This window comes from Perca flavescens, chromosome 7 (assembly GCF_004354835.1).
Source record: "Perca flavescens isolate YP-PL-M2 chromosome 7, PFLA_1.0, whole genome shotgun sequence".
NCBI classification, from domain to species: Eukaryota; Metazoa; Chordata; class Actinopteri; order Perciformes; family Percidae; genus Perca; species Perca flavescens.
Window position 1 is genome coordinate 14900818 of NC_041337.1, and position 71523 is coordinate 14972340.

The window sequence follows — 71523 nt, forward strand, 5'->3', positions numbered from 1 at the left end:
GGGTCGCGGGGGGAGCAGCTCCAGCAGGGGACCCCAAACTTCCCTTTCCCGAGCAACATTAACCAGCTCCGACTGGGGATCCGAGCGTTCCCAGGCCAGGTTGGAGATATAATCCCTCCACCTAGTCCTGGGTCTTCCCCGAGGCCTCCTCCCAGCTGGACGTGCCTGGAACACCTCCCTAGGGAGGCGCCCAGGGGGCATCCTTACCAGATGCCCGAACCACCTCAACTGGCTCCTTTCGACGCAAAGGAGCAGCGGCTCTACTCCGAGCTCCTCACGGATGAGTGAGCTTCTCACCCTATCTCTAAGGGAGACGCCAGCCACCCTCCTGAGGAAACCCATTTCAGCCGCTTGTACCCTGGATCTCGTTCTTTCGGTCATGACCCAGCCTTCATGACCATAGGTGAGGGTAGGAACGAAAACTGACGGTAGATCGAGAGCTTTGCCTTCTGGCTAAGCTCTCTTTCGTCCACAACGGTGCGATAGATTGAATGCAATACCGCACCCGCTGCGCCCGATTCTCCGACCAATCTCCCGCTCCATTGTCCCCTCACTCGCGAACACAACCCCAAGGTACTTGAACTCCTTCACTTGGGGTAAGGACTCATTCCCTACCTGGAGAAGGCATTCCATCGGTTTCCTGCTGAGAACCATGGCCTCAGATTTAGAGGTGCTGATCCTCATCCCAACCGCTTCACACTCGGTTGCGAACCGATCCAGTGAGTGCTGAAGGTCGCAGGCCGATGATGCCATCAGGACCACATCATCTGCAAAGAGCAGCGATGAGATCCCCAGCCCACCAAACTGCAACCCCTCCCCACCCCGACTACGCCTCGATATCCTGTCCATAAATACTACAAACAGGATTGGTGACAAAGCGCAGCCCTGGCGGAGGCCAACCCTCACCTCATTTAACCCTACTTACTTACTTTAACCCTACTTAAGTTAAAATGCTAAACTATTATCAGCAAAATGTACCAAAAGTGTCAAAAGTAAAAGTAAAGGCTTCTCATTGTGGAGAATGGCTCCTGTTAGGGTTATATTATTATTAATATTATTAATATTATTATTATTATTAAACATTATATATACTGTACTATGTGTATGCATGTATGTATGAACAGAAAGAATGAATAATACTAAACCAAACCCATCCTGCAAAGCTCGCCTGAAATGCATCCAAACCATTTATTTAATTTCTTCTCTCCCTCTAGCTTTTCTTTTCACCTTCTCCTTTTCTTCATCTGTATCTTCAATGTAATAATTACATTTTCAACTTTTTTTTTAATTAAATTTTATTTTTTTACATGCTGTCCCCTGTTACTTATCTGTGTCCTTTTATGTTTTGTAAACCAATAATATCTGTTGTTGTCTTTGTCCTGGAATATGTTCTGACTGCCAGGCCTTGTTTTTGATAACATCCAGACCTTGATGTACAAACAGTTGGCTTCACAAAGCTTTGCACTGTGGCTTTGCACTCTCATTTATTTAACATTTTAGCTCAATTGCTGCCTCTGCTGAGTGTTTTTTTACATCAAATGACTGCAGTTTGTATCTTTATCATGTGATGCTGTGCACAAAGCCAAAACAGACACACACACACATACGCACACACACACACACACACACACACACACACACAAACAAATTAAAAGTTAAAGGTTGCTTGTTTGCAATTATGTATCACTGCTGAAGTATGTTTCATATAACATTATTATATATATTTATAAGTTCTTATCTTGAAATTTCATCTTTCTTTCTCAAGCAAGTCTTTTAGCACACCCTGATGCCACACTGTCTTTCACTACACATACTGTTTGTGTGTGTGACAAGTAAACCTCCTTGAATCCTAGTAGTATTTGTAGAGTGAGAACCATAGCCTAGTGTGTAGTTACAGAAGTATGCATTGCACTAGAAAACGTGTGTAAATGAATAAGAAATTATGTAGATTGTCAACAACATGTGTGAGGCGAACAAGTACCAATCAGAGCTTCTTACCGTAATAGTAATAAGACCATCCACATGTACATTAATGTGTGACTGCAGGCCTGCTGTTATTAAATATGCATGGGTCCAGGTGATGGATTGGCACACTTTGTTGCGTCTGAGCAGCAAAGCAAGCACTGTTGTCATGGTTTCTCGTGTGTTCGTCAGATGTTTTCTGTCTTTGTGGAGCACCTGTTTCCTAATAGAGCTCCATGGGAATCAAAGTGCATCTTCACAGGACACAAACCAGATATGTTCACATTATCTCTCTCCTAGCCATATATTACACACATGCATGCACTCAGCATGTAGTGTAATGCAACTTGATAGGCAAATAGATCACTGATTAACCTTATTTTACTATACATGTGATCTTAGTGATCTTGAATAATTGTGTTATTAATGTGTTTATTTTTTCTGGATATACAGACTAATTTCTATTCACCAGCAGGACTCAATGAGAAGTAGATTTATTTTATTTTATGTAGGCCAGAGACTGAATGAGATAGCTTTTATTTTTGTGCAGCAAACATAACCACCAAATGTATTATTACATTTATTTGTATTCATTATTTTGAATTTGTTTTATTTTTATTTGGGATATTATGGTTTTCCACTTGACATGTGATTCTTTTTACTGTATAATCTCCAAGTTTGTACCTTCACACATTTTTTTTGTGAAATGTCATAGTTGGACAAACACAGGTATAAATAATAAAATGAATGAGGGCTCAATCCCATTTAGCTGTTGCAGTTTCAGAGTCCTGATTGGGCATACTGGCTCTCCGGCATGGCTTACTTACTGGCACTTTGAAAGAACAGAGTCATTGTTAATGTTATTAGTAACACCTGTGCTTTTTACTACTATACTACTAAAATGTCTGCTGTTAAAAAGGCCTATTTATTAATTTATGTGATTTTTGTTAAATTTTTTATCTCGTTTTCTTTTGACCTTTCATTCTGTGTTATAGATCTATCTTCCTGACGTCAGTGTTTTGGACACTATTTACTGTACCTGTTTGAAAAAAGGACTGCAACAATCACTGAGTCTGCACACTAAGGACAACATAAGGCATTTCTGCTTGTTACTCTTGCATTAAAGGATAAGGCTGGTTGTATTCTTTGTTTTTCTTACTGTCACCAAATCCCACAAAGAGACCAAAACCAACAATATCTCAAAATTTCTCAAACTGACCCAAAACTGTCTGTGACACTCAGCACCAAGACCATTAATTTCTACTGAAGACATATATATTTAAAAAAGAAATGGGTCACAAATATATAGTTTCATTGTTGTTTCATTGTAATACTGCATTTGTTTCCAGCTGTGGATTATTGTAATAACAGCAGCAGCAGGACAGTAAACATGTATGTGAGATTGACTCAAAATAAACTACAGTGCTTATAAAGCTGCATCAGGAATATGCATACAGTAAATGGGAACTTCAAAGGACTACTTTGTACTATGCAAACCCAGGAAGTCTAAATTGGATTTAATCTTCTGCCATACATTTCCTGTCTCTTTCTGTAGTAGATGTCAGTTCAGTCTATGACATAGAAATATAATAAGTGAACGACACACACACGCACATACACGCACACGCACACGCACACGCACACGCACACGCACACGCACACACGCACACACACACACACACACACACACACACACACACACACACACACACACACACACTGATGTGTTTTAGGTTCAATGCTGCTCTCTGTTGGTCAGGAGCGATACATCATGTTACAGTTTTTTTCGATTGCTAAACGACAGTGGGCACAACTGGAGTCACATGTGCAAAACTCTAACTACAGTCTGCACAGCAGCAATTCATGTGGACCAAACTCTAGTTCGTTTTTCATTGCTTGAACACAGTTTTCAGAACTCTACACACTTATCCCATCACTTTAACCACAACGTGCACAACACTGTAGATTTACAGCACTTTGTTCAAATGCTAACACACTGCTGTCAAAACTGTAAACCACACATTCAAAACAGAATAGATTTCAGTCTGGTGCCTATCAAACACTGCTGATTGCAATTTTAGCTGAAAGCCTAAGTAGGTGTCTTATTTTAGACTAGTTAGTGAACATATACGGTATTTATACAGAGAAAGCTCAGAAAGCCTTTTTTTGTATACAAACACGAAATACAGTTTTTTTCGATAGCTAAACGACAGTGGGCACAACTGGAATCACATGTGCAAAACTCAAACTACAGTCTGCACTACCTACAGTCACCTGAGCTAAACAGTTCACATCAGCTGCAAAACTCATTCAAAGCAACACAACTCTTAACACATGTCTCAAACAGTATGCACAGGCCTCACTGAGATAACACACACTGTCACTCAGAACACACTGAGGGTAAAAACACTAGCGTCAAACACCAATACAGAAATTACAAACTTTCTCATCTTTACAGTTTGAACAATTTGAGTGACTTGACACTACTCAACAGTTTATTTAAGGAAAAAATATAGATTGTATAGTATACCAATTTTTACATAAGGTAAACAAGAAGGAATGAAAATCAGCAGTTTTCTTCAATAAAGTATTTTGTCTCTAGTAATTTATGGAATTACTGGGGGAAAAAAACTAAGGGTACATACGTAACAGTACCAAAGAATAGTGTGACTAATCCTGCCTCTCTCCAGCATCATGTGGCAAGTTTTCTTCATCACATTGGATGTCTGCATCATCTCTAAATACTAATGAATGTGGTGTTTCTATTGCTTTCACCGCCATTACTTTCTGAAAAACAGTACGAACGCAGTTTTACTATTGTAAAGATATAGTGTTTTTCACTTTTTTTTATAGCTGTGTACATAACCTCAGACATCTTACCTGGACATATTGGTATCTTTGCTCTTTTACCTGTTTCTCTCAAACAGTACAGTGTAAAATTGTTTCATTCTTATTTGGTGTTTGTATACAAAAAAAGACTTTCTGAGCTTACTCTGTATAAATACCATATGTGTTCACAAACTAGGCTAAAATAAGACACCTACTTAGGCTTTCAGCTAAAATTGCAATCAGCAGTGTTTGATAGGCACCAGACTGAAATCTATTCTGTTTTGAATGTGTGGTTTACAGTTTTGACAGCAGTGTGTTAGCATTTGAACAAAGTGCTGTAAATCTACAGTGTTGTGCACGTTGTGGTTAAAGTGATGGGATAAGTGTGTAAAGTTTTGAAAACTGTGTTCAAGCAATGAAAAATGAACTAAAGTTTGGTCCACATGAACTGCTGCTGTGAAGACTGTAGTTAGAGTTTTGCACATGTGACTCCAGTTGTGCCCACTGTCGTTTAGCAATCGAAAAAAACTGTAAGAATGAAACAATTATACACTGTACCGTTTGAGAGAAACAGGTAAAAGAGCAAAGATACCAATATGTCCAGATAAGATGTCTGAGGTTATGTACACAGCTATAAGAAAATTGAAAAACACTATATCTTTACAATAGTAAAACTGCGTTCTTACTGTTTTTCAGAAAGTAATGGAGGTGAAAGCAATAGAAACCACATTAATTTTTATTTAGAGATGATGCAGACATCCAATGTGATGAAGAAAACTTGCCACATGCTGGAGCAAGGCAGGATTAGTCACACTATTCTTTGGTACTGTTACGTATGTACCTTTAGTTTTTTTCCCCCAGTAATTCCATAAATTACTAGAGACAAAATACTATATTGAAGAAAACTGCTGATTTTCATTCCTTCTTTTTTACCTTATGTAAAAATTGGTATGCTATACAATCTATATTTTGTCCTTAAATAAACTATTGAGTAGTGTAAAAGTCACTCAAATTGTTCAAACTGTAAAGATGAAAAAGTTTGTAATTTCTGTATTGGTGTTTGACGCTAGTGTTTTTACCCTCAGTGTGTTCTGAGTGACAGTGTGTGTTATCTCAGTGAGGATTGTGCATAGTGTTTGGCTGCACTGAGCCTGTTTTGCAGGTGATGTGAACTGTTTAGCTCAGGTGACTGTTGGTAGTGCAGACTGTAGTTTGAGTTTTGCACATGTGACTCCAGTTGTGCCCACTGTTGTTTAGCAATCGGAAAAAACTGTAACTCCTCCAAAAAGTCTCAAAGAGAAAGAACCATGTAAAAAATGAAGACTGATTTATTCTGATGAATCTGCTGGAAAAAAAAATTACCCAACTTTATTACTCACAGTGCTCTTGGGGATGGATATCATACGTACACACATAAAATGTGGTTTTACTACATCCTTTGGTCTCAATTTCTACATAGTTGACCTCCTGTTGTGAAGACTGTCCCACATATTTTCATTGTCTCCAGATGGAATCACAGTCTCATCTTCTCTAATTTGGAGTTCATTGGCTTCAAAAACATAACTAAGCATAGAATCAGTGAAATCTTTTTGTACATGTAATTGTATGAAGCAACTCCTTTGAAATAAGCCAAAAACATAACAACACATTTTTGCGGCTCACACCAGCTGGTCATTTTATCTAAAGTTGAGCTTTTGTAGCGTTGTGAGTCAGGCTTCTTTGTTTGAGTGATAACTTCCCTCAAGTCTCATTTCCTGCAAACAACCACTGCTCTGCTTCATATCGTTCTTATCATGATAGACAGCTCACAAATTTAAGATCCTTCCCATGTGAATTTTGCCTCTCATGTGTGTCCATCAGCAGGAACTCATTTGAGGTGTGGTCTGTTGCACCTTAATCAACAGCTGACTCTTTACAGTTTTTTTTGATTGCTAAACGACAGTGGGCACAACTGGAGTCACATGTGCAAAACTCAAACTACAGTCTGCACAGCAGCAGCTGCAACCCGGTCTCACGGCAGTTCATGTGGACCAAACTCTAGATCGTTTTTCATTGCTTGAACACAGTTTTCAAAACTCTACACACTTGTCCCATGACTGTAACTACAACGTGCACAACTATGTAGATTTACAGAACTTTGTTCAAATGCTAACACACTGCTGTCAAAACCACACATTCAAAACAGAATAGATTTCAGTCTGGTGCCTATCAAACACTGCTGATTGCAATTTTAGCTGAAAGCCTAAGTAGGTGTCATGTTTTAGACTAGTTAGTGAACATATGTGGTATTTATATAGAGAAAGCTCAGAAAGCCTTTTTTTGTATACAAACACCAAATAAGAATGAAACAATTATACACTGTACCGTTTGAGAGAAACAGGTAAAAAAGCAAAGATACCAATATGTCCAGGTAAGATGTCTGAGGTTATGTACACAGCTATAAAAAAAAAACGGAAAACACTATATCTTTACAATAGTAAAACTGTGTTCTTACTGTTTTTCAGAAACAAATGGAGGTGAAAGCAATAGAAACACCACATTCATTTTTATTTAGAGATGATGCAGAAAACTTGCCACATGATGCTGGAGAGAGGCAGGATTAGTCACACTATTCTTTGTTACTGTTATGTACCTTTAGTTTTTTACCCCAGCAATTCCATAAATTACTAGAGACAAAATACTATATTGAAGAAAACTGCTGATTTTCATTCCTTCTTGTTTACCGTATGTAAAAATTGGTATGCTATACAATCTATATCTTTTCCTTAAATAAACTATTGAGTAGTGTCAAGTCACTCCAATAGTTCAAACTGTAAAGATTAAAAAGTTGTAATTTCTGTATTGGTGTTTGACGCTAGTGTTTTTACCCTCAGTGTGTTCTGAGTGACAGTGTGTGTTATCTCAGTGAGGCCTGTGCATAGTGTTTGGCTGCACTGAGCCTGTTTTGAGACATGTGTTAAGAGTTGTGTTGCTTTGAATGAGTTTTGCAGGTGATGTGAACTGTTTAGCTCAGGTGACTGTTGGTAATGCAGACTGTAGTTTGAGTTTTGCACATGTGACTCCAGTTGTGCCCACTGTCGTTTAGCAATCGGAAAAAACTGTAATAGCCATACTTCAGATTGTTTAATGCACAGGAAGTTATTACTTATGAAGATTTACGTACAGCCAATCAAAGAGTTATGACTTTATGCATGGACCACAAAGAAAATTTCAAGGACACTAAAAACCATATGAAGCTCAAATAACTCATCTTTCAGAATTTCTACATTTCCCATGCCCACCAGTGGAGTGGACTCATTGGAAAGGTGGGAGGCCAGGCAGGAGTGACGCATAGGTCCCTCCAGGCAGTGTGGGAAAGAAACTTTAGCCAAGCAGGTCAAGAGTCAGATGTCTGTGAGATTGACCAAAATGTGCTGTCAAAACCAGCCTGTAAGGCCTAGCTGTAGGGCAGACCGACAGAGCAGGTATTCTGGCATCTTATTGAGTTAAATGTGTTATCCTAAAGCAGCACCAGGCAGTACATTGACAAAGTAAGCGACAAGCTGGGGAATGGCTTAATTTTGGGTTCAACATTAGTTGGGTTGAGATCTCTAATTATCTAGGAAGGTCCCGGGACATTTCTGCACGTATTTTAAAAAAACGACACGTTTTTTTTTCTCAAAAAAAGAGACAAAAATTTCTAAAAGCGCCAAAAACTTCAGAAAAGGCACCAAAAACTTTTTTTTTAAAACTAAAAAGAAAGGTGACATAAACGTCTAAAAGTTGTCCAAAAAAGTGTTGAAAAACGTGGCAAAAATGTCAGAAAAGCAACAAAAAACTTAAAAAGGAACAAAAACTTTGGTTAAAGCCCAGTTCTGATTATTGAGACCTATGGGAGTAGGTGTGAAGAAACACAACTCCAAATGAAGGCTAATGTCACTAGCTGTCTGTTGGTATGTGTGACATGTAACACATTTGCCACAGGGACAAGGTGATAAATAAATATTGTGTTAACAGCTTGTTCCACTGTTCCACCCTAAGAGGCCACAAAATCAGTTATTACTGCTTTAAACCTGCAATGACTGATTTTTTTTGTTGGACACTTGGTGGCAGCAGAAACAAGTTGTGAACACAACATTGACATATCGTCACCTTTTTAAGTTGCTATCTGGCTCCTGGTTAAGTCCCTTTTTCTCTCTCCTTTTTGGTCTTTACCAACTCCTGAGGGAAATATCTGACTTTCTTCACCAACTAGTTGCTAACTTTGTCTGTCTGCTGTTTGGTGCTGAGCAGACTGCAAACAGCAGCCTGCTAAACCAGAACAGTAAAGTTGCAGGCTGAATAGCTAAACAATGATCTCAAACTCGCTCTAAAGCTCCATAAAGCCAAGGAGAGATGCAGATTTAGGTTATGATTCTCTGTAGACAGTGGTGGAAGAAGTATTCAGATCCTTTATGTAAGTAAAAGTACTAATACTACACTGTAAAAACATCCTGTTACAGTAAAAGTCCAGCATTAAAAATGTTACTTAAGTAAAAGTATGTAAGTATCATCAAGAAAATGTGTTTAAAGTATTAAAAGTAAAAGTACTGGAAACCATTCAAACAGTTCTATGTTTAATCTTGTCTAATCACTTCAGCTCTACTTGTAGGCCGTTATGTTGTTGGGTAGTTTAAGTTATAATAAAACATTGTGTTTTATAAACTACATGTGTTTTGTGTGCAACAATCTTTATTTGTAAAGTAACTGGTGACTAAAACTGTCAGATTAATGTAGTGATGTAAAAAGTACAATATTTCCCTCTGAAATGTAGTGGAGGAGAAAAGAAAGTACTCTCAATTAAGTACAGTACTTGAGTAAATGTACTTAGTTACATTCCACCACTGTCTGTAGGTTCATCACTACGAGTGATAAACATTGTTTTCACATTGTCATTTGATGCATTGTTACTATAAAAATATTGATTATAACTGCTTTGAAAAAAATCTGATTTCTTTTTAAACAGGTTAAATACAGGTCATCTTGTAATGCTTTATGTTCCCAAGTGCATACAAGTAAACACTAGCCACTGCACATAAATCATAGAGTTCAAATTATTATTCAATCTTGCTGCAATACAGTGTTGTTGCATTTCTAAGTAATGACTGCCTCTAAATTATGCGTAACCACTGTATCATTTTTCTCACAGGGAGTATCTTGCCAGATAGACTCTGACCTCTGCTCTGGCTGTCTGAGCTTGTGCCTGACGTGGACCACCACATATCTCCTGGCTCGACTGGGTGGTCGGTACAGTACCAAAACATGACCCCAACCTGACAGGCCAGATACTGGGATTTCTCCCTGTGGTAAAAAAACAAACAGTAAGAAGCAGCACAGAATGACTAGGCATTAAGAATCTTTGAGCCTGAGCATCGCATCAAGAGCTACGGTACGATAACACAGCACACTGCCGATCTCCTGCACTGCACAACACACTCAACATGGGCCCCATCTCCTGCCAATGATACCTATCTAAAACCTTGAGCTGAACTAGCAGATGTGTCTTGTCCTTCCCCCCTTATTGCATGTTTATATGAGAATCAATACTGAAGTGGTGCACAAGCTGCAGTGAACTTTGCATGAGGAGAGAATTCACGAGCAGATGGTCAACAGAGAGGTGTAAAACCTGTCGGCTTTATAGATAAGGAATCAATGGCTGTGGGAAAAAGAGACAACACAAAATGTTATCAACTGCAGGACAAACTGCAATCCATATTGTTTTATTCAAATTTAAACACGTTTATAAAATCAGCCATTTTTTTTAAAACCAGAACATCATGTAGTGAAAGGGATACATCAACAGATTAAAGAAATTATGTTTTAAAGTACATGTTTGTAGAGCACTGTCTGCAGCAGCTGAGATTTTAAATGACTTGAGTTTAGTGAGCAACATCCAACTAATCTGCCCTGACAGCTCAGAGCATCTTTTAATCCCTCTAAAGCTTCTCACAGCCCTGCAGACAAGGTGTCCATCCTACCAACGTCAGGAATCTTAGGAAGCCCTGCTTTCTGTCTTCAATGTTTTTTAAGAGGTCAAAGTTTAAACCTTTCAGTGGGTCTTGCTTATCACAGTGAGGGTTGTGTGACCAAGGCAGAAGGGTAGAGGGGGTTGGGAGGAGGGAAGTAGAACTTGTTTTCAAGTGGTCACCTCCAGCAGAGCTCCCACCCGAGTCAGTGGCCCAAGGGTGAGAGCCCAGTGAAGAGGACATGGTATAAAGGGATTTGAGGGTCCAGAGAGAGAGAGAGAGAGAGAGAGAGAGAGAGAGAGAGAGAGAGAGAGAGAGAGAGAGAGAGAGAGAGAGAGAGAGAGAGAGAGGCAGCTTTTATCTACCCAGATTTAATAAACTTGGAATATTCACAAAACCATCAACTTTACATATACAGCTTTCATCGCTGGTCTTTATTGACCATGGCACCACTGATGAATTACTGCATGTGTTTGGCTGTTCTCTCGTCAGCAGTGACCGCGAGCCATGCCTTAAGAAGGTGAGAACTTTATTCCTTTATATACCTACCTGTTTGGCTTGAAGAAACAAGGACACAGTACAGCAGTGAGGATTTACTGTATAATTGCATTCACATAAGAGAGAAAGTGTGACAGCAAAATAGTGACACTAAACAACGAAACCAATAAGGACAGGAAAATAAATGTGTTTTATTGGTTCATTATAAAAGCTCATGTCTTCAGTATTGGCTTAACATGTGTTTTTGTTCATTTTTCTGGCTAGGTACTGAAAGCAAAGCAGTCTGTGCTCCATTAAAGGCTCATTGTTATACTGGGATGATGACCAGGCATATGCATCAGATATATAGCATTACAAATATACTTCACATAACTTTATAGCATTTCTTCAGTCATCACGCACAGGTTATATAGTTTCTGTCACCTGAAGATGACTTTTGGCATGTATTTGTCTGTTCTGTTCCAGAATCTCTTTGAAGAAAATGCCGTCTATCAGAGAGACAATGAGGGAGATGAGCATTTCTGCAGAGCAGATCTTGACTGAGTTGGCCCAGAAGAGCACAGACGACAACAAAAACGGGACTGTTCCCACACCTCTTACCAACTACTTGGACGTGAGACAATGTTGTTTATTATATATTTAAAGGAACATTTCTGTTTTTTTTGTTCTGCCTTCACATATCTAAAGCATCCCTGGTTCCCTTGAAAGGCTCTTTAAAACGTCAAGCAATTATCTTTATTAGTTATGTGTTTATGAAGCATTTGGTAGGAAATCCAAATGTACTGAGTCAAAAGTAACTTAATTTGAGGTTGAAGTCTTAAACACAAATACAGACTACTTGAAGGTTAAAACAGCCATTCAAAAGTCTCTTGGACGAGACTTAAGAGTTTACTCTTCAAGAGTAAAACAGCAGATCCAATCGCCTTTGGATTAATACTTAATAATAATATTCTTTGTGCATGAGTCATACGCTGGTATTTACGTGGTATTTAATTCCCTCAAATTGAATTTGACATTAAATATTAAAACGGCATAGGAATTAGCTGGTTTAGGAAAGTCAGAAAGAGATTTTTTTTTTTTACTGTTAATCCCTAATAGACTCAGTACTTTGGGGAAATCAGCATCGGCTCTCCGGCCCAGATGTTCAACGTGGTGTTTGACACAGGCTCAGCCAACCTGTGGGTGCCCTCGCAGAGCTGCTCACCTTTCTCCACTGCCTGTTGTAAGTATCCATGTGGATAACACATACAAGCCGGATAATAACATTTACTTAAAGCTGCAATAATCAATATTTTTATGAACACATGAATCTGCAGCTCCCCTCGATGTTTACGAAGCTTCATAGCGAGTTTCAGCTCATTGTTTAGCTGTCCAGCCCTTACTGTAACAGTAACTGTCTACAGCAACTTTACTGTTTTGGATCACTCTCATGGCTCTCATAGTCACATGTTTGGCCATAGCAGGCAGCTGTTTCAGTAAAAAAGCTCTAAAAACTAACTGTACATTACCTGCATTACCTGTTATTATAAGTTTAAATAAATTGAGTAAATGCTATTTTCAACTTAATTATATGTTGGAGGAAACGTATCTTAATTAAGCTTCCCAGATGCAGGGTATTACAACACATTTTTACAGGGTCAAATGATTTGTGAACTTTTAGATACCCACAACAGGTATGATGCCTCCAAATCTTGGACTTATGTTGAGAATGGAACCGGATTTTCCATCCAGTATGCCTCTGGAAATGTCAGGGGTTTTCTGAGCGAGGATGTGGTCGTGGTGAGTTTGTAATCAATACCCTGTAAAAAGATAAACTAAGTTAATTTTTAATGGAAATTGCGGCTTTAATTTCCTCTCACAGACTGCACATCCAACATTTGACCCTCCGCTTTACATGCAGGTGGGTGGTATCCCTGTGGTGCAGGTGTTTGCTGAAGCAACCTCTCTGTCTGCCATGCCCTTTATCTTTGCCAAGTTTGATGGTGTTCTGGGGATGGGTTACCCCAACGTGGCCATCGATGGCATCACTCCTGTGTTTGACCGCATCATGTCTCAGCATGTCCTCAAGGAAGAGGTGTTCTCTGTCTACTACAGCAGGTGGGTTGAGTCCACTGTCCTTCTCTAGCTTCTGCGTCATTTTGTATGAGTCATCTGTAATTTAGATTCATAAGATAATTGGAAGAAAATATATTTAGCTATTAGCAAGAAAGTATAGATTATGCTTTGGTAATTTTGTTTTGACTGAGACAACTATGACAATTAAAAAGAAAACGCAGCTACTATCAAGACTTGAATTTGAAAAATTGAAAAATAGATAACATTGTCTCTACATTTCTCAAGTAATTCATTCTCAAGTTTTTATCTTGACTATTATTAAATAAATTATATCATATGAGCTGATTTTGGATCTAAGTCAGACAAGAGGGTGTTTTGAGAAAATACTCAATTTATTACGATGATGATGTTTCCCTGGGAAGTTCTGGGGAACACTGAAGAATGAGAGGTCATAGGGCTACACTTTAGCTGAGGGAGCATGTAACCATAGATGAAAATCACCAAAATCGCAGTTCAACAGTGACAATGAGAATATGCACAGCAAAAGTGGGTTGATTTATTTATTGTTTTCAGGGACCCAAAACACTCCCCAGGTGGAGAGCTGGTCCTTGGTGGCACAGACCCAAACTACTACACTGGAAACTTTAATTATATGGACACCAGAGAGACGGGCAAATGGGAAGTTACCATGAAAGGGTAAGAATTTTGCCAGTGAGTGTGTGTGTGTGTGTGTGTGTGTGTGTGTGTGTGTGTGTGTGTGTGTGTGCACCATTCAGAAACATGCCTTAATTTCCACCTCTTCTTTTATTCTTTCAGTGTTTCTGTAGGGATGGAGATGATGTTTTGTGCAGAGGGCTGCACAGCTGTGATTGACACCGGCTCCTCCTACATCACTGGCCCAGCCTCCTCTGTGTCCGTGCTGATGCAAACCATCGGAGCACAGCTGGATGAAAGTGGAGTACGTTTTCACACACACAACATGGTTTCCCACAAAAATGTTTGTCTGTAAAAAAATAATAATAATAATAATTCATGACCTGTCATCACCCTTTCATGTGTGTTGTTCATCAGTACAAAGTCAACTGCAACACTGTCAAGTCGTTGCCCAGTGTGACTTTCCACCTGGGTGGCCAAGAATACTCACTCACTCAGGAGGATTACATCTTATGGGTAAGCAGGATGATGAATACTGAATCATTTTTATTAACATGCAGTGGTAGAACGCAATCAAGTACAATTACTCAAGTACTGTACTTACTTTGTTTTTACAAGCAAATCATATGATCCACTTACAAAATATGTTGTAATAACAAACAGGTTTTCGGTAATGTGGCTGATTAGACCTGCTCAAGTTGCTACATATGCTGGGATTTATATAGGATCACTTTTCACCGATAAGAATGATATTATCCTACTTGTAGTTGCATAAATTTTTTTTGAAAGGACCCTGGGGGGTAAAAGAGGACACCATCACTATAGATACTTTGTAGAGATTTTGCTGATAATACTTATGTACTTTTACTCAAGTAGAATGTTGAATGGAAGACTTTTACTTGTAACAAATTATATTTACATTGTGGTGTTGCTACTTTTACTTATATAAAGGATTTGAGAGCTCTAAATATGTTACTGTTATAGCGGTTTACAATGGTGGAATATAAGTTACTCAAGTATTATACTTAAAGGTACAGTAGGTAAGACTTATAAAACTAACTTTCTAGCATATTTGCTGAAACTGACCCTATGTTTGAGTAGAACTACATGAAGCAGGTAATTTAAAAAAAATCTGGCTCCTCTGGCACCACCTACAGCCTGTAGTGCGATTTGCAAAAATCCACCGCTCCCTGTTCAGATGCACCAATCAGGGCCAGGGGGGGTGTCTAACTGCGTGTCAATCACTGCTCATGCACACGCATTCATTCTCCCTTATGGGGGGAGGGGCTTAGGAGACCGTTTTGGGCTTTAGCGGAAAGGGACTGAGAAGTTGTCGATTTTCAAATTTTTTGGCTAAGTCCTGGATCTTCACAATCCTACCTACAGCACCTTTAAGTACATATTTGAGGTACTTGTACTTTACTTCAGTATTTCTATTTTCTGCTACTTTATACTTTATACCTTTATACTACTCCACTACATTTCAGATGGAAATATTGTATTAATCTCTTACAGATGCCGTTACTTTGTTTTTACGAGCAAACCATATGATCAGCCTATAAAACATGTTGTCATATAGTACCACACAAGTGTTTTGAATTATGTGGCAGATTAGACATGTGCAAGTTGCTGTGTACATTTGCTGGAAATGTATATAGGATCACTGTGTACTGATAAGAATGAGTGATAGTTGTAGTTGTATAAGATTTAAAAAAGGAAAAGTCTCAGAACCCAGGGGGGCTGAATGAGGGTGTTATTCATATACTTTTACGTGTGATAGTTTATAGTACATTTTTTTTGAAGATACTTTCTTTACTTTTACTGATAATATGTTACTGTTATGGTTTGGCTTATGATGAAACTGACTTTTCTTTGTGGCTCCAGCAATCACACATTGAAGGGGACGTCTGCACTGTCACCTTCAGGGCCTTAGATGTGCCGCCCCCTACAGGACCCATCTGGATTTTGGGAGCCAACTTCATTGCCCGCTACTACACAGAGTTTGACCGTCGCAATAATCGGATAGGGTTTGCTACAGCAGTCTGATGGAAGGTTAAACGTCAGCCATGTTGCTCTGTTTTCTTTTTCTCTATCTTTGCTGCAATCTCCTCTTTGTCCAGTCCTCCCTTTAGTTGCTTTTAAGACAATTTGTGTTTTGGCTATAAAAATGTTGTGCACATTCAGGAATATCCAAAGCCCATTTTTTGCAAATCCTGCTTTCTGATATTTTTGCACCAGTTGCACTGAACACCTTATAAGCAGTGTGTGTGTGTGTGTGTGTGTGTGTGTGTGTGTGTTTGTGTGTGTGTCTATGTGTGCATGCATGAGAGAGACTCTACTGATAATGATCATACAGCAACAGTAGAAATCTATACCTGTATGTATTTACGTAACAAGAATAAACTTGTTTACTTTTTTAAAGGTCTCCCCTAGCTGTAGATAGGTGGGCCAACGCATTTTTTGTTCATGCATTGTTTTAGTCCGGTGCAACACCGGCAGCGCCGCCACTAGTTAGCTTAGCATAGTGAATGGAATCCTATGTTGCCGGTTAGCATGTTGAGAGTAAAAGTGAGCCAACAAAAGACAAAAAACAACCTAATTGCTTGCACTGAGACAAAAAATGCGCTGGCCCACCTATCTACAGCCAGGGTAGACCGTGATAAGCCCTATTTCAACAAACGGTGGCGTATTCCTTTAACAAATACCACCCCACCCCACCCCCCACATTCATACATTTATTGGATTATTATTATTTTCAATTTGGAGCCTAATCCATGAGTAAAGGGAGCCAAAGTGTTGAGGTTAAATGCACCCACAGCTAAGTAATAGACAGAGTTGCTTCTGTTTGCTTCTTTCCCCCGAAAATAAAGTTTGTTGTTAAATACGTTACCTAAATCTTTTTCTTTCTTCACCATCGTCTTCATGAGAGCACCAGCTGACATGCTGTTGCAACTTTATTTCTACTTAAAATTATTGTTTCTTATTAGACGCTTACGCCCTTAGGCAAAATCTACACAGACAACCGGCCGACCAGTCAACACAAATGCATGACAGTTCACGTTAGTTGGTATGTTACACACGCACACGCACACGCACACGCACACGCACACGCACACACACACACACATCCCACCCCCACTTCTGGCGCCTCTGCATTAGTGACTGCATCATTTTCCTTTATGTCTGTCGAATGCATTTTGTGACCATGCGAAAGTGAAGTTGAAAAAAGATTGCTGTAGCAGATTTAATCAGCCCAACCAGAGCAGGCACAGACATTTTTGGTGTGAAAAAGTGTTTATTTTGCCACCCAGGAAGACATGGTTTAGAGTTCAAATCCTGTTTTTAGTATCAGTAAAGCTCATCATAAAAATCTCTGAATTACAAAACCTTTTAGAAGTAAACATGAGTCAACAGGGTGATTTTAAGACTGAATCCACAAAGACAGTTATTTGTGCTTACTTAACAGGCAGAAGAGACACACAGATAACAAAACAATAAAAGCATAGATTCATCAATTGCCCTTGTCTAATCTTTTTGTCTCATTTTGTCTGAATTGGTCAGGAAAGTCCTCTTATGCTACAATGATATGACAATGAGAGCGCCATATGCTTCCTTGCTCTCACATCCATGAATTGTCTGCTTTGGATTTTATCTGTTGACACTAGGCAGTGAGGTGAGGGTAGATATTTTTTGCACTGGCATTTAATCAACAATATATTCAAACCATTGCAAAAACATCTCAGTATCAACTATTTAGACTGGAAACCAGCCAGAACAATCATCATGTTTCACAAGACATGATATATAGTATGCCTGCCAAATATTTGTTAGACAAACTATATAGCTAAAATCTTGAAATTGAAATGGTTGCAAAAGCCTTCTCTCTTGAACAATTGCCATGTCTTACTTAACAAGGCCCTAATCTATCAATCTATCGGCATGTATATAATGTCATTGTTACATGTTGTTGTTTAACTAATTAGTGGTATTTATATACTTATCATCATTTGAAGCCAGTGAATATTGTTAATCATCCAACTTTGTCCTTAAGGCTATTACAAATTTTACAATTATTGAAAGACAAAGTGTTGGCTTTCTAACTTTCTTGTATATTACATACAGTACAAATTACATAGTTTATACATTTGTTCATCTTGGGCTTATGCACATTCTTAATATCTTGCCAAGAGTTGGATTGGAAGATTGATACCACTCTCATATGTGTCTCTTCAATATGAAGTTGCGGCTAGCACGTTAGTATGAATCCCACTACTTGTCTTGGCAAGACACGCCCTGCATAGCTGAGTGGTTTGGCAGATGGTTGAGGTTAGGCATTGACCTCGAGTGGTTAGGGTCAGGTTAGCCCCACTGGTCAGGGAATAGGACCTAAACGTGCAAGCATGGACGTCTGGCCAATCCTAGCTTCTAAATGCTATGCAGAGCATGTCTTGCCAAGAAAAGTGAAATTTATAATGAAGCGGGACTAGCAGATGGTTAGCTAGCTTGGCTTTGTACAAAATCATCTTACCAAAAGAGGTTAAGCTAACAACTCCAGGGCTTTTGGTCGATCGATATGTTCTTGTAAAACCAAATTTCTCATTGAAAAAATCACTGGTGTTACTTTCATAAGGTCGCCTGTCCACCAAACCATTTTTTTCCCTAGACGCTAGAGCGTTTTGGTGGTGCAGCGCTTTTGTTCAGGTGAAACGCCTTTGTGGCAGCTATCCATGGTCGGCGGTCGCCACCATATGGGTTGGCACAAGGTAGAGTACTCTGGATGAAAGGAAGGCTGAAGCATTTAGGTAGAGAGGAATAGAAGAAAGTGAATATATTTATTTCCAAAAATGTCAAACTATTCACACTGAGGGTTAGCATTACAACACTGTAATTATAACTTAAGAACTATTTGCACGGGACTAGTATTACCTAGTGACCTCTAGTAATTTGTAATAATTGCAGAGGTCGTCTGATCTGCCATGACAGTAATTTGTAAAGTAAAAATTCCACTGCAAATTAATATTTCGCCTGAAAATGTAAATCTTTTAAATTGGCTCACAAATATAGGCTATCGTTTAAATTTTTAATGGTTAATTTCCTATAACCGCTGGGCAATGTGGTTTTTAGTAAGTATTACTCAAACAGGAGTAAATAGTGAATTTGTTGGGGACTATTTCCCCAGCAGATTAATACACACTTGGTGCTCAAATGTGTATTTACTTCAGCAGCACAACGCAACGGCAATGGTGTGGCTAATTAAACAGTATCAAAAAATACTCATTACACAGAATGGCCCCGTCCAGTGTTATATTGTTATATGTTAGGTTATTAATTTATTATTATTGATGTCTTAACAAGTAAACAGCATTTTAATGTGTTGTTACTGGAGGTAGAGCTAATTTGAACTACATTATATTTAATTAGGGGATATCTACTTATACTTGTTATTTTGCTAAAAATTAAATGTTTCATATTTTCTGTAAAAGGTTAACTCGCAAAGTAAATAGTAACTATGTAGTGGGGTCAAAAGTAGCACAAAATGGAAACACCTCAGAATTTAATAATTATGACCATTTACCATGGTAAATGCACTTACTTCCTCCCACTGATTCATTTCTAAACTATGAAAACAGTGCATTTCATGCACAGTAGGACAAAAAAAGGACTCGGTTACATGACTTAACGATGTTACGTGTTGGAATTTAAAGCATCGTAATGCACTTCCTGACTGTTTTTCTCTCTCTGTTGGAGACCATTGATCTTTGAGAAGAATTCAGAAAAGCCCTTCATCAAAATTGTTTTGCTTAGAGTTGACATGTCAACCAGTGTTTCAATGCAAATTGCCTCCCAGGGATAGAGCTTTTAGAACGAGAACAGATGTTGTCAGCATCCACTTCAAGCTCCCACAAGGTTTATTTGCCCAATTTGTAATTTTAATAATTCCCTAAGAAGACTCATGTCATGACTCTACAACCCAAAAGCCAATTTGCCATAACACATCTGTAGAGACCAGTATTTTGTCACATAGAGAAGAGGTGGGCGGTCTTTAAAAAGGGTTGTCTTTCAGCCGCAACAGTTAGTCTCGGTTTGAACTCATTCTGTGCAGGAGGAGCACATCAGACAATGCCTTTAAGAGCAGCGCCACATGACGAAGTGTTAAATTTACTTAACAGCAAATTCCTTTCTGTGGAGTGGAACTGAATATATGAAAAGGATCTCTTTGCTTCAATGTGTGTGACAGAGGAGTCTGGTGTTTTCCATTGTCAAACACGTACCAGATGACCATCCTTGTGTCAACCCTGATTCAGAGCAAAGCTAAGGTAGGTGAGAACCTTTCTATAATCACTGCAGCAAAAAAAAAAAAAAAAAAAAAAACATCAATACACTCAATGCAAAAAAAGAATAGGGCATGCTTGTAGAAGTTTTTTGCTTGATTTGGGAAATCATGTGACAGGTGACATTTTCGTCATGTGCTTCTGCATTTACCACATACCAGTCACATCAATAGTTTTATTAGATTACATTAATTTGATTACCATTAGTCCATCAGTCATCAAGTGGGTTCCCAATAACAGTCAGAGGTTGGCATGATAGTCTTTCAGCTCATAAAGAGCATCTTGCTTTACTTGGAAAATCACTTTCTTTTCTTCTCAGACATTCAAATGCCAGATTCGTATTCTTGTTAGCTTTAATAGTTAAAACCATGATGGCACAATATTATAGATAATAGATTCATAACAAATTATGACACATGCTCACCTTAACACACATCATCTTTGCAGAAAGTGTGTATGTTACATAATTCAAAAACCTTAAGAATGGTTAAAGTGTACAGCTCAGCATTATATTAGAAACAGACAACAAAATATGAAAGGAATACTTGTCATCTCTGGTGGCTTAAAATAATTGCCTTTTGTGTCTTAGTCAATCTCAGAAGAGGACCAAGCAATGAATAAATCAGGTTTTATTGTTTCAATTCAGTGTTTCGCTGGCATCTGTCTTGACTGTTTGCTGCAAACCCACAGGTCAAGTCAGTCAATATGATTTTTTTTCAAGGAATACCGTCCAGTGCAGACATTTTGCCTGTAGTTTGAGGAACATATGCGCATCACCATGTTTTAATCCTCAGTAGAAGGATTAAGTCCATCTGGATCCCATGTTACTGTTACAGTTGCCAAAAGGTGGTTGGTAGCAGGCATCATCAGATACAGGAAGAGTCTGTGCATGTTGCTTTCCCAGGCTAAGCCTCTGTGGTAGAGGGCACTGTTTGACCGTAGAGGAGAGTTATCTAACTAAGGCTAGGTTCCTCTGATGTCACTCACAGTTAAGCATTTGTCACTGGTAGCATTGCAGCGAAGCGCTGTGCGTATTGCCAAAATTTTACACGAAACCTGACACTTTAACCCAAGTCAAGAAGCAGGATTATAACAAACAAATAGTGTGCTGGGGTTGAAAAAAAAAAGTGTTGTTGTTGCTGTAACGGAGACACTTTTCTTATGTACTTGTACTTTATTCAACACATTGTAAAGTATATTTGGATGGAAATGCAGGAATTGCTTGGATGCAAACTGTTTAAATGTTTTGGCATAATTAAGTGGAAATTTCATTAAGGTTTGTTTTGAACTTGGTTTTCCTTGTAAAATCATAAATACGAAAGTTCTTTTATAAAGGAAAGATGATCATGATTTGGGAGGAAAAACTGAATCTGAGAGCGACTACCATGTGGAGTGCATTCATATTGAAATGGTTAAGGTCAGGATGCCTCATTGGCCCTTAATGTTGAGATGGTTGAGTTGGTGGTTGAGAGCATTGCTCATTTCTCTATTTTTGCATGCATAATCTACTTGAGTAATGTTTGTCAAGTACCAGTATATCAAATGAATTAGTGCACCTTTCAGCCGAGTAAATGTCCACGTGTGTGTCAGCCCCCCCCTCAAAGCCCTGAGGGAAGTGAAGACAATGTGTGGTTTACATGAAGATAATGTATCATTGTGTTAGTTGCAGGTAAAGTGTCTGTGTGTACTTGTGTTCCTGAGCTTCCCTCTGACTATGGCTGAAGTCCCTGGTCCATGCAGACATTCCATCACGAGGGAGCACCTGCTGACAGTCAGGCATCTGGTAGGCGTTGAAATAACATTAGAAACACATTTGTTGAATCAACATCTTGAACAATTTGGCGATTGCGCTACACGACCATGCTGAAATCTCCCTGTTGTTGTTGTTGTCGTTGTATCTGTAGATGGATAACCAGTTGAGAAGTGGGTGCTCGATAACCTACACATTCATAGAACCGAGAAATTTGGTAAGGTAGCATTTGTTTTATGGGATTGCTTCCTTCCCAAACCTTTGATTCACTTTCCAACTTTCCAACTTTTCAACTTTTTATTAGTTGTATCGTGTTTCATGTTTATTACCTTGTGTTCTGATTTCCCACAGAGCAAATGTTGCTTTGTAAAAGCTGCTTTACCCTGGATCCTGGAGCTCCTTACCACCCACTTCAAATACAGTCGGGGTTCAGTCAATGATGGCTACGTTCAGTCTCTGAGAGCACTTATCCTCAACATCTATTCTCAGAAATGTGTGCCTCAGATTAATGAAGAGGTTGAGGTGAGTGTTTGTTTCTAAGTGAAGCCTGTTTCTCAAGACTGAAGGATTACATTTCTATAATACAAAACATGAAGAAGAAATATGTGATGTGAGGGATTGCCCGGTGCGAAGAAATAAATCTGAAATACTTGTGAAATCATTTAAAGTATGTTGATCGGAATCTGCCGTAGGACAAGCCAGAGAGTTTTGAGATGCTCTACAGAGGGTCTACTTCAGAGGCCCTGCAGAAGGCTTCAGAAGTGCTGTCCGTTTACTGGGAGCTGGTGACGACGAGCGACGCACCAGTAGACTGGAGATGCCAGCAGGAATACACAGAAGTCTTTGGCTCTACCACAGAGCTATACACAGAGTCAACCACACAACATTTTACAGGTGGGAATCTCTTCTGCAAAATATCTGTGATGAATGATGGAGATGTGTGGAGCCACTGAGAAGACAGAATATGTGTCTTTTTCTACAGACAGTCATGGTAGGAACTCAGAGAAGGCCTCGCAGAGAGGACCAGTCAGAGACCTGTACAAGCTTGGCTTCATCATTGTCTCTATCTGCGGAGGACTGCTGTTCATACTCACTCTCTACTGTCTCATCACACAAAAGGTACCAGTGTTTCTGTTTTGATGATTTCTAAATCAGATGTGCCTAAAAATAAATAAAGTTAACTCATGCCTTCCAGTCATATTGCACTTAAGCAGGCCTGGGAAGCCAACCTGTGCTCTCTGGGGCACTCCCTCTTGCAAAAGTACCAGCTAATATGTGCATTTATGCTCCTTCTCCTATTTGGGGCTATTTGGCGCTATCACTTATTAATACAAATAATAATAACTCACAGTGTTAGTTTTCAACTGGCTAAGGCTCACAATCCACATTTGTCCTTATTTATTAAAGGTGGAGTCTGTGATTTTTTTTTTTCCCGATACTGTCAAATTTAGCGAATATCTCCTTACGGTCCGCTTCGATCTGTGTGTACCCTAAAAATAAAATCCAGTGTTCACAGCCCTGGCTTTGTAAATGGTACACAAACAAAGTGGCTAGACTGAGCCCCACAACACTATTACATTCAGGCTGGTGCATAGGACAGAGAAAAGTTGATAGTGAAAAATGGTAAATTTATATAAAGAGAAAGGCAGCGGGAGCGTGAGGGACAGTAAATCTGGCACGTTATCGTTCTAAAGGAGCACTGATGGGAGGGGTGTATTTCTTTGGGTGTTGAGTTCAAATATCAACAATCTTTTTACAGAATCACAGGGGCCACCTTTAATGACCTTAAAGGGGTTGTACTGGACATTCAAAACATTAATTTAGCCGCAAACAACTATTTCTGAGTGTGTTGTAATCCAAGCTTCTTTGTTCTTTTTTTGTTTGCGGGTCCGACCGCCTGTGCATGTTAGTGCATGTGAGTGCCTTGTGCGTCTGTACCAGACACAGAGGGCCGTCCGTGAGAGCCGTGTGGAGGCAATCGCAGACCACTTTTTTTCTGAATCTTCAGTAAAGCCCTTTTAACATAATTTAGTATTTGTTATCAAACAACTCTAAATTATTTCACAAAATGAATACTGCAGCAATCACAATGCCTTTATACCCTATTAAAAACATGAAACAAACAAAAGAGCATCAGAACCCAATAAAGTAAAAGCCCTGAAACAGTACCAACTGCAGTGTATTCCTGGAATTACAGCCTTCCTTTATAAGGTGTCTGTGTCTACAGCTCGTTATAGGCTAGTTGTGAAGAAATCATATACTATCGGGAATGGTTTTGCCATTACCGAGCCCTCCCTCACTGGTGAATACTAAGCATAACAAAAAATGGTGGAGGCTGGACTTACTGGTGAGAGCAAAAGTGCTATTCTGTAGCAACACATGCACAAATGTCTGCAAATACAACGTTATGGTGTTTCTCCTATTTAAGGCTATTTGGTGCTTTTTTTTCTTCAGATAGTTCAATTTCAACTGCTGAGGCTCATAGAAAGGCACCAGTTGGCAGGTGACAGTCAGAGTGGCACACTGTGTTTAATCCTTTCACAAACATGGTGGATTTTAGTTCACATTTGCACTAACTGAAGGACACTTATGTCAGTGACATTTCGTATTTAATTACATTAGAGCTCGACACAAGTGGTGAGTTAATGGCAAACAAATGACTCCATTTGAGTGGCTCATTCAACTTAATGCACTAATAGGACTTTATTAGTCAGAAGCTGGTCTCTCAAACACAGGTTTTGATTATGAAATCAGATTCTGTCTAGACTTCAAACACTAAGCAGTACTCAGTAGACAAACAAGGAATATGTATCAGGTAGACAGGAAACATTGGACATCGGTAAGACTAATCATACCAAATTTTGCAGTTGATTCATTTAAATGAGGAAGGGGAAAGAGATACATTAGCTTGCCATTATGAATTGATCCTATTTTGTTCAAAGTTCAAAATCTGATTGGACTTTTGGGCTGACAATTAACAAGACTAGACAGGTTTTGGTTGTTTATATCCTTATTTAACTGACTGCATGCAGTGACATAATACACGCAGCAGATTAGGAGGGATGCTGGCATGGAGTTTACACCAAGAATGTAAAGTTTTGGGTCCAATGCAATTTTAACATCAAGAAATTTCTCAATCTCTGTCTGAAAAGAGGATCAAAATACTTTGATCACAGAACATGACCACATTAAATGAAAATAAGTGCCTACTTCTTTATGGCATTTTTGACACGTTGCAGAGCATGAATCATGATATTTACTACGTATTTCTGGAGTCACATGTAATTTGTTAATTATCTTATATTGTGTTTCATGTGACTTATCTGAACTAGTAATTTTTTTGGCATTGTACAAAACTTTACTCCATATCTGGTCATCAAGGGGTTCATCAAAGTCCTTTTCCTAGCTATGTTTAATATTTATTTTAGTATTATCATTCATAAGCAGATGTTCACATTTATAAGTCATCACTTTTTTACTTAGTGTGGCTGCTTTTATAATAAGGTTATCAAGGATATTTGCCCCACTTTTATAATATGGAACTGAGTTTAGGTAACTTCTTATCTGTAGGTAACGGGTAAAAATGTATTCAATGAAGGTGATACTCTTCCTGTAATTGTTGAAAGGACTTTAATGTACCACCCACACATATCTCATGAATTTTTGTAATGCCAGCTGCCTTCCAATCTCTGAACTCCACATCTGTGAAGGTACATTCAAAGTCAGGAATATTAATAGGCGCTAAAAAAAGAATACTGGCTAAATCCAAAGTATTTGTGAATGGAATTCAATGATTTAGATACGTTTCTTACTATGTAATTATCTTTCATTTCGTTGTTCAACTTTCTAGAAGATACATAAGGAAAGTCCAGTAATTATAATTTGTTTTAAACCTATACCTTCCAAATCAGAAAAGCAAAGGTATCCATCTTTAATCCATTCTGTAGCTAATCTCAGTTGTGCAACATCTTTGAAGGAATACAAATTGGTAGCACTGGGTATAATAGAACGTGGTTTATAATTCTCAACTTGTGGAATGTCATTCTTAGCCTGCTAGCCATGCTTTCTCCTTTTCTCGATGACGCTGCTCACTTTTATATGGCTGTAAACAGTCACATAAACGGCTTTTTGTTTACTCAGTCAAGGAGAATGGAGCCTGTCTCGCAGCTTGGAATCACAGCAGTGGATTTCAATAATAAATTTTCTTTGTGGGAAAAAAATATTGAATCACCCATAAAACATTTCTATTTCTTGCAGCATTACTTTTTACTGTCATTTTGTGTGCTCAGTATGTTCCAACTCTGTCCTATCTTTGCCAAAAATATGGCAAAATAGTTTATTTTGTCTCAATCTTCACACACAACCCTGTCAATCGCTTGCCTCCTGATTTGTCATTATCTGTCATCATCAGAACTCAAGCTAATTGTTTGCAAATGATTTAGTTTCTTCAGAATTTAAGAAATGATGTGTCCCTCTGTTATTTTGTGAATCAATCTATTACTCATTGTATTACTCATACTATTACTTTTATTTCATAAAGTATTTTCTTTCCAAAACAGAGAATTCACAACCCTCACAGATCAAGATCATATACAAACTTAAGGTAAGAACATACTGAATCAAAAATGATCAGTCTTTTCATGTTTATTGAACTAATCCTAATGCATTCCTTTGTCATCTGGATCAAAGGAGAGACCTGCAGGACATAGAGATGGAGCCACAATAATGTGAGTATGATTCTCAACTACATCAAAGTGTTCCTCACAGTTAAACAGCTGGAGCTTGCATCACATGTCTTAAACAAACACCTGTGTCCGCCTCGATGTAAAGTTTGACTGCAGTGCAAAACCATCTTTATACCTCCCTCCACAGGCAGCAAAGAGCTCATCGCTGCAGCAGCAGACGGATCACTTGTGAAGCTGCACATTTTAATCCTGAACAAGTTTTCATATCAGTATTGTGTAATGTATCATGCTCACCTATTTAATCAGAAGCTTGGCTTTGACTGAGAGCAAAAAAGATGGGCTTTATTTGGAATAATATGGTATGTATATTATGTTTATGCATTATGTATTGCAGATATGTTTTCACTAAAATGTTTTATTTTTACACTAGTTATATATGTTGAATGTGTCTCCATTTGTTACCACTTAACCAACTGTTTGTAATGTTGTTTACCAAATATTTCCACAAGTTATTTATTAGTTTGACTCTATTTAATCACTGTAATGATAATAAAGGTTTCATTGATACCAAATCTGAAATATAATGCTTTCCAGCTATCAGTGCATATGAGCACAATGGAATCCCATTTTAAGAGCAGAAATTAACGTAATTAAAGGATTAAGGCTAATAGCCCACATGCTGTTTGACTTTATACTTTATGAGGAGTCAGAAAATGTTTTATCCTTGTCAAGCCAGTCGTTCCTTGTGCTTTGGAAAGCACTTCAGTTCCCCTCATTATCAGCCTACATTATTGATCACAGTCTTCATGCTGTTAACTAAAAAAAAAGCTATGATTTGTATATCCAGTTTTATAACACAACAGTATGTTTCAACTCTGGAGAAGATTCTGTTAATGATAAAACACACCAAGCTGTTGTTACTGGCAGAGAGGTTGAGATACGATCCCAACAGATACACACCAGTCCCTGCTGCAGCTACACAAGAAATGTCTTTACTTCACAGGGCGTGACAGGAGTTGTTGGATAAGGATAATAGAGAGAGAGAGAGAGGGCAGTGCACATGCATTCCCTCATGTTGTCATGACGTTCACTCATGTTTACTCAGTGAAAAATTCCCACATGTGATTGTGTGCATGTGTGCTGGCCTCTATTTTGTTTTTTAAGAATCTGTGTACGAAACAGAGGAGGAAAAAAAACAGCCTCCCAGCCTCTGCACAACCGTGTGCAGCCAGCAATATATCATTATTTATAACAAATTTAATTTCACAGGCTACCGCTTATCAGTACGCAAACCGCTATTGCACTGGCAGTAATCCATTCTTCAATCCTTAAACTTTGCTCCATTACAAAACAAGGAAAGTATTTCTGTAATTCACTTTAGTGCCTTACTGCAGAGGATTAAAGGCAGCTGTGCAAGACGAAAAGGCAAGTTGTCTTCAACAATAAATATGTGGGATCTGCCTAAGACCAGTTAGAGTTGTCAAGAGGGCTGCCGCCCTTTTCCTTTAACCCAATCTCTCTGCCACTTTTACCTTCAAATTAGAGGAAACAAAACATGTTGTAGCTACTAAAAATATGTCACTGTCAACAGTCAGGGGCACAAATAACTCTGGAAACAGATTTTTTTCCAATGTAATAATAGGTTCAAAGTGGTGGATTCCAAGATAAAAGATTCACACATAAATGTATATTTCATAGCTTTCCTGCTAAGTGGATACAAACGGAATTGTGCCAATTCTCATATTATAAATCCTGACATTAGCTTACTGACTGTCAAGCACAGATAATTACAATACACATGGGCTCAGAAATTACAACCCAAAAAGTATTTTAAAAAGTGAGTGTTTTGTAGTTACCAAAACACACACTACAGGTAAAAAAAATTACAAAAACAGTTATTAGATATAGTTATCACAGTCTTGATACCAATATATGATTATCTTTGGATAATTCAGAGGCTCAATTGAGGAGGAATACATGTTTTTCACCCATTATAGACACAAACACTTGATCACACAACAAATAGTATTCCATAGATGGCTGGCACAGTCAAACAGTACTGTCACTGATCACATGTTAAAGGAACCTTGACAAATAGCTGCTCAACCTGCTGTTTTATCACCTTGTGCCACATGGTGGAGGCAAAGATCCAAACTGAATCTCACACTGATGACAGGAAGTTTTATAAAGGTTATACTTTGCCAGACATGACACAAGTAGAACTTGTCATCCGCTACATTGTATTTATGCTTCGAGTTATATTTTTGCCAGAATACTGGAACTGATAATCCAATTAGGTTGTGGAAAGGATGTCAGTCATCTGGGCTTTTCTCATTCGTATGCCTGTCATCTGGAAACGTGACTATACAGCTCTGGTATTTCCCGTTGAATAATACTGGAACTGTTTAATCATTTGAAAAAAAATAAAAATAAAAATACAAAAAAAAAAAAAAAAAAATAATAATAATAATAATAATAATAATAGCTCTCATAACAGTTTAACAATATATTGTCTCAAATATGCTTTGATGGAATAGACTGTACTATAATTGAAATATAGTGACAGGTGACACGAGGTCAGATTGTAACAGACTGAGCAACACCCTGGATGAGTTGAGAGAAAGCAGAGACAGAGAGAGAGAGAGAGCAGGAAGCGCTACACATCTATAAAGGCAACAAGCCGCAAACAGTAGGCAGCCTCAGCAGGAATGTCTTTGGCACTGATCTCATTGGCATCCAAACGCAGCATTCTTAGCCTGGAGAAGTTTGTAATGTCGATTGCACCGCAGAAACTGCCCAGGGAGAACTCTGAAAGGCACATGAGGAGATAAATATGAAGGTGGCTACATGTTTTCTAAAAGTCTACAAGTCTATAAGTCGTTCTGTGAGTCGTGTCAAGCAGGAACCAATGTATTCACATCACAGTGTCCTATCAAACCAAGCCAACAACCTGAATAAGTACTGCTGAATTTTCCTGCTGGAAGTTGGTTCTCACATTTCTATATTAAAGATACTCTTGTTTGATTAAACTCAGTCAAGACTGTTTTTTCTGGAGCTTTCATTTTCTATTCAGAACTTATGTATTGCCTAGTCCGTAATGTGTGTGAGCTTCCACTGAAGAATGAGTTTATGGAAAACCCCTACTTCAGGGGAAAGGCATCATTTCAAAGAGTATTTTGCTGTCATCTAATGGTTAACAACTTTGCTTTGCTGCAAGCTCAGTCCCCACCCCAAAAGTGATGTGCGGTGTTACATCAGCGTTGGGGCGTGGCCTTGAACTCTCTAAGAAATGAAGACGACAAAAAAAATATTAAGTTTTATAATGTTGGACTGCTAAATGCATTTAAATGGTCCAGGGAAAACCAGCTAAAAACAATATGGGTGAACTGGTGCATGTCTGAACTTCACTACTACTTCAAACCTACACAAATAACTGGAGTGCATAAAGTTGCTGTAGGGCTCACTAAAGTGTGACTGTCTACTCTATAAAGGATGCAAAGAGGCAAATGATATCAACTCCTTTAAATCAAATACTATCAAACTTCCTTGTTTATTTTGTGACCTTATTTCCCAAATCCAGTCGTGTAGGTGGGTCAAAAGTTTCAACCTTCCACCCACATTTGTGCCATTTAAGAAAAGTGACACTTGTGTGTTGTTAAGCGCTCAGTTCATAACTGAGTGAGCAGCAGACCCAATTATAACAGTTAATTCTGAGTTAAGTAGCTTCTTGTGTATATGCTAAGAAAACTGGCAATTTAATATGTTTAGGATCATTACTTTACTTTTGTATTACATGTTATAGTAACAGAGAAGTGTCCATACCTTTGATCTTATTGGCTTGCAAATAAAGGTTCTCCAGGTTCCGACTGACAACAGGGATCTTCTCCAGTTTATTGAAAGAAAGGTCAAGCTCAATCAGCGTGCTGATATTGAAGACATTGGATGGAAGTCCTTTATCTGTTAGCTTGTTATGAGCCAACCGGACAAACTGCAGTTTGGGATTCATGGTGAGAAATCCCGCTGGCACGCTCTCTATTTTATTAAACTCCAGGTAGAGCTGCTGCAGCCTCTCTGGGAGGTTGTCAGGGATTTTCCTCAGCCTGTTTTTCCTCATATCCAGCATAGTCAGAGATTTCAGTCCCTTGAACACACCTCCAATGTCCTCTATGACATTTGCTTGGAGCTGAAGGGTGGTGAGGTTGGCCATCCCCTCGAATGACTTGGAGAGGATTTTTGGGATCTTGTTGTGACCAAGTCGTAGGTCTGTGATGGACATGGGCAGGTTGGGAGGCACACGTATAAGCTCATTATGATCCAAGAGGAGCCGGTCCAGGTGCGTGAGCTTGCTGAAGACATTCTTGCCGATCTTGTCTGAGTTGAGCTGGTTGTGAAACAGCACAACCCAGACCAAGTTGGTAGCATTGTCAAACACCCCGTCCTGGATGCCGGTGATCTGGTTGTGCTGCAGGTAGACATACTTAATATGTGAGGGGATGTAGGGAACATGCTGAAGGTTGCGGCCATGACAGTACATAGCAATGGGGAAGGTTGAGGGGCAGTCGCACTCCAAAGGGCAGTCCACATCCTCAACCCGCCAGCCAGTGTGCCGCCACCGCCCTCGCAGATGTGACAGCCATTGGAACCGGCTGTAATGTTGGCCGATGCTCAGATCCACGATTCCCATAATGAGGAAGAGCACCACTGTCCACATGATCACTAATAGAAAACCAAGGAAGAAAAAGATATAATTTAAAGTTTATATGAAATCAAATTTAGGATATTACCTACTGACCCAATCCTAAATCTGTAATACACTCATAATATGAAATGTTTGGCTACTAACACTGAAATAGTTCAGTAATTTTCCAGTAATTACTTCTCTCTGCTCCACTTTTAAAATGTACAGTAGGTACAAAATACCTACCGGTTGGTTGATCAGAGACGTTGTTTCCCCCCATTGCTCACGTCGCCTGAGTCTTCTTCAGACTAAGTAGTATATGTTGTTGGCATAGAATAAATATCCCCCCTTTCTACGTAGCTGCAGCCCTGCCCCAGACACACACTCTCATTAGAGGACATACATTTTTCAGCATGTAAAGACTATATTACAACATAGCACCTCCAGCCATGTCCATATCAATCCCATCTGTGCCCCGGTGCAGACATCTGCTTTTTAACAGCCTTGTTTTGCCTTATCATTAGGACAACCACTTGAAGTCTGGCTTGCTGTTCATTGTGTGGAGGTTATAGAGTGTGGGGGGTTACTTTATATAGAATTTAACGAACCAGGCTAAACGCTGTAATTAGTGGTGTATTTCTTCTTATATAAAACTATGCAGCTTTGTTCAAGTTTAAAATCGAACTCTTAAATTGCAGCATGTTTTTGTCTTATTATTCACTGTATGTTTCAACATGTAAAATGTATGACAACCCCTGTTATTTGTCCACAATCATGCTCGCTCCTTAAACATGTTTTTCATATTTATGTCTCTGTTCCTGCCTGCTTCAGGTACTCACTACTTTTGTCAATTACAATGTTCAAACTGTAGAGAAAGTTAACATATGTTTGTGGTGGCGCCTGCAAACAGGAGAGCACTGTTATGATTCTGCAGATTGTCTTGAATGAATGGGCCTCACCATTCATGTTCTCCACTGGAGCAGGAAAATTGGAGGCAGAGTTTCAAGGATTATGTTTTTTTTCCTCCCAATCTGCTCGGAGGAAGTAAAAGATGACATGTTGATTTAAAAATGGAAGTTGTTCAGACTTTAATCACCAAACAATTACATGAGAGGACAGATGATGTGAAGATACACAGATGGGACTCTTTTGCACAAAGGACTTGGCAGGTTTTTAGTCACAGCATGACATTCTTTGAAAACTACCTTAAGTCTAAAACAATACTCTTTTTTTTCCTAAATGATGTTGCATGATCATATTTTCTAAGTACTGCTTATCATTCTGTTACAACTGTGATACCATTACTTATAAATAGAAATCCTTCCTCACAAATGTATCCAAAGTAGCAGTAATTGGTGGGGGAAATAAAAAGGTTTCCAGGAAAACTTTGATGTTGGATTTATCATTCAGTTATGATCAAACAATCCCCCTATAATCCACTTCATACAATAGGCATTACAATTCAGTATTTGGAAAGACAGCTTTGTTTTCCGCGCGTGTGTATCTCTGACTGAGCCACAAAGACAGTCTGAATTAAAACAGGCTGCAAAAGCTGGAAATATTGTCTTGTAATTAGAGCAACATGTTTAATCCAAAACATTCTATGTCGGCGTCAAATATTCATGGATTCAACTACAGCCTAAAAAGCCTAAAAGCCGACATAGTCCCAATCATGTGACAGTCCATAATAAACGTTGATCCCTGAGGAGTTCTGCTGTTGTGAGCGTGTAATCAAAGAGTGTAATCAAAACAAAATGCTACAACATATTTGTGAATTTTCTGCTTAGGAATGAATTAAAAATGAGAAGTTCAGAGAGTGGTGATATTTCACATATGTGTATCCAATCTTAAAGATATATGTAACTTTTCTGTCTAAAAACGACTAGACCCATGTTATATATTTTGTTGAGTTGTGTACTTACACTATCCCAAATGTTTCCAACAATGTTCAAACCCAAAGAATGCTTTAATTTTATTAAAATTTTTTCAAGTTATTTAGTCACCCGTCAATGGCATCATATCTCCTTTGTGCATGCATCAGGCATTGTGGGCGTATGCCATGTCTGTCATAAATTTACTTTTTAAAACTGACTGCAATGACGGTATAGTTCCGTCTTTTGTTATTGTTTTCATTGAGAGACCCCTAGCAGCTGAAAATTATATATTCTACGTTTAAGGACACTAACTAACTAAAGCAACAAAAATAGTGCTGGTAATTTCCAATACCAGTTTTTAGATAGCTTATAGCATTTTGAGCCAAAGCACCGTTGCAGCATAACATTTTTAATCATATTATGATGCATGACGTTTAGCCTTCAGCTAATGTTTCCTGCATTAAAAAAGATTGCAGATTGTTTTTTTTATTTTAGTTGATGATCAATTTTAGGAGGTTACTCTCTGATTATTCTTACATAGCCACAACTAGAAATGTGTTAGATCTTTAGCCCATTACATCATCAGACATTTTGTGAACAGCTGTTTTTCTGAAACTGTACGACATTCTGTCTTTCCACAGCAAATGGACTAGTTACTGATGAAAGAGACCTATGTGACAAAATGCAGTGGTGCTAATGACAAAATGTGGGACTTTTTTTCAAAGTGAAAACTAAATAACTTTTCCAGTAACTGATTCATTCTGTTTCCCTGTCCACAGAACACTTAATGGAAATGTGATTTGCGTTAACATGCAAGCAAAAACATCCTTTATTTTTTTGAGCTTCTGGACATTTATTTGACTTCATGGAAACGGTGAGCAGCTAACGGATCAAACAACACGCAAAACCATAGAGAATATTAAGAGAGATTTAATCCAGACTAAAAGACATGATAATAGTGATGTGCAACATCTTCCACTGTAAATCTTGTCACCATCTAAAAGTTTATGGCCGTCCACTTTTCTTTTCATGCCTCACTCAGACCTCATACAACTACTTTTATATTACTGCTTTGGAGAAAATAAATGCCAAAGGAGCACCAGTTGTCCAGTGGATAGCACTGTTTCGTCAATCAAATGCAATTATCGCCCGTCTCATTAGCATAGCAAGTTTCATTATTGCTACACATGGTAAAAGAGTTTCAGATACTACACAACCACAATGTGGAAAGAAATCCTCTATATTGTGGTAAGGAGAAATATTTCTGAAATCACGTACGCATACAAAACAAAAGCTGTGGTTTCTGGTAAAAGTCATGCAAAAGACACATGTGAATGATGCTGGCAAACTATCTTAAACAATACCCTGAAGGCAAAAAGTCAGTCTAAATGTTTTTCATCACTGAGAACAGAAAAACTTGAGACAAAACAACCTAAAAACTGTCAGTTGACGCCAACAAAGTTCACTCAAATATGTACATTAAAATGATTACAACTGTCCGGATATACAACACATACAGTAGATTTTTGTTTCCTCTAGTGAGAGGAGTCATGAATAAGCCTTACTGCACACACAGCATATTTTTCAATGCATAGTTCAAAAGTCCTTAAAGCACATTTACCAAAATGCCAAAAATCATTAAAATCATTTGAGGTTAACACCTCTTAAAACATCTTTATTTCACTAGCCTGGAGACTGTGTGGCTGAGTTTTTACTTTTCTTTCTTCTCTTCAAGAGTAGAGGATTAGTAGAGTCTTCAATGGTTTTGATTTTAATTTGATCATAGTCCACTCTCATGGTTTGCAGGGCATTTGTCATTTCCTCCTGATGATAACAATACAAATAGCACTTTTATCAAACACACCCGAGATTTAAACAGTATGCACAATACGCACATCCAGTTTTTAGTTACTATTAAATGGATGATGAGTAAAGCATAAAATATTAGCATGAAATATTTGAAAATTAACTATATATCATCAAACACAAACCCATGCTCAACCATACTCCTAGTTTTTCAATAAATAAAAACAAATGAAGAGCAGTTTCTGTGCGTCTAAAGAAGCAGCAGCAAAGTGACCAACACTTACCTTAACCTTCTCCCAGACATCTTGTTCCTCGTGCAGCACTCGGCTGGTGTGAAGAGGCGTTTGTGGGACCTTCACTGACTGCTGTATTGGTGAGAGAATATGGATAAGTGTTCAAATCTCACAAACATCTCTGAAAGGCAGCAGTTGCACACAGATTCAAGCCTACAGGGAGCTGCTCACATTAATCCAGGGATGGTTTATGAACTCGGTGATGTTCATTCTCTGGGTAGGCTCGGTTTTCAGTAAGTGACAGATTAGCTGTTTGGCTGAAACAGGAAATCATTATCATCATTTAGTGTTCATACTGTATGTGTCCCCCCGCTACCATATGGAAGACATATCTTTCACAGTCATACAGTAACTGCAATTCTGAGGGACAGTTTTTGTTTCAAATGTCATTAGGCTCAATTCTGATGACAACATGACACAAAAATATAAAATCAGAATGCTGCAATATGTACTTAAAAAAAACCAAAAACATTTTAGGAAGACTGAAAAAGCACTACTATTGCTTTGCTGTTGTGCTTTTGTATTGAAGCCACAGAATAATACCATTACTGGAAGTTAAGAAAAAAGTATGGTAGGTCAACCCAGCAGAAACACTTATTTCAAGTGGATGAGCATGCATGGAAAGCAAAACAGAGAAGGGAAGCATTTAGCATGACAAATTTGAAATCCCATAAAACACTAATTTTAATTTCCGTCATGCCTCCCACTTACCTTCCTCAGACACATCACACCACTCGGAGTTGGGGAACTCATATTGTCCATTACAGATCCGTCTTTTCATTCCTGGGGATATTGCCAGACCATGATGTGAGAAAAAAGGAGGATATCCACAAAGACTGTGTGTAAGACAAAAAGAAAAAAAGCCTGATGACAACATTAATCATATAATTAGGAGCAATATAGAGTAGCGTCAAAGTAAACAATGTTCTCATTGCAAGATGAAAATAGTAAAATCACTAAGAACACATCACACAGATTGACTTACAGAATATACATAATGACACCCAGAGACCACATGTCACAGGATCTGTCATACTTCTCTGGACCAAGAACTTCTGGAGCTGTCACAATGTCAAAGGAAATTATTTAAATTGGAGGAATCGCTTCTACTTCCCATTTAATGCCTTTGATAATTTGAAAATAAAAGTTAGATGACTGCCAAAAAAGGCCATTAAAGTAGTGTATATAGGATTTTCCAACCAGTTCACAGGATGTAACTTTTCATAACCAACTTCAGTCTAGTGACTTTCCACAGGAAGCAAACTCTTAAATCCCCTCAGAGAAAAGCACTCAACAAAAAGACTGTTACGTTTGAAAAAGCAGATGGCAGAAATGTGATGATTCAAAATGTGTAAAGCAGATGGCAGAAATGTGATGATTCAAAATGTGTTATGAATCAACAGTTTAAAGAAAATGTCAGAATTTTGTACATTGTAATGACACAAAACAACAATGTCTGTGCTGTCCCAAGGCATGTAAGGCTAATCCACAGATCGTTGTTTTGCAGACACGAAAATGTGATTATCCTGCTGACACAATTGTTCCTTTTGATAAATGGCTACCACTGACATCAGGAGGTCTCATCTCACAAGAACTCGCATAACTCAATGAGACATTCATTGCAACAAAAATACATGTTCACAGCTACAAATGTCAGTTTGTCTGCATGGCCAAATCCTCTCGTGTATCTTCAACCTGATACAATTATGTGATGTAGATCACAGGTTCTGGTGTCTTACCAACATAGTAAGGGGTGAAACATGGTGTTGCTAGAGAGTTTAAAGTGGTGATTTCTTTGGCAAACCCAAAATCTGTCAGCTTTAGGAGGGCATCTGGCCTTTTGGAAGTGTAGAGCAGGTTCTCTGGCTGAAAGAGACAGCAACAGCAATCAAGCGTCTGGAGAACAGAATTCAAATAACTGAAGGATTTCAATCGACCACAAGAAAAGAAAAACAGAAATAAAATAAAGAACTAATGTAAATGTACATGTCTGTCCATGTCATAACAATAAACACATAAGTGGCATAAAAGATTAGGTGGGACAACAACTAACAGATGCTGCAAATACACTGATTTAATGCTCAGTTCTCTCATTATGCAGGTTAGCTGGTGGCAAAACCAGGCATTCTTTGTAACTATGAGGTCCGCAGTTTAGTCTGTCCAGGAAACTCAATTCCCTTCTCTGTCTCCTCATGGTTCCTGTCTCTCTTAACTATTTTTTTTTTTTTTTTTTTTTTTTTTTTTTTTTTTTTTTTAAAGGTACAATATGTAACATTTCTGCTTTAAAATGTCTAAAAATGACCATACCTATGTTATATATTTTTATGAGTTGTGTTCTTACACTATCCTAAATGTTTCCAACAAATGTCAAACCCAGACAAATCTGTTATTTTATTTTCAGACACGGCACGTTTCCTTTAGTCGCCCGTCTGTTATGGTTTTGGGGTTTGGTCTTAATTTGGTGGTCTGTTTTCTGTTTTGTATTTTGCTCTGTTTCCTGTTTTGTTTTGAAGTCTGTGGTTTTCAGTACCCCGGAAACGTTGCCGGTCTCCGGCGCCCCAGAGACTGCCCCGGTGACTTTACCGGTCTTCGGCATACCAGAGACCGCCCTAGTGACTTTGCCGGTCTCCTATGCCTCAGAGGCTTTGCCGATCTCCTGCAAAGCCTGCACGGGTACTGTTATGGTTTTGGGGTTTGGTCTTATTTTGGTCTGTTTTCTGTTTTGTATTTTGCTCGGTTTCCTGTTTTGTTTTGAAGTCTGTGGTTTTCTGTCTTGTCTTGTCCACTTTACTTCCTGTCTTGTGTTTTCCCGCCTTTTTTGATTACTCTGCCCAGCCTAATGTGTTTCACCTGTTTCCCAGCCCCTGTGTCACCTGTCTTGTGTTTTCTCATTAGTCTGTGTATTTAGTCTTTGTGTTTCCCCTTGTACTTTGTCAGATCATTTTGTGTGTGCCTGTCATGTCTCCCAGTGTTTGCTTGTGTCTGGTTTTTTTGCTCCCTGGATTTCTTTTGTTCTGTAGTCGCTGGTTTGTTTTCTGCTCTTGTTTTTTGGATTCCCTGCTTTTGTTTTCTATACTCTGGATTGGTTTTTTGCCTGCTGCTTTCAGGACTCCCTTTGTTGTTTGCACTTTGTTTTTTATGGACTAATAAACCTTCCACCTCTACGTTCTCCTGCCTGCCTGCCTCTGCATTTTGGGTCCACCTTTCCCTACTCCTCCCTGCTGAACCTAACCCCGTCAGTGGCGTCATATAACCTTTCACCCTCCAGTTACTCTAACTTCTGTCAGAACACTGGCACCAAGATGATACGTTCAGAAGTAATTGTAAATCATACAATGTCACAGAAAAAATACTTGTAACTGTAATACTGCTTTTTTTTTTTTTTTTTTTTTAATTATCAAATTATCATAAGTCAATTGGCTGACGACACAACTTTGTTTCTAAAAAATGAAAACCAAATCCCTTTAGCCTTACAAGTTATCGACCATTTCTCAAGAGCTTCTGGTTTACAATTGAATTTAGTAGGGCTGCAACTAACGATTATTTTAATAATCTGCTTTTTTTTTATTTTAATAATGCTTATTTTTTTGATTAATCGATGAATCGGATAAAAAACAAAAGCATTAATTTACATCAACTCAATACATACATACTTGTTGTTTTAGTTAATAGTTGTGTAAAGCTAAGTAACCCAAATAGCAGATACAGACAGACACACACACTTATTCATTAAATTATTACCATCATTGTAGTAAGTGCAAGTTAAGTTCATTTATACGCCACACACTAATATATTTGTCAACAATAACTGATATGGGACAAAGCACATAATATATACATGACAGATTGAAAAATGTATGGGCCACAAAAGGCGATTGAATAAAACAGTGTCTTTAGTCTTGCAAACTATACCACCCCTGGTTTATTACTGTTATTACCGAGCTAACGCTAGCTTGTCATGCTAGTCAGCTGGATAACGAGTAAACGGCAGCACCAGAAGAGCTACTGGAGGGACGGTACGTTCCTCACTTCAGAACGGAACAGAAGTAGGATAGTGTAGTGACTTTACCCTGCTGTTGAACTCCCTTCCTCCTCATCAAGGACTCCAACATGTTTACGTTTTAGGTGCATCACCGTGGTGCGCCCGTGCCATGCCGTGTCGCTTTTGCTTATCTTGCAATTAACACGTTTTTGATTTATTTAGTGTGAAATGCTCCCACACCTTGGATGACTTGGGTCGTACTGATTTCTCTGCCTCCGCCGAGTGTTTCAGAACAACGTTACGGGTCTCTCCGGTCTCTCTCCGGTCTCTCTCCGGTCTCTCTCCGGTCTCTCTCCGGTCTCTCTCCGGTCTCTCTCCGGTCTCTCTCCGGTCTCTCTCCGGTCTCTCTCCGTATTTCCTCTACCCCCGCTCTGCTCTTTTTTTCTTTTCCTCCGCTCCGCGCTGCTCCGCGCTCAACTAATTTTTTTTTTTTATCTCCACGACTAGGTGGCGTAATAGTTGCGCGACACAACGAATCGATAATTAAATTCGTTGCCAACTTTTTTAGTAATCGAATTTTATCAATTTTATTGATTCGTTGTTGCAGCCCTAGAATTTAGATAAATGTGAAATTTTAGCACTTCATGATTATCCCTTGCAACCTCTATATAACATAAAGGTCAAGTCAGAGGTTAGATACTTGGGGATTGTTATTTCCAGGGATAAGACAACATCAGACAAAATGAATATATGGAACAATATAGAAAAATGTAAATTAATCTTAAATAGGTGGCTGCAAAGAGATATCACTATTTTTGGGAGAGTTTTGTTATCTAAAATGGACAGCTTATCCAGACTTATCTACCCGGCTTTTTCCTTACCCATCTCTACAAACATGATCAAGGCCATAAACAAAATCAATTTTAATTTCATATGGAGAAACAAATGTCGGTACATAAGGAAAATCAACATGGTTAAAAACTATGAAGATGGAGGTGCGAAGGCCATTGATTTTGATATAATGAATGGTGTCTTGAAATTGAAATGGTTAAAATCTTTTATTAATAGCAGGCAGTCCTTTTGGTTTACTGTCCCCAATTTGATATTTTCAAAAATGGGTGGTATAGATTTTCTGCTGCGATGCGATTTTGAATGCAATTCGTTACCAGTCAAACTTTCTGCTTTCCATCAGCAGGTCATTTATTGGAAGTTGATCTACAAATATAATAATAATGGATTACAATAATTTTACACCTCATAATACTCCAGTTTGGAATAATAGATACATTTTGATAAGCAGAAAATCTGTGTACATGGAGGAATGGAAATCCAAGGGAATCTGGGCAATTGCTCATTTTATGGATAGTAATGGTCTCTTGTTACAGCACGAGGAGTTTTGTGAGAAATATCAACTTCAGTGTGTAACCCACTCGAAAATAGCCTACAAACAGGATTGGATTATATTAATGTATTCTTGATTACTTGTAGTTATATTTTCTTTGCACAACATATTTGTCCAGTAGGTGGCAGTGGTGGCGCTGCATAGTGGGAAAACTGCTACACTGATTTTTAGAGTGAAGAAGAAGAAAAAATAAGGAAAAAAAACAACGGAACGATAGTGAGCTGAAGCCATGTTAGATTTTCCACAGTGAGTGAACAAAAGTTTAAAAAAAAATAACACTTAAGAGCTAGTTTAAGAAGTGTCTTTCCCACGAAACCTACTTCTAAGGAAGGAAAAGCAGAGAAAAGGGGTCGAATTTATGACAAGTTCATTTTCTTGTATTCCTTTTCTCCGGTGAGTGTTTTACACGTGTTCGTCAGTTGTGTTACTAGCAGACATAGCGTGATAGATGTGTTTTACTGATTCAAGCACGCAAAGTTAGCTTGATTTTTCTGCTGTTGATTCAGTTGTTTAATGCATTGTGTGAAAATGTATTTATGTGCACTGCGTAAGTTAAAAAAAAAACAATCGGAGTTGAACATGAGTTTAATGATTTGAAGTGCTATTCCATGCTATGTTGAAGCTACATTACTACTTGGTATGTTAGTGCTTGAGTTTCATGTGTGTAGTGAAAATAAGAATTTAAGTTACTACAATTCGGGGATAAGAGATTCCCAGATCTGGTAGTTATTCGGAAAGTAATTGAATATTGCCCTGCAGGTTTTTTTTTTTTTTAATGCATGATTTGAGAGCGAGAGAGAGAGAGAGAGAGAGAGAGAGGGAGTTCCATTGGATGTGTTCGCCATTGGACGCACGAGGCAGAGGAGCAAAGGGCGAAGATGATCATCTTGCCTGCAACACGGACTGCTTCCACTCACCATTCTTCTTTGCATCGTACAGATAAGCGCGAGATCTCACCACACTTAAAAAAAACATACTACCCGGGTAGATGGACTTTGGTTTATTATTTTGGGGTTATTTTATCAGAGCTCTGAGGTAATTTTATTTTTTCTGTTTTTTCTCAATGTATGTGGAAAAAGGTTGAAACTAAGAGAAATACTGATTTCCACAACTAAAAGGACATTACAAAAGAAAAGAGAAACAAGGTCATACTGTTGGATAATTGATGTTTAATAAATGCCGGCTATATGTTCTGAGTAAACTATTTTGGTATCTTCTCCTCTTTTGAAAAGTTCCTTAGAAAGGCAGCACTTCACTCTACATTATAAGTGCCCCTTACAAGTGCAATGTCAAGCATTATGACAGATGGTTGAAAACTATACCAATGTCTCTGAAATCAATGGTGAGAGAAGATGTTAGGTACTCCAAGGTTTCTCCTGGTTTGAGGCAGCTCTGCATCCAAGGTATTGATTTCTGTGATTATAAATGTAACAACAAAGTTATTAGGAATATTTTATTGAAGGAATATTATCCCAATCCGGTTAAAAGACAATATATGATGAAAGAATTTGGTGATGGAGAGGTTAAGAAAATAAGGAAAAGTTATATCTCATTTCCTCTTCTCCCGAATTTTAAACTTTTAAATGAAATTTTAAGACTGAGATTCAATTTTGGTACTAATAACTGTGTTTTTTGTGAAAAAGAAATTGAGGATTTAGAACATGTTTTTTTTCTGTGTTAGTCGGTGAAATCCTTCTGGAGAGATCTGCAGAGCTGGCTTCAGACCAGGGATATTGAGATACCATCTCTGACAATGAAGGATATAAAGTTTGGTGTCTTTGTTGAAGATAAGAAGGTAGATTTTGTTCTAAACAACTTGTTGCTGCTAGGAAAACATTTTATACATAAATGTAGATACTTTAAGACCAAACCCTCCCTGATCCATTGGAAGAATGAGTTCAATCTTTTGTGCAAGTCATTGAAACGGGTTAAAGATAAAAAAAAGCCCTTTGAATTGATTGATTTATTTGAAATGTTTAATTTAATTTGAGATAGCCCCTTCTCTTTATTTATTTATTTGTTTTATTTATTTTATTTTATATCACTCTTTAGGCTGATTTGTAAGATATAAGCTCCTAGGTTTTGTTTTATATGCTTGACCCGAGGCAACAGTTCTATTTTTTTTTAGATGGATTTGTGATTGTGCCTTGTTTGTTTGTATTTCTATGTTCTGATTTAATAAAAAAAAAAAAAAATACTGCTTTTTTTTTTGCCATACAGCATCATTTTGTGATTAATTACATCCCACTTTTATCACAGTAATACAAAAGAGACCTTATCTATTTTGAAAGTTTAATATCGATACCAGCTTGACGTTACTACAATGTGCTAACGTTGATGCTAAAGCTTTGTGGGTAAAATTGAGGTTACAACATCGTTCAACATGCTAATAGTTATTTTTAGTATGACTGTTTCAACCACAGCTAACAGGACTGAGCTAACCCACAAATAACTTCACTAGTAACGTTAACGTTAGCTGTATAGATAGACGATTAATCTAATGCTAATTTGGCCAAAGTAGCACACCCCGGTCTGTCTGCCTCACTCCCCCGGCGCAGAGAGACTCAGTCGGGATGACAGCTGACAACAGCCCCAGGACATATAGCTAGCTATTTACCGTTAGCCCCCAGTCAGCTATCAGCCAGCTACTTCCATTACAGCAACCCCCGGCCAGAACTTATCTCCAGTGCCTGGTGCATACGACGCTAATGGCAGTTTAATTAAACGTTGGGAAACGGACTATATCAAACCCATCACAGAGTTACAACAGCGGCAACATCCATAGCGGTAGCTAGCTACATCTCCGTAGCTCTACCGGTGTATGTGCCGAATTTCTCCCCCCTTCGCGTTTAGCTGTTTTACGGTTAGCTAAATTAACACGACAAAAGGTGGGTTAAGCACCAAAACGAAAAGTTAAGATTACTGAAAAGTGAAGGGGAGATAATTCCGGGCAGCTGGGAGATCTTCTGCTGCTGCACAACAGGCATCGACCGTCCTGGCTCGCTATCGCGGAGATTTCCCCGACAATCCCCACCCACGCCCGTCTCTCAGCCTCGTTTAGTAGCTAGCTAGCGTTACAACAAACCCCGTCTGCCCCGGTGTTGAAACCATCCAAAAGGTGACATTGATATGTGAAATATTTTGTGTTTTAGCTGCTGGCTACTGTTAGCTTGCTGGCTCACTAGCTAACTGGTCAGCTACAAATACAAATCTAATCAAGAAAAACGTAATTATGTTGGGGTAAACTGTAGCTATTTTATTAGAATAACATAAATAAACGTAACGTGAATAAACTTGAATGGTTAAACTCGTCCGTGAACTGATGCATTCTAACCGGCAGCAAAGGTGTTTAACACTAAAAACTCCCATAATTCCACGCAACGTCATCAAAAGTCCAGTTTTACCGTCCATTGTTTTGGTTGAGAGACCCCTAGCGGCAGAAAGTTACATATTGTACGTTTAACTAAAGGCAAGTATGTATGGAAGCCAGAACAGTTAGCTAGAACAGTTTTTTGTAATGCTATTATCAGAGATAAGAAGTTAAAATGGCTCAGATCGAGTTGACGGTGATGGACTTGGTGAAGGTAGCAAAAGGATAAACGTATTACTATGTCCTGTTTTTAAAATAAAGTGTTAACAATGGGTACATACTATGGTACATACATATATGGAAATAAGATTACTTGAATTATATTCACAATAAGTATAAAACATCAGAATAAAACATCACGTGTCCCTGATAAATTAAAAACATAATACCACTAAATTGTGAGGGAAATATCTTTGACATTTGGGTTGCTGGAAAAAAAACTTGAATGAATAATTTCTGACAATGACTGATACATTTGAGTCAAGGAAATCTCTGACTACATACAGCCACAAAATCAAGCATTTTTACTGTATCAATTTAGAGATATTCCAAAGTAAAATTCTTGTCAGCTGGATCTGGACCTATTGAATGCATTTAACAAAAATTTATATATGGGAGGACAACAGATGTAGGGCCGGGGATGTGAGTAACAGCTGGTTGACTGCAGTGCATGACAGCATGGCACTCCTAATCTCTGATAAACATTATAAATAATAAGAGGAAACAATCTTCTTTTCTCTGGATAATATTTTTGTACTTGTTATCACAAGATAACTGCATTAAAAAAGCACAGCCGGTCTTAGCTTCTGTAAGTATGCCATAAAAGTAATTTTTAAGATCTCATCTGGTGACTTCACTCAACTGGATTACGCACACTGGATTTATACCATTAATGTAATTAATCTTCCCTGCAATAATACTACTAATACTAAATATCAAATGGCAATATGCAATATAATGTGCATTAATTTGTTCAGTTTTTAATCAAATTAATTAAACATACATAGTCCAATTATGTAAATAAATACCTTGTCCCATTTTCCTAAGCACTATATATATTACATGTTTTTGTAAAACTGCACTTTATATGTGCTTCCATGCTATTTGTCACAAATATATACAGTGAGCTATTACCTTGATGTCTCTGTGAGCAATGTTGATGGAATGCAAGAAATGTATGGCTTCTCCAATACTTTTCATGATGTCCGAGGCCTCTGAGTAAAAAGGAAGTGAAGAGATGAAATTGACATGATGGAGTTCAAACAGAAAGATGCATATTAAATTATACATTGACCAGTACATTTTGAGGTTGTTAAAGTTATAATCCTTTAGGTTTTCATGAAATCAGCACCTGCTTTTGATTGCATTTTGTGGCTGGCATTTTTTCAGGTTAATAGTAGCAGAGTCCACCATCCTTCATAGAAAACAAGGCACGCATACAGTGTCTCTGTTCTTGATCAATTTTCTTGATTACTCAATTAATTATTGTGTCTATAAAACGTCTGAAAATTGTAAAAAAAAGTTATTATAACTTTTGGAACAACAGACCACTGAACATACTGTAAAAAAATGCGGTCTCTGTAGACAGCCCAGGCAACACAAATGGCAACAAAAACAAACCTGCACAGCGAACCATAACAAAGTGTTCCAGCCAGTAACCGACAAGAAGGAGCTGGTTGAGTCATGAATACGCACTGTGGAAGTAGCCTACGTGCTAACGCTGCTGCAGTGATGGCTCAACCAGCTCCTTCTTGTTGGTTATTGGCTGGAACTCTGTTTGTTATGGTTCGTGGGGCAGGTTGGCGCAGTTTGTTTTTGTTGCCATTTGTAGAGTCTGAGCTGTCTTCAGAGACCGCGGTTTTTTACAGTGTGTTCAGGGGACAGGCAGCTAGCGGATAGTGAGGAGATGTTTGCTGTATGTGACGAAAAATGTTGTAGCCTAAAAAATGTGTCACATCACTTAGAGCACCTTTAATTGATGATTAAAAAAGATGCCAATTAATTTCCTGATGATCGATTAATCAACTGAGCGTTTCCGTTCTAGTCATTTTACCTCACTGATAACAGCTTTACTGTTTATTCTTCACACTCCTACAGACATATCAGAACTGTATGTTGCTGCTTCACATTAAAAGCATTCAATTGGAAAAACACAGATTACTTTTACTGTAAAGCAGTCACATTGTAGGTAACACTGTGTATTTGTAACTGTGGTTAGCATTGTCCACAATTGTTGATCCAACAACAACTACAAATCAAGATAACTGTCATTTTGGACATTTATTTTTTTGTCAGCAGATCAGTTTGTAAGATTGCAGGGAAGTAATGGAACAAGAAGGGAGCAGCCACAGTGAGCGCACGCTGCACACCATTAACTTCTCAGCAAGGTGACCAACTCCTTTTACTTGGCTTTGTTGTTATGAGGAAAAGTACTCACACTGTGCACAGCAAGAAATCAGAACATGGTTTCTCATGTGATGATGGGAAAAAAGCCAATTATTGACTGACTTCTTTATCAAAACGGCATTGGTTTACACTGTAAACAGACAAACCAGTTGGTCTTCTGTTGTACAATGTATTTCTGACAAAATAGCTGCTCGAGGAGCGTTTGCTACCCCCTGAATCCTGGGACCTGTTGTATCAAACCGCACTAGTACCACTAGTAAACACAAGTGCACCAAATCAACCAGGACTGATATTTTAAGGATTGTAACTTCAACTTGCTTGAGCAATAATAATCCTTTTACCTCTTTCTGTAAATGCATGATCCCCTCTGTCTTGGATATGACTGAATAATTCACCTCCATCCATACTGAAAACAAAAACAGCAAAATGGACAGAAGTGCAGTATAATAATAATAATGAGTCTGTAAAGGCATTAGGGCATTTCATTATTTCACTCCTCAATGAAAAACAACTTATACTTGTTCCTAGTTCACCCAGGATGGTCACAATGTAACAGCAGAAGCAGAAGGCTATCCAAGGTCTACATATTACTAAACCTGTTTTCATGTATGACCTCTGGACAATGTCCGAGGAATCAGGTCCCGACAAAGACCAGTTTCCCTTTCACACATGTAATGTAGCAAACAACAGGAGATTGTCCGTGTCAGATGCATTCTCACTTACTGGAAGTACTCTGTTTGGTTTAGACGAGGAGTGGGGCTGAGATGAGCGTGCAGCAGACAGGACATGACGCAGATTACACCGCGTCAAGGAGCCGGTTCGTAATTTGGTCATAAACTACAGAGTCTCTTGTCATTCCTTGAATTTGTCTGACAATTTTGGCATCGTCCAGTTTTTATTTAACCTTTATTTAACCAGATAAAAAAAGGTTCAATGGTGACCTGGCCAAGTGGGCAGCAACGTTACACAGCGGTTACATGTTGGTTACATACAAACAACAAAACACAAAAGAACACATGACAAATGGTAGACTGTAGAGGATAAATGTACACACAGTATCAAACACATACAGACAAAATGCATCTAACAAAAAGACATCAAGACATGACAACATTTATATGCATTGTATCAAGAACAATTTGTGATAAAAACGTTGCGGTTATCTTTTTTTATTTTTTAGAGAGATGAGGGAGTCTAGTTTGAGTGGAGCTTGCTGGTAATTCTAAGACCAAGGGCAGTAATAAAATAGACTCCTTTATTCAGTCCGCACAGGTTATATGTATTATGTTCAAGTAAAAATTCAGAGCATGGGTAATCTGCACAGAATGGCCTTATACATTACTACATACAAGTGCCTTACTGAGAGAAGTTCCTGAATCTCGTATCTCCAGTTAGACATTATGTTGTCGTCTTTGTGTCATACGTCTTCTTCCTCACCCTCAGATGTTGTTGTTTTTTCCAGTTCTGTGTGAGTTGCACGGAACGTCATCAACACGCCCACTTGCTTGTTGTGAATTCTCACACTTCTCACTTTTATTGTTCACTGTCAGGATGATCAAATTATGACAACACATTTTTCTATTCTTTTGTCACATATGAGATGGCTGTAGATCAGGTAGACGCCTGCCTTATTATATTCTAGACAAAGCAGCCTGACTGCTTTTTATTACTTTTTGCCCTGAAGTGTTCTGGAAACTACTCCTCTCAGTTGGTGTGCATTAACCAAAGCTGGCTCCATCAGCACACTGACTAACTAATACAAGCCACAACTCCAAGGAGCCATTTAAAGATGGAACAATGTCCCAGGAAGGAAATCTATTTTTGTCAACATATGCAATCACTTTTTAAGACCACACATACATTATTGGTTCAAATTCTGTGTGTGTGTGTGTGGGTGTGTGTGTGTGTGTGTGTGTGTGTGTGTGTGTGTGTGTGTGTGTGTGTGTGCGTGCGTGTGTAGAAGAACATACCATTCCATCACAATGAGGAGGCATTTCCTGTTCTGGTAGAGATTCTCATAAACATCTATGATGGGTACAATATGGGGGCAGGGTGACACCCTCCAGTGGATCTCCACCTCCCGTCTGGCCTCTGGACAATCCTGCAGCATCTAACACACACACAGACACACACACACACACACACACACACACACACACACACACCACAAATTATTATGACTTATTATTACGAATAATTTTTGGGTGTAGAACAATCTGAATACTGTTAATAGTGATAACTAAATGTACTGTATTACCATATATCACAAGTGGGCAGAATTTCAGTTGCATTCCTCTGTGATATTTTCATTACATATACATTTGCAGGATGTCAGTTTTCCAGACTTCTTTATCAGATTCTGTTAGTAGAACCTCAAACTATGATTTACTGTTGTACATTTCCTTTGCTGGATTAGTCTGTAACTGTTTATCATGATAAAAATGTTTTCTGAGATGCACCGCTTTCACAAGAACTAATAAACGTCTGCGCAAGGACTTATTTATGATCTAAAACATTAATCCTGTGGAAGATGATGATGTTTACGGATGTTCAAAGAATCAGGATAACTGGATGTTAAATTACCTATTTATGATTTGGACACTGGCACTGCTTGTCTGTCTACTTTAAGTCAAATTCAGCATGTACATTTGGCAAAAAGTCTCTGAAATACTGCACTGATCCTGACTAAAACACTACAGCTTGGTTGGATCTTTTGAGAGAAATACTATCTGACAAATGCAAATTAGAAAGCACACAAACAGAAATGGGAGAAAAGGGACATTTGCTTCTCATCAAAAAAAAATAGTGAAGTCTACACAAATATGCAGCTCTGCAAATAATAACATACTTGTATAAAACAAACAAATGTCAGGATAAAGATTGGTCATTTGCTAGCTTCTCCATTTTGTTCATCTCAAAACTCCTTCATGGCCTAATGAAAGCTGAGCGTGTGCTATCTGCATGACACCTGGTAATGCTGTACCCCACCAGACGTCATAATCTCTCAGCCATCTCAGGCCTCTTGCATAGGCTACTTTTAGACACAGACATGTTCCCCTCTCTCTTTCTGGCTGGCAGCATTTGGATAGGAAAAGTCAACACTCCCTTTTTCAAAACAGACAACTCAACATGGTAGGCCAGAGGCAAGAGCTGCAGGACAATATATCATTTACAAACCGTGGAACAGAAATTAGAACTTCACAAAGCCGTCTCTTGTTTACAAATCTATAACTCACATCTGATGCTAACAGTGACCCCACCTTAAACTCTGGCAGTGCTCAGCTCTAAATATTGCCTGTCACTCCGAATGCACAAATCACAAAGGGTACTCTATAGTTGGATACATATCACTCACATGCCTTAGGAGTGACTAACTGATCCAGAGAGTTCATTCGGGTGACTATATATTTATTTAACTGTCCCTACTGTCCTGAGGAGTGGAAAGAAAATTACAGTGTAGGAGAAGCAGATTTTCTCAACTCAAAGATAAGAGAAAAGCATAACTTTCAACCCGCTCAGCTTGAGCAGTACTTAACTGCACTTTCTTTGACTGATAATGTGACAAATGACAGACAACCTCATTGCATGATTGTCATCATTAGCCAGGCTTTGATCCTGTTTACTGCACAATGTAATGAAAAACAAGTTTCCGGGAAAATATTTATCTAATCACAGAAATGTATATCAATTACAAGTGGAAGAGTTGAGTACATGTGTATTTAATTTAAATGTAGATTATATTCAAGTCTGTATAATCTATTCCAAACTGCTGCTGGGTTTTACTTTGCAAGGACCTTGAAACAAAAAGTATCACAACATACTCCAAAATCCCAAACTGTGCTCACCACCTCTGACACGTCCTGAGAGGTACATACAAAAACATCCAAAACACGTCTAAACACGATCCATAGCCAAACAAATATCAAATATCTACCACTGTAACTATAGTTTGTCTATTAAAGACTAAAGATTACATGCTCTGCAAATTTTTTTTTTTATTATTATTAGCAAATAGGAAATGATAGTGGTGCAAGCTTTACACTCTCCAGCTATATTACACTAGGCCAATTGACGTCATATTTGTATTTAATATAGCCACAATAAAAAAAGAAGCGGAAAATGAGTTTGTAACAGCTGTAAAACACAAGCACAGAAGTGTGCATTCTCCCCTCAATATCATTTGACCAACGTTTACTGTAATATATAGCTACACTTCGGTAAAAAGATTAAAGATAACAGTGTGTTTACCTTTAGTGCATACTTTTCTTCACTCTCTTTGTGGAATATTTCCAACACTCTGCCATTTATTCCCATCCCGAGCACCTGACTTGTTACACTGTAATCGTCTGTTATTACATTCCTTTTGATTTGAAGAGGATTGTTAAAAGGTTTCACAAAACACTGTGGGAAAGGAGCAGAGTTCAGATTAGGCTGCTGTTGGATCGGGAAAGCCGTCTGGAGCTGATTCGACATGTTAACTATCGGAAACACATGAGTGAAACCGTCCGACAGGTGCGTTTCTCGTCTTCTCGCTGCAAGAAGTAGCTGGTTAACTTTCTTGTTGTAACACCTAGCGTTAGCTCATGTTGTCCCACCGCTAGCCGGGATAGCTAGACAGCTCTCACTCTTGTCCTCCACAAGCAGTGGGTGACTGTCAGGAAATCAAATTTCAACTGAGATTCTTGACAGACTGCCAGAGAGTTTAACAAGTTGGCCCGGGGTTCAAGCAGTGTAATAACACCACTTAATAAATTAAATTAAATTAAATTACATAATCAATGGAAAAACAAATGACCAAACTTCCGGGCTGAAATGGTGGACGTATAAGCAGCATCTCACTAACAGGGGCGTGCCAAAGAGGGTTACAGGGGGCCCCCTAACTACCACCCAATTATGACCTCAAAATCCTCAGTTTTATTTGGCTGATGGTCATAATAGAGGCGGGGCTATTAAAGCAGCATATTTTTCTGAAAAATGATAGGCCTACCAGTCAAGCAGAGGAAAGACAAACAATAATTAGGCAATTTGGTGTGACAAACAATAACTACTGTCTGACAAGGCTGAATCCTCCATGCTTCTGAAGATATAATCAACAAATAATGTTACATGTAACTCGACTGGCCACCTTTACAGCCCCCGTCAGTTGACACCAGTAATGTTAGCGCGCACCAGATGTGACCGAAAATCTGTCAATGTGACTAAACACTGTCACACCAGTGCACCTGTCATTTAGCAGGTCTGTCTATGTGTGTGTATCTGTGTAGTGTTCTTTTTACCAACTGCATGTGTGAGACCACGTCCTGTACTCCTCCTCGAGGACAACCTCACAACCTCAAAACATACCGGTAATGATGCAGTGGCCGTTACATCTGTCCTTGGCCCTGAAAGGTCCCACCCAGACCTGACATCATCGGCGGAGTTAACTGCTCCACCACCTGTCTTCCCTGTCCCTGGTAAAATGCCTAATCTGGACCCAACATCTTCGGCAGAGATAGCCAAATCTAGCCTGCCTAATTTGCGTGGCTCAGATATGATAAACCTGCCAACATTATGTATTGCATTTATTGCAAAGAGTGCAGCCAAAGCATGGCTGGTATTATAATAAAATTAGGGCTGTCAAAATTAACGCGTTAATTTTTGCGTTAATTTTTTAATATTTAACTCGTTAAAAAAAAATTAACAAAATTAACGCAGCTGTGTTTGTTTACTTCATGTGGCGGCTGAGAAACATAATACGTCTCCATAACACCAGGCGGCGCTACTCTGTATTGTTGCCCAAGTAATTAAAACCGGCAGCTGATTGGACGAACGCGTCACATGGGTTTGTTTTCTCCGGATATTGAGAGCCAGACTGTCATGGCGGCCGTTCAGAATACGATCTCATATTGTACTAAGATAGTTCACTGAAACATGTTTCTGAAAACATTTTAAGCGAGAAATAGGCCGTGCAGTTGCTGAATCGGTCTTCATTTCAGCTCAACAAAGGTCAGTTTAGAAGATTTTCGTCAGATTTTGAGAGACTAGTCACGTCACCTCACTCCGCTCGCCATTTCCGTGTGAGTCCCGACTGCCCTGCCGCCGACTGAACTCTCGGCTCGTTGGAGATGAACTGCGCCTCGCCTGTAAAGTAGACGAGAGCAGGCGACAGCAGCCGGGGACGGTGACAAAAATCTGCTCTCAAGTCAGACAGTTTCTAGCCGTTTCCAGCAGCCTTCAGCAGGACTAAATAAGCCAAATTGTTGCTGCTGTTGTTCTGAAAGATATTAAACATTCTGAACTTAGCAGAACCTTTCCTTGTTTGTTTTTTTCTTCATATTTGCAAAGTTAAATGATTTAGCATTTAAATATCCATTATTATAGTCTCAATTTAAAAAAGCGATTAATCGCGATTAATTACAGCAAATTGTGCAATTAATTAGTTAATTTTTTTTAATCGATTGACAGCCTTAAATAAAATGTAACCCTGCTTATAATATAGCCAAAGAAGCACTTTATACGTTCATTTTTTAAACAATTGAGGTTATTGGGATTTCTCATTTGTGTTTTGATTAATATAAAAAAACATGTAGCCTATCTGCACCTTAAAGGGGTGTTGTACTCAACATTCAGAACATTAATATAGCAGCAAACAACAAATTGCTATATGTAAAGATATAGTGGAGTAATGGCGTCCTAAGTCACACTCCCTCTGTGTGTGTTGTAGCCTAACATGAGCATCTCTGGTCTTTGTTTTGATAGCAGGTCTATATTTTAATTGTTTGGGTCTGTGAGAGCTGTGTGGAGGCAATCCCAGCGACAGTTTTTTTCAGTATTTCGAGTACAGTCCCTTTAATTCCTGTCTGAAGTCATTTACATAATGCGTTAAGAATTACCTATGTGTATGGGAACTGATAAAAAAGGTAACACTTAAAATGTATTACTGCGGCACAAAAAAGTATGGTGAAATTTTTTTTATGTACCTAAATTATGTGCTGGTGCACCTAAATGAAAAAGATAAACAAAAAAGTTAGTCCTGGTACAGTGACCAGGATATCCTGAACCCGGGACAGGATGTGATAAATCATATTTAAAATATGTTTTATTTTTGGAGAGATGATACATGCTGGAAAATATATATCTAGACGCTTTGATTCCCCTTAATTCTTATACTGCTGTGTGCTTGGTAGTGGTTTTGACGTGCATCACATGCCACCAATGTTTATGTTTTTTTTCTTTTCTTCTTCCAATTCTTCACTGATGACTGATGGCTTGAACATTCTAGTCTCAGTGGCCCTATCTTGTGTCATTGTTAAGCAAATACAAATAAAGTGGGGCTTTCTCAGGGGGCAATGCAAGCCAGGACTTCATCACTATACAATGGCTAGCATTGTCATTGGGGGCCAAAGTGATTCTACTTATTACACATCTTTCCTCTGCCATGGGAATCTATGGCAGTCGATAGAATCGTACAGTAAAAAGTTGTGAAATTTGGCACATTGATTCGGTACAGTCCCATAAATCATCTCACCAAGTTTTAGGTCTGCACCACAGACAGTCTAGCGCCACCAATGGGTCAAAGTTGGCGTTGCATCCATGCCATTTTTTTATTGAACCATATGCCGAATTTTGAACATCGAGATATAGTTGGAATCCTTGGATGACACCGAACTCAGTGCACCCCATGATGTCAATATCCGCCATGTTGGACCTTCTGCCATATTGGATTTGATCAAAAACACTAAAAAGTTTTCACAGGTCACAAAATTGGTCAGATTTTCACGAAACTTGGCACAGATGATCTTCAGACCATGCCTCATAAAAGTTATTTCATTGTGTATTTATATTCAAAAGCGTTTGCCCGTCACAGCCAATTGAAATAGAAGGCGAAGCCGCCAAACAGGAAGTGAACTCATATCTCTTTCATGTCTCAACACCAATCTTAGTACATAGGTACAGGGCCCATTTGGAAGAGGCAGAAGAAATTTGGTGACCTTAGACTTATAGGGGGCGTTGTAATTAGCAAAATTATATTTTGGCCTATAACGTTTAATGTGTTTGGAATTAAAACTTACTAGCGGTGTCTGTTAATACTGTGGGAGCTCCTAAGGCCGACACATGCCAATTTGTGACGTCAACTTAAATGATCTGGCTGCCATATTAGATTTAATCAAAAACACAAAAAAGTTTTCACAGGTCACAAAATTTCTGTAATTTTCATGAAACTTGGCACAGATGATCTTCAGACCAAGACGCACAAAAGTTATTCCATTGCGTATTGATATTCGAAAGCGTTTGCCCGTCAGCCAATCAAAATTGATTGCGAAGCTCCTAAATAGGAAGTGAACTCATATCTCAGGGAGGCTTTCACATATCAAAACCAATCTCAATACTTGGATTCATGACCCAATTAGGAAGAGGCTTGAGGGCGTTATAATCATATCAAAACCAAACTCGGTACATGGATTTGGGACCCCATCCTGAGGACACACAATAAATTTGGAGTCTTTTGACCACTATGGGGAGCGCTATAATCACAGGAAGTAGGCTCATATCTCAGCAATGCTTTCACGTATCAGAACCAAACTTGGTACATGGACTTGGGACCACATCCTCAGGACGCACAATCAATTTGGAGTCTTTTGACCACTAGGTGGGTGCTATAATCACAGGAAGTAGGCTCATATCTCACCAACACTTTCATGTATCGAAACTGAACTTTGTACATGGACTCAAGACCCAATCTCGAGGACGTAAAATAAATGTTGTGACCTTTGACAACAACTGGTGTAATTTGGCCTCTAGGGGCACTGTAACAAAGTGAATGAGCTGATATCTCAGCCATTCTTTATCCAATTGCCATCAAAGTATAGGGTAAAGAGGACAGAACAGAACACTACTCACATACATACCTGGACACTCTAACTGCTCTTAACTGCTGATTTATGCTAAATGTCATTTATTTGTACACAGTCCTATATATCTATCTTTATTTATCTGTAGTTTATTGTTGTTTACTGTTTTTTCTTTTTTGTAAAAATATTTAGCTAAAAGTTTATTGTTATTCTTATACTCTATTTTTTTCTATCTTTTTTCTATTTAAAGAGTGTTTTGTAAGATGCTAAAATCTGCTGCTGGAAATCTAATTTCCTTGCACCCAAAAGGATCAATAAAGAGAAGTCTAAGTCTAAGTCTAAGTTGCTGTGAGTGCTTGCTCATGCCATGGCACCGCCATTCATGCTAGTGTACTGCTTGGCCCCCTCATTGCTGCTTGCAGCTATATTTTTAAGAGAGATTTCATGAATTTCTTTCTCATTGGCTAAGAGACACTAATTAGGCAGGTTATTGGGCAGGTTATTGCACACTAAAAGACAGGTGAAGCTGGCCTCCTTTGATTAAAAATAGTTAAATATCAATCAATCATACCCAGATAGCAAGCACATTTGGGCCGATTCCGGCTGAAAAGCGCTACTGTCGGCTCAGTGTCGGCATCGGAGTAAAGATAATGGGCGGGGAGTCGTGCCGACTGTGTACACAACACTTCTGGCTGACATACGGCTTTTTATGAAGAGCCAGTGTCGGCTAAAAGCAGTTTTACTCGCGCTGGCTCATATACAGCGTTATATGAATGGGCCAGTGTCGGCTAAAAGCAGTTGTACTCGCGCTGGCTCAAATACGGCGTTTTATGAATGGGCCAGTGTCGGCTTACGCTGCGTTGCGTTACGTTCATATTCACCTGCTTGCCTGCATAGTATCTTCAATCAGGTAAGTTATACTGAATTTGATCTTTTATAATCACTGTTATAAATTGAAGCACCTTTCACACTGGGTGTTTTAGAACGTCATGCTGTTTTATTAGTTGAAATACTGCAGCAGCTAGGTGCTGGATATGTAATACTGGCATTTTATTAAAATGTTTTTGAGTTTCTTCTTTTGAAATGGAAAATTGACAGTTCCGTAATGTAGTAGCTACGTTATATTCGCGGTTTATCTGCTTTCCTGTACAGTATAGGCTATGTTTAATCAATGAGTTATACTGAATTTGGTATTTTAATATAATTGTCCTTCTAATTAGTAGCCTACTTAGCACTAACCTGGTAAAAATTACGGGCAATCATGAAGGAAAGCCTTTTGCCCTCCAGGAGGGCGTTTCTATATTGTTGTGACGTCACGTGAAAACTATGAGTGGTAGGTGCTGTAGTGACGGCATGGTGGGTTATGTCCTCTATGGTTATGTCACTAGCACCTACTATGGTCACATAATTCAATGGGTCACAGAATACATACATGTATAGATAGATAGATAGATAGATAGATAGATAGATAGATAGATAGATAGATAGATAGATAGATAGATAGATAGATAGATAGATAGATAGATAGATAGATAGATAGATAGATAGATAGATAGATAGATAGATAGATAGATAGATAGATAGATAGATAGATAGATAGATAGATAGATAGATAGATAGATAGATAGATAGATAGATAGATAGATAGATAGATAGATAGATAGATAGATAGATAGATAGATAGATAGATAGATAGATAGATAGATAGATAGATAGATAGATAGATAGATAGATAGATAGATAGATAGATAGATAGATAGATAGATAGATAGATAGATATTAAGAAAAGTTTGCTTACTCAAAGTGTTTTGGTTTGGCATTAATGGATGTGTGTGTGTGTGTGTGTGTGTGTGTGTGTGTGTGTGTCATTTCTTCCTCCAGAGTCAACATTGGAACAAGCAACAAACAGGTCATTACAAAGTCATGGATAGACGAAATGTTAGAAAAAGAGCAGTAAAGAAGGTCAGTGTAACGCTCCCTTTGTTTGGTAATGATTTAGGAGAAACCAATGATCATGGTGCTGCAGTGTATGATGAGGAACTGAGCTGGTTCGATGCCAGTCAGGATGATTTATTTTTTGAGTCACAGAGTGAAGGAGAGCATGAGGAGGATGTTGGCAGGGGAGGTAGTCCTTCCCTAACCCTGAGTCTTTGTGTAACTGGGCTGTCAGTTATGGTGTGTCTTTAGTGGCTTTGACTGCCCTTTTAGGTATCCTGAAACTTCATCTTCCTTATCTACCAAAAGATGGCAGGACTCTCCTAAAAACAACAACGTCATATATTATCCAAAATATTGCTGGTGGTACATATCACTATTTTGGTATAGTTAAAGCTCTTTCCAAAAACTTGGAAAAAATCTGATCTTTGGTTCCAGATAAGAGTGAATTCAAAATTCAGCTGAACATGGATGGCTTACCTCTGTTCAAAAGTTCGTCACTGCAGTTTTGGCCCATTCTAGGGTTACTGCAGGATTATACAAGGAAACCAGTGGTTATTGCTCAGCGAATTGCAAGAGTTAAGCAATGGATTTGTCATGAATGGAAAGCAATTTTTCCTAAAAATCACATCAATCATCTGTGATGCTCCAGCTAGAGCTTTCATTAAGGGAATTAAATCACATACTGGTTATTCAGGTTGTGATAAGTGCATCCAATCTGGCGTGTATATTAGCCACAGAATGACCTTTCCTGAAGTCAACAGCCCGTGTAGGACTGATGAGTCTTTCCTCAACATGTTGGATGAAGAACATCATCTTGAAGCTTCACCTTTTAAAGATGCAGGAATTGGCATGGTATCATGCTTTCCACATGACTACATGCACCTTGTATGTCTTGGTGTCATGCGAAAACTGCTGGATTTATGGCTTGCTTCCGGGCCTTTATGCTGTCGTTTGTCTGCGCGCCAAAGTGTTTCGATCTCAGATGCTCTCATTAGCTTAAGACGTTATATTCCTGTGGACTTTGCCAGGAAACCTAGGCAAATCTCAGAGAGACTTAGGTGGAAAGCAACATAATTGCGACAGTTTCTGTTGTACACAGGTCCAGTGGTTCTTCACAATGTGCTGTCAGAACCAGTGTACAACAATTTTATGTTGTTATCTGTGGCTATTTTCATTCTCTCCAGTCCAACTCTGTGTATAAGTCTTAATGACTTTGCTCACAGCTTGCTAGTGTCATTCGTAAAGCATTTTAGTGAGTTGTATGGTCCTGAATATGTTAGCTATAATGTACATGGGCTAACCCATCTTTCTGAGGATGTCAAAACACATGGAAGACTTGACTTAATATCTGGGTTTCCATTCGAAAATTTCTTGGGACAAATAAAGAAAATGATAAGAACTCCTCACCATCCCCTTTCACAGGTTATACAACGACTCTCAGAAATGGATAACTCTGTGGTAAAGACTAATACGAGAATGATCTTGAAAAAACAACACGAAAATGGTCCAATCCCACCCGGTATTAATGAAGTTTGCCAGTTTCAGGAGGTTGATATAGGTAGCACTCGAGTTAATCTGTCAAGTATTGGAGATAGCTGTGTTAAAATCGGAGGCTGCCTTGCATTAGTTATGAATATTATTCAGTGTCAGGAGAAAGTGTATGTAATCTACAGAGAATATGAACACATGGAACCTTTCTTTCACTATCCCATAAACTCTGTTCAGATCGGGGTCTATTTAGTAGATAACCTCTCACCTAGCCTGAAATGTATTGAGCTGAATGGAAATGTAATAAAGTATGTGAGGTTACCATATCAAGGCCGATTTGTTGCAGTGCCCTTACTGCACATGGAGTAATGGTGTAATTGAGAATAACCAGCCCGATCTCATGCAATTTATACGCAGAAATTAGTTTTTACGTGCATATCCTATGCAGTTTTTACATGCATGATACACACGTTATGGCCTGTAATATGCACGTAACCCACACCACTAATTTTATCCAAGACGTTTATTTTTTTTTTATCATATGCACATAAAAACAAATTTCTGTGTATAAATTGCACAATTCGTGTTATAGATGCGCACTTTAATGAGATTGTGTTAGAATAACACAGCACTGCAGCATAAAGATCATTTGTTTCATTTATTTCATTTATTATTAGTTTAGACATGTACAAAGTGGTGGAGTTCATGAGAACAAAAGAAGTGGAGCTGGTACTGAGTGTTTGGGTTCGGAATGGAGTATGCTTCTGGCCCCAGTTTAAGGGAATGTCCCTACACTCCGCAATAAAACAGCAGGTGATGCCAAGTCAAAACTGGGTGTCCTGGGAGATTCGAGAGCTGTTCACTACTGGTATGTTGGATATCTCTAATTCATGTATTCTTAGGAATGATTATAGTGATTTAAGATATAATTTATCTTTTTTATTTAAACAGATAACTATGAGGAAGGAAGGAGGAAGCTTTGAGAGGCTGAGGTGCAATCTGACCTTCAGTCAGAAGCAGGGGAGCCAGGCCGAAAAAAAAGCAAGGCGTAAAATGTAGGTGTAATATTTTTTGTAATATTTGTTATCTGTTGTCTCATAATAAAGTGGTTTTCACATTATATGATTTGCTCAGTGCACTGAAGTGACACAAATTACTTTATTTAAAAAATATATATTTTACAGGCCAAGCACTCAACTGCTCATTTGTGATGGACTCTGAAGAAGATGAAGAATTACAGCAGGGTAGCACAGGCCTTCCTACTGCTCCACCAGTGCAACAATTTGACCAACCCACACATGCAAAGAGCATATCTTTTACAGACATGCCGACTAGTCACCATGCTGTCTGGCCAAGTGAAGATTCCACATGTGAACGTGAGTGTATACAGCACATGGTTCTAGGAAATTATGGGTATATGTCAGACATATACTTTTTTTAATAAAAAAAAATCAATCTGCATCTGTTATCTTTTTTTTTACCTCTCCAGCTCCGCAAGAGCCTACACAATCCTGGTTCCCTGAAATAACTCAAGTCAACTGAACTAATTGCCAGTAAGTTGGTGTAGGCCAAAATTATGTCATATAAATTAATAAACTGTTTTCCATATACCCCTTGCATTATTTTCCTTAAGGTCCAAAGAGCCCAAATCAGCCTAAAAAGACTCCAGAAGGATGCCAAAGGACTCCTCAGACTCCTACTCCTGAAGTTATTGTCTGTAAGTATGTTTTCTTTTATCAGCAGAATGTACTTGAGCATAAAAAAGGCTACTTCAGTATTAAAAGAAATATAACACACAATTTAAAAATAGTTAAAAATATTTGTACACTGAAGAGCCAGAACATTATGAGCAGTCACAGGTGAAGTGAATATCGTTGATCATCTTCTAACAGGGCCATATATTAAACTCTGCGTAGGTTTGATTGTAAGAAAACATCAGTTCTTGTAGTCAAAATGTTGGATGCAGGATAAATGGGCAGGAATAAAGTTCTGAGCGATTGGGAGTAATTGTGCATCTTACTCTTCTGCGTATGGGGCTGCATAGCACAGACCAGTAAGAGTGCCTATGATGACCCCTGCCCTGTCCACCTACATTGGGCCTGTGAGTGTCAGGCCTGGACCTTGGAGCATGATGAAGAGTTCAAGTGTTGCTTTGGCTTCCAAATTACCCCAGATGTCAATCCAAATGAGTGTATGTGTGTTGGACAAACAAGTTTGATCCACGGCAGCTCCACCTCACAATCTACAGGACTTGAAGGATGCTAATGCTTTGGTGCCAGAGCACACCTTCAGGGGTAGTCCATGCCTCAGTGGAGGACCAACAGCATATTAGGCAGATCGTCATAATGTTTTGGTTCATCTGTGTACATTATATTCATAATATATTCTGAGATAGTAGAAACCTTTTACAAGCGAAATCATTTAATTTATCAGAATACAAAGCTTTATTTACTAATTCTGTAAAAAAGAAAAAAAAAATATTTGTGTGATAAGTGTAATAAACAGATTATTGTGCCAATACTAGTATAAAAATATATATATATTGAATGACGTGCTAAAAAGTTATTAGTATTTCCTATGACACGGCCCAGAAAGACACTACAACAGTTTGCACGTTGAATTAATTCCAGATCAGTTTATTTATTATTGGTATTTTGGTTTCATAATAAACTTTATGCATAATCTCATTCAAAGGCCGACAGGTTCACCCCATGATGTAGTCCTTTAAATTTAGTTTTACCATTGTTCATGTTATATTTTTTATCATTTCTGTTCTAGCACTAATCCGTGAGATGCTGAAGAAACAAGAAATGATTCTTGACCAGCAACAATCAATTCTGTGGATTCTGAATGCAAAGCAACTCCAGGAAACAAATTATGATATTGAAGATGGACTTTTGCCAGTGAAAGACTTCGAGAGCCTCAAGAGACTGGAGGATAAATTGCTATCAAGTGATTTCAAAGAAAAACTGGTGAGTTAAGAAGTTTTCTCACCAAAAAGAGAATAACTGTGTGAATAAAAAAAGTTATCTTGTGAAAAATACAAAATTAGACTGTGTGTACATTTTCTAATGTGTACTTGCTACAATAAGTACATTTGTAGGAGGTTATGTCCACATATTCAAATTATGTCATCTTTTACTTGCCCTCATGTCACTACAAGCCTTTTATTTAGCTTCATTACACACATTAAAGGGTTAGTTCACCCAAAAAAATTTGTTCTGTCATTAATTACTTACCCTTATGTCGTTCCAAACTATAAGACCTTTGTTCATCTTCGGAACACAAATTAAGAGATTTTTTATGAAATCCGGTTGCTCAGCACCATTGACAGCTATTTAATTAACACTTTGAAAGCTCAGAAAGGTAAGAAAGAAATCGTTAAAATAGTTCATGTGACTAAAGTGGTTCAACTATGATGTTATAAATTGACAAATACTTTTTGTGTGCCAAAAAAACTAAATAATGACTTTTTTCAAAACTTTCTTCTCAAAAATATTCCTTTGTGTGAGCTATCTCTTTAAGATAGAGTGCTATAAAATAGTCACCCACATGGCATCAAAGATGTACAGCAGATGAGATGTACAGCTTTCTTCAATAAAACACCTCTGAACTTGTAAATGTAAAGAGTGCAGGTGCACAGGTACTTTGAGTGTTTCAATTATTTTGAGCTGCAGGGAGAGTCTTTTTTTTTTTCCTTCTTCTTTTTATCATTAAAGTTATGGCTGCTATAAACCTTCATTGTATGGACACAAACTGTTGAAAACCTTCTTCAAATATCTTCAGTTGTGTTCTTAAGATGAACAAAGCCATACATGATTGAACCAACATGAGGGTTGGTAAATGATAACAGTATATTAAATTTGGTGTGGACTCTTGTTATCAATGTTAACAGTTCATATGTCACATGAAGATAATTGATAAGAAGCATTTGTTTCCCTTAGATTATAAATAACCTTGGGCTGGTTGGAGGGTTCAACGTAAAGGACACTGTGTGGCGAATGATGCGGCGAACATTTTCCAATGATTTAGCCAAGAACATAAACTGGAAAGGGGTAAATGGTAATATATCCCTTGCGGCCCTGCATTTAAAGGATGTTGTTATTGGTAAGGACGTCATACATTTACAAATGTAAGAAAATGGCTTAAAGGTGCAGTATGTAAATTGTAGCGGCAAAGAATATGTTGAATGCACAGGAAATATCAGAAAGCCTTAACACTGTTTTTGTCATGCCATCATTAAATTATTTTAAGTCTTAATTTTAACAGTGTCAACATATTGTTTGGTTACAGTAGGTTTTTATTGTTGTTGTTTTTGTTACGTAAATGGATACAAACCAAGTAAATTAAAAAAAAAGTTTGCTATAGATGTGAGGGAAAGTAAACAAAAGCTTATTTAATTTAAAAATAAAATAAGAAGTGCTTGTTTTAAAATTACAATTAGCTAAATGTTTATAATCTCACTGGCAACATAGTTATTGTAAAAACAATTGGAAGTAATTGGAAACAAATATTGTTTTATATTGAATTTACAGTAATATGTAAGAAGAAAGAAATCACAGAGATTAAATTAGAGTTTTATTAGTATATTTTGAAAAGTACCATTTGACTGCTCATCAAATTTAATACAAGAATATTTGCAAAATATAAATAAATAAATAAATGTACTTTGCACATTAAATAAATTAAATATATAATTTATTTATATATATAAATTTAATTTATTTTGATCAATTTAATGCACCCTTGCTAAATAAAAAGTAGCTATGATTAATTTATTTATACACTACCATTCAAAAGTTTGGGTCAGTAAGATTTTAATGTTACAAAGCTTCTCTTCCAGATAAATTCTGTTCTATTCATCAAATGATCCAAATGATGAACTTTCTATTCATCAAATGATCCTGATAAAAGTTTTCAACATTGATAATAATCAGAAATGTTTCTGATTCTGAAATATGCAAATCATCATACTGATTTGTGAAGGATCATGTGACACTGAATACTGGAGTAATGATGCTGAACATTCAGCTTTGAACACAGGAATAAATATATATATATATATATATATATATATATATATATATATATATATATATATATATATATAGGAATATATATTCACATAGAAAACAGCTGTAGGCCTAATAATATTTCACAATGTTACTTTTTCTGCTGACTTTTTGGATCAAATAGGCCGTCAAAAAAAGCTTTTGGTGAGCAGAAGAGACTTATAGTATTATAGTGTATTGCTCTGTATAAAACACTTGTTAGTAGACACAAAGGGTTGACAAGTTAATATCAAGAATATTTGCAATGTAAAACACATTTTCCTCAACTGGAACTTCTCTCAACTTGTTCAGTGGTGTGATATCTAGAAGTTAGAATTAAAAATGTTTATCCTAGTTTCATTCATCAAAACATGAGCATATTGTCATGACTGTTGTGATCTCAGTGTGAAGACAGCATAACAGTGTGAAGAGTTAAAAAAAAGAGAGAATAATTGGTCCTAGCAACTGTAAAAAAAAAACTGTAATTCTTAACAATATTTATTCCTTTATTTCAAAGCTGCAGTTCGGAAAAACCCCCTCACAGCCAGTGCTGCTGAAATGGAGGTTGAGGGGACCATGAAAAGGTGGCTCCAGCTGGCAGCAGATAGAGATGGTGGACGGAAGAGAAGGCTTCTGCAAAAAGAAGTGGTTCACAGAGAGTTTGTGTGTGTGTGTGTGTGTGTGTGTGTGTGTGTGTGTGTGTGTGTGTGTGAGTGTGAGTGTAAGTGTGTGTGTGTTTGTGTGTGCGCGTGCATGTGAGAATTATTTGTGTGTGCACGCGTGCATGTGAGAATTATTTGTGTGTGCGCGCGTGCATGTGAGAATTATTTGTGTGTGTACTGTGTGTGTGTGCATGTGACTGTAAGAATTATTTGTGTGTGTGCGCGCGCGCGTGTGCATGTGAGAATTATTTGTGTGTGTGCATGTGACTGTAAGAATTATTTGTGTGTGTGCGCGTGCATGTAACTGTAAGAATTATTTGTGTGTGTGTGCGTGCATGTGAGAATTATTTGTTTATTTTTTCTTTCTGTATTATAAATATATTTGTATTGTTATTTTTATTGTTATATATGTATGTATGTATATGTTTAAAATGGGTTGTTAATATTATTGTTTAAAATGAGTTGTTAATGTTATTAATGTTGTTATAATGTAAATGTTCATTTTATAGTTTATTTGATCCATAGATTGTTCTATATGTATGATTTGATCATTGTTTATACATATTCATGTTATAGTGTATTTGTTATTTTTTGAATAAAAGCCTTTAACTTCTTTAAATGTTTGAATTTGTGTTTTCTTGTGTTTTACATTACATGTCGTAGTTTCTGGACCACATCTGGCCCGGGGACCAAGCAGAGTCTCAGCCAGATCTGTCTTACAGTGTCTGGGCCAAAACTGGGCCAAATAAAACAATACAAGTCACTTTACAGTGTCTGGGCCAGAACTGGGCCAAATAAAACAATACAAGTCACTTTACAGTGTCTGGGCCAGAATTGGGCCACATAAACAAAACAAATCATTTTACAGGGTGTGGGCCTCATCTGGGCCAGAGGGACTGTTTTTGTGTCTATTTTCCATGTGTGGACCAGTTTTGGGACAGAGACCCAGCCAGAACTGGGCCAGAATTGTAGCAAAGATGTGGCCCTGTGGTGGGCCAGACAAATTTTGCTATGTGGGTATGCAGTCACTATTGCTGTCATTCTCTCATCTACATCCATGTGCTTCATTCGTCCTGCGGAACTAACGTTCCCGCGGTACAGCTTCACGTCGGATTTAAATATGTGTCGGACCACCATACCCTACGAATAGCTCATACTGTAAAGCCAATATAAGACTGTTTCGCTGGTGTAGCGGGTTCGTTTGAGAGTTTGTGTGCTGATATAATGAAAACAGTTACATTATCTAAGAGAAGTTGATAATTTCCTGAAAAGATGTTTGTCAGACCGTTTCGTGTCAAATCCAACACCGCAATCAAAGGCTCAGACAGGTGAGTCTCTGACAGCTGACGGCAGCATGCACTGTCCGCTCAAACCACAGTGCTTGTCGCCATTTATTCCTATCTACAGTGTATGCCATTTTATTTATGTAGTATAAGTGTACTCAAAAAGCTCAACATTAAAGGTATCATAAGGCTGCCCAGATATTAAACCTCACCTGCCGTTGCTGGATCACGTCAGAACTAGAGTAGCTAGTTCCTGTTTTAAGCTTTATTTTTGTTGTCAGTTAGTTGTAGTTAGCTATTCTGAATCCAATATTATTTTAGGATTTTTGTTCAAGCCAAAGCCAATATCCAGAATCATCCCTGAAATACTTTATACAGTTACATTCGTGCTTCTTCTTATTCAGTAAAAACTTCTAGTTATTATATTGCTGGAAATGGCAGCGCACAAAAAATAGTATTTATAGTAGTATAATAGTATACTATAATAGTATTTCTTTGACAAGCAGGCCCTGTATTAGAAAACCTGTTAAGTAGGGCTGAACGATTTTGGAAAATAATCTAATTGTGATTTATTTCACCAATATTGCGATTGCGATTTAATATGCGATTATTTTTTTAAGCTCTTTGTCTTCTGTATTATTCAACAAAGACAAGCAATAAATCATTGTATATTATGAACAACACAAGATTAGATAGATTAAACAAACTTTCCTGGAAGCAGGCCTGTATGTGATGATGAAATTAGGTGATGCATGAATTTATATGAATGTCATCTTTTATTTAAGTACTTCAATCACAGTAGTATATTAATTATTATAATTTATTAAGTGACTTTGAGTCTGTGAAAAGTGCTATATAAATTAAATGTATTATTATTATTATTATTATATTGAGCACTGACCAAGGTTGGTGTAAACATTCATATGAAAATCAGAAACAAATCACACAATCTAAAGTGCAAATTGCAGAAATATAAAAACAAATATGTGGCTTTACCACACTTAGTAGTATTTAGATTATTTAATTATTATTTACTGTAATAAACATATGTAAACATGGGGATTGCACTTTTTAAACACTGTCTTTGAACTTTACTAGACAGTTAAATAAGTAAAAATATAGTATATATGTATATATACACACAACGGTGTATTTCTTTACAGCGCACACAGAGGAGCTGCCTCCAGCCCGAATAAAACCCTTCATTTTATTAAAATGGCTGTAAAAGTTTTAAACTACAACTCAGAGTTGTTTGAATGACAGAAATCTGCTCAAGGTAGGGCATAGCGTTAGCGTGCCAAGTTGATGCTTTCTCTGCGGAGTGCAGACTGATTTGCTCTTGCGAGTCACGTGACCAAATTGCAGCCTTTGCGATTAAGAAATTGTGTTTTAACATATTGCGATATTATTGCAAATACGATTAATCGTTCTGCCCTACTGTTAAGTAAGCAAAGTCTGACAAAAGTATGGGTTATGGCATGATTATGATGTGTGTTCAGTTGTAGAGGAAAAAAATGTTTAATGAAAAGTTTTCAAGATGTTGCATCTGTAAAATATGTACAATATGTATCTGTTGCAATTACTAGTATGAAATTACCCAGTGACTGAGACTTTTGTTTTTACCTTTAGGAGAAAGCTCAAAGCTGACATATCTGCAGCCTTTCCTACACTGTCTGCTGACGAGCTGTCTGAACTGGTCCCCAACAAAGAGGAATTAAATGTGGTGAAGATTTATGTACATAAGGGAGATTCTGTGACACTTTATGTTCTTCACAAAAATCCACTGTTCTTTGAATTGGAGAAACGACTTTATCCTACAGGTAATGAGCTGGCTGTTAAGTTACATTGAAATAATTAACTGGATACAATACTGTAAGCTGTAAACCCATTTTATAATATGCATTGTCATATTTTTCAGTATATGTGCTTTGGCGCTACCCTGCTATCCTGCCAACATTTAGGACATGGCCTCCTGTGCTTCAAAAGTTGATTGGAGGGGCAGGTACATTTCTTTTTCTAAGATCAAGACCTGAACAGATATTTTTTATTGTTTAATATTGTAAATTTAGATTGAATTTAAGTAACAAAATACTGTGTTTCCCCAAAGATCTCATGCTGCCAGGTGTGGTGGCGCCTTCAAGCGGTCTCCCAGATGTGAAACCGGGCGACTGCTGTTCTGTTACATTAGTGAACAATAGGTAGGTTATGATAAAAGATTTGGAAAGATGTCTTAACATGATCTTCACAGATTTAAGCGTGACACTGTTCTCCTGGTTGATTGCAGAGCTCCAGTTGCAGTTGGCACTGCTGCAGTGTCCAGAGACGAGATGCAAAGTTTGGGTATGAAAGGGAGAGGAGTGTTTGTTCTCCACGCGTACATGGATAATCTCTGGTGAGTAGCTTCCATTTTCCTGCAGATTTCAATAATTCATTTTTGTGAAAGCTTTTGTTAAAAGGGATAGTTTGAACTCTTCTTGCAGAGCATTAGGTGAGAAGATTAAAACCGCTCTCATGTCTAAGAGTGGAATAAATCAATTTTCACTCTCACAAGAAAGCTAAAAAGTATTTGTTGAACTATTGATCAAAATCTTCCACCAATTTTTTTTTCTTCAATTAGTATTATGCTCAATAACCCTCTAAAGCCCGAGACACACCAAGCCGATAATCGGCCGTTGGGCAGTCTGGCGAGGTCAGTGACTCGAGTCTGTTCGGTGTGTCCCGTGCCGTCGTCAGTCTGGGGGGCTGTCGGCGTTCATTTTGGCCGACCTGACATGTTCGGTCGGAGGCAGGGCAGTCGGGACTCACCCGGAAATGGTGAGCGGAATGAGCGTGACCAGAGTCTCTCAAAATCTGAGGAAAATCTTTTAAACTGACCTTTGTTGAGATGAAATGAAGACAGATTCAGCAACCGCATGGCCTATTTCTCGTTTAAAATGTTTTCAGAAACATGTTTCAGTGAACTATTTTAGTACAATATAAGATCGTATTCTGAACGAGCCGCCATCACAGTCTGGCTTTGAATTTCCGGAGAAAACAAACCCATGTGACGCATTCGTCCAATCAGCTGCCGGTTTTCATTTTTTGGGCAACAATACAGATTAGCGCCACCTGCTGTTATGGAGACGTATTACGTCTTGTCTCTTTGGTGTGTTCTGTGGCACTTTTTGGACCAACACGGGGAGACTGATCAATCCTTTTCTGCCGAGGGTCGGCCATCTGGTTGGTGTGTAACAGCTATTAAAAGTAATGTTCTCAAGCAGAGCTGGTACTTTGAAAGTTTTAATTGTTTAATTGTACCTAAAATTATGATTACATTTTCAGGATTAACCGTGCAGCTCTACAGTCGAGTAAACTTTGCACATGTGTTTTTTAGGGCTTTTGGAGACAAGTCAGGTCCTCCTACTTTACCGGATGCAGAGAGTGAAGGACAAGGGGTGAATGGAGAGGAATATGAGGTTGATGAGATGGAGGAGGAGGTTGAGGAGGAGGCTGAGAAGTGTGTGGAGGAGGAGCAGAGTCCCAGTCATACAGTCACAGATCAAGCCTGCTCTGGTATTGAGGAGCTGAGTCTGGCTGAGCAGGAGGAAGAGAAAGGTGATAAGGGCAATGAGGAAGAGGAGGGGAACCAGGATGACCAGAAAATGCCACAAGGTACCAAACTTAGTCACGCTTCCCACCATTTTTGTTACAATGTCATTTAAAAGGGAACTATTTTAAAATATTAAAGTACTTACCACCACACTTCTTTTAATATGACTCAAAAGTACCATTATCCCGGATTCAGATCAAATTGACACATTTACTACTTAATGATTGCAGGGCAGGCTTGAGGGCTTGCCAAGTTAATTTAGTGACCATATGTTTGTGTTTTGTAGATACAAGTAGAGAATAACATTTTCTGATGTGCCAAAATGGGACCCTGTTTAGAGGGAAAAGGATGTGACCCGGGTCATCATGCCCTGATTTCACAGAGATAATGGACGCCTTGCTGTTGCAGTGTTTTCTCCATGCTCTCAAGAGCAAAGTGAAAAAGACGGATCTCCCCCTGCTGACCAGTACATTTCTCCGCAACCACATGTTCGCCTGCTGGTAAAGTACTGTTCATCTGTTAAGACTTGTTGAGGAAGAATTACATTTAGTTCTGAAAACATCTTGTATTATTTCAGCCCAAGTGGAAAGCAACTTGATATCAAGAAATCCAGCTATAAAAAGGTATTTTAGATGTCTATTTTACACACGTAAGTAAATCATATCATCATATAACCCCATCTGTAAGCATTTATTCTATGTTTCTTCCAATAGCTGTCCAAGTTTCTACAGGCCATGCAGAAGCAGCACAACCTAGTGCGAGTGAAAGAACTGACCAAGGGTGTGGAGAGCATTGTGGAGGTGGACTGGAAAAATTCAGAGTGAGCCAAGCCCTGCCTCAACTTAAAGAAATTCTTGGTTGAGATTCAAACTCACAGCCCGCCCACATTTTAAAACTGACTAGCCCTTTGTTTTTCCATTTTATTACATTAACACTTTATAGACTGCGTTCCTTCAAAGTTCCAGAGGAGACAGATGTTGAAGCAACTCCGTTGCAGGATGGAGGGGAAGGAGAACCTCCGTACCATCCCCCTGAGATCACAACTCTGTACTCTGTGTCAGCTCGACTGGAGCCTCTCTTTCTAGATGCAAAGAAGAGGTGTGTCTGTGTTTTTTTGACCCCGACTCTTGTTGCATCCACATTTTTTGCATGGTTCAGACAGCAGGGGGACGTATCAGGGAGAGTTCAAGCTTGTGTATCAACAAGCATCCATTAGTCTCATGTTTACTTGAGTGCAACACTGAATCCCTACCAACTCCAGGAGGGTTGTTCTGTAAATGATCTCAACCTCTGACCTCCCTGCGTGGTCAGATAAGATAAGACAGTTTTCTCATGACACAGGTCCCACAACTATTAATCTTAGGCCATGTCTAAAATCACTCCCTTGTTCACCTATTTACTACTCCAATATAATAAATGGTCGGTTGCATTGTGGGAGTGGTATCAGAAAGTAGTGTACATGTCAGGGACACTATTGTTTTGTTCTTTAGGTCTTATTTTCACACCAGGCATTTTGACTCGTCATAGTAGAAAAAGCACAGACGTAACATTAACAATGTCAGTGTTCCAGTACGCTGTGACAGTGAGCCAGCATGCACAATACCAAGACCCTCAAACTGAAGCAGCTAAATGCATTCAAGCTATTATTAATTTTATTTTTTACACCTGTGTTTTTCCTACTGTGACATGTCAAGATGTCTTTAGTGAAAAAATGCTTATGTGGACATGTTTGAGGCCACAATATAGTGTATACATTTCATACTAAGAAAATGCTATATACAATTATATAGTTATAAGAGGTCATTTTGTCACTGTTATGGTTAATTTTCCAATCAAAACATCTATAGCTGTGTCGTACTAAACACAGTTAGGCTGCTAATTTCCTATTATATACTCTAAAACGTCCTCCCTTTACAGCCAATTAGCAGACATCTAGTTGAAGCTTTTCAAATTATACATATTTGCATAATCATATGTTCTGGATTTTTAAACAAGGGATAAGGTGTATATGTAATATTAAGAATTTTTAATTAGGTAATTAAAGTGTTATTCCATGCAAAGTGTTTTATATGTCTTAAAACAATGTCTGGAAAGGACCTTTTTAAATAGCTATGTTCACCT

The 71523-nt window shown here is 38.2% G+C and overlaps 5 protein-coding genes across 6 annotated transcripts in view; 3 read left to right on the plus strand and 2 right to left on the minus strand.

Moving 5' to 3' along the window:
* Positions 1–11218: 11218 nt before the first annotated feature.
* ren (renin) lies at positions 11219–16115 on the plus strand. The gene is made up of 9 exons (XM_028583422.1): positions 11219–11295; positions 11739–11886; positions 12372–12495; positions 12934–13052; positions 13174–13370; positions 13902–14024; positions 14145–14286; positions 14400–14498; positions 15867–16115. The coding sequence occupies exons 1-9, from the start codon at positions 11219–11221 to the stop codon at positions 16026–16028; spliced, it is 1191 nt and encodes a 396-aa protein (XP_028439223.1). The 3' UTR covers positions 16029–16115.
* A 3978-nt stretch (positions 16116–20093) lies between these two features.
* csf1b (colony stimulating factor 1b (macrophage)) lies at positions 20094–27181 on the plus strand. Its single transcript, XM_028583947.1, has 9 exons — positions 20094–20299; positions 21978–22097; positions 22219–22281; positions 22416–22586; positions 22757–22958; positions 23047–23183; positions 26624–26667; positions 26754–26791; positions 26937–27181. The coding sequence occupies exons 1-8, from the start codon at positions 20258–20260 to the stop codon at positions 26788–26790; spliced, it is 816 nt and encodes a 271-aa protein (XP_028439748.1). The 5' UTR covers positions 20094–20257; the 3' UTR covers position 26791; positions 26937–27181.
* Positions 27182–29268: 2087 nt separating this feature from the next.
* On the minus strand, positions 29269–32442 carry fmodb (fibromodulin b). The gene is made up of 3 exons (XM_028584038.1): positions 32387–32442; positions 30572–31465; positions 29269–29557 (listed from the first exon to the last, which is right to left on the minus strand). Exons 1-3 carry the CDS (start codon positions 32391–32393, stop codon positions 29406–29408), a joined length of 1053 nt encoding a protein of 350 aa, XP_028439839.1. The 5' UTR covers positions 32394–32442; the 3' UTR covers positions 29269–29405.
* Positions 32443–34211: 1769 nt separating this feature from the next.
* On the minus strand, positions 34212–51360 carry LOC114559084 (MAP kinase-activated protein kinase 2). Of its 2 annotated transcripts, none has more exons than XM_028583516.1 (10): positions 50809–51360; positions 48531–48670; positions 46902–46966; positions 45289–45368; positions 37140–37266; positions 36386–36461; positions 36112–36236; positions 35572–35657; positions 35392–35469; positions 34212–35125 (listed from the first exon to the last, which is right to left on the minus strand). In XM_028583516.1, exons 1-10 carry the CDS (start codon positions 51031–51033, stop codon positions 34985–34987), a joined length of 1143 nt encoding a protein of 380 aa, XP_028439317.1. In that variant the 5' UTR covers positions 51034–51360; the 3' UTR covers positions 34212–34984. The 2 variants fall into 2 exon arrangements, with proteins under 2 accessions (XP_028439317.1, XP_028439316.1); XM_028583515.1 differs by having other exon boundaries at positions 35392–35472.
* Positions 51361–65604: 14244 nt separating this feature from the next.
* The window catches only part of eif2d (eukaryotic translation initiation factor 2D), a 14834-nt gene continuing 8915 nt past the window's right edge, over positions 65605–71523 (plus strand). Inside the window, exons 1-10 of the mRNA XM_028583128.1 lie at positions 65605–65858; positions 67443–67633; positions 67732–67815; positions 67921–68011; positions 68098–68205; positions 69187–69464; positions 69785–69902; positions 69980–70025; positions 70116–70222; positions 70345–70500. Coding sequence (XP_028438929.1) covers positions 65803–65858; positions 67443–67633; positions 67732–67815; positions 67921–68011; positions 68098–68205; positions 69187–69464; positions 69785–69902; positions 69980–70025; positions 70116–70222; positions 70345–70500 — 1235 coding nt within the window. The 5' untranslated portion in view covers positions 65605–65802. The remainder of the gene's footprint in view (positions 65859–67442; positions 67634–67731; positions 67816–67920; positions 68012–68097; positions 68206–69186; positions 69465–69784; positions 69903–69979; positions 70026–70115; positions 70223–70344; positions 70501–71523) is intronic.

Excerpts from the sequence above, each read along its gene's own strand:
- ren (XM_028583422.1), top strand. The coding sequence starts at position 11,219 with ATGGCACCACTGATGAATTACTGCATGTGTTTGGCTGTTCTCTCGTCA. Across the intron at positions 13,371-13,901 it reads TTCTCTGTCTACTACAGCAG|GGACCCAAAACACTCCCCAG; the intron begins GTGGGTTGAGTC and ends TATTGTTTTCAG. Across the intron at positions 14,025-14,144 it reads TGGGAAGTTACCATGAAAGG|TGTTTCTGTAGGGATGGAGA; the intron begins GTAAGAATTTTG and ends TTATTCTTTCAG.
- csf1b (XM_028583947.1), top strand. The coding sequence starts at position 20,258 with ATGACCATCCTTGTGTCAACCCTGATTCAGAGCAAAGCTAAG. Across the intron at positions 22,098-22,218 it reads TGCTGACAGTCAGGCATCTG|ATGGATAACCAGTTGAGAAG; the intron begins GTAGGCGTTGAA and ends TTGTATCTGTAG. Across the intron at positions 22,959-23,046 it reads AACCACACAACATTTTACAG|ACAGTCATGGTAGGAACTCA; the intron begins GTGGGAATCTCT and ends CTTTTTCTACAG.
- fmodb (XM_028584038.1), bottom strand. Across the intron at positions 29,558-30,571 it reads GCAAGCCAATAAGATCAAAG|AGTTCTCCCTGGGCAGTTTC; the intron begins GTATGGACACTT and ends TGTGCCTTTCAG.
- LOC114559084 (XM_028583515.1), bottom strand. The coding sequence starts at position 51,033 with ATGTCGAATCAGCTCCAGACGGCTTTCCCGATCCAACAGCAGCCTAAT. Across the intron at positions 48,671-50,808 it reads AAGAAAAGTATGCACTAAAG|ATGCTGCAGGATTGTCCAGA; the intron begins GTAAACACACTG and ends TGTGTGTGTTAG. Across the intron at positions 36,462-37,139 it reads TTTCACCCCTTACTATGTTG|CTCCAGAAGTTCTTGGTCCA; the intron begins GTAAGACACCAG and ends ACATTGTGACAG.